Source organism: Sceloporus occidentalis, unplaced genomic scaffold (genome assembly GCF_023333645.1).
Source record: "Sceloporus occidentalis isolate IW3139 unplaced genomic scaffold, rSceOcc1.0.p SCAF_34, whole genome shotgun sequence".
Lineage (NCBI taxonomy): Eukaryota > Metazoa > Chordata > Lepidosauria > Squamata > Phrynosomatidae > Sceloporus > Sceloporus occidentalis.
The window spans coordinates 1,431,378-1,495,000 of record NW_028317014.1 but is presented as its reverse complement, the minus strand read 5'-3'; the positions used below and the strand labels follow the sequence as shown (position 1 = coordinate 1,495,000).

The 63,623-nt window shown below is 38.6% G+C and overlaps 2 protein-coding genes across 2 annotated transcripts in view; both read left to right on the top strand.

Annotated features, from left to right (window-relative positions):
• LOC149298128 (GRB2-associated-binding protein 3-like) overlaps window positions 1–25,766 on the top strand; it is a 58,623-nt gene extending 32,857 nt beyond the window's left edge. Inside the window, exons 2-10 of the mRNA XM_089487762.1 lie at window positions 5,886–6,189; window positions 13,860–14,073; window positions 15,612–16,051; window positions 17,245–17,300; window positions 19,543–19,795; window positions 20,731–20,812; window positions 22,207–22,309; window positions 24,537–24,650; window positions 25,650–25,766. Coding sequence (XP_089343888.1) covers window positions 5,886–6,189; window positions 13,860–14,073; window positions 15,612–16,051; window positions 17,245–17,300; window positions 19,543–19,795; window positions 20,731–20,812; window positions 22,207–22,309; window positions 24,537–24,650; window positions 25,650–25,766 — 1,683 coding nt within the window. The remainder of the gene's footprint in view (window positions 1–5,885; window positions 6,190–13,859; window positions 14,074–15,611; window positions 16,052–17,244; window positions 17,301–19,542; window positions 19,796–20,730; window positions 20,813–22,206; window positions 22,310–24,536; window positions 24,651–25,649) is intronic.
• Window positions 25,767–44,458: 18,692 nt separating this feature from the next.
• Window positions 44,459–58,578, top strand: LOC149298127 (phosphatidylinositol-binding clathrin assembly protein-like). Its single transcript, XM_089487593.1, has 16 exons — window positions 44,459–44,588; window positions 49,782–49,924; window positions 50,980–51,055; window positions 51,459–51,561; window positions 51,642–51,735; window positions 51,849–51,960; window positions 52,085–52,191; window positions 52,766–52,807; window positions 53,430–53,515; window positions 54,149–54,272; window positions 54,878–55,014; window positions 55,725–55,828; window positions 56,140–56,283; window positions 57,167–57,274; window positions 58,344–58,460; window positions 58,544–58,578. The coding sequence occupies exons 1-16, from the start codon at window positions 44,459–44,461 to the stop codon at window positions 58,576–58,578; spliced, it is 1,662 nt and encodes a 553-aa protein (XP_089343719.1).
• The last annotated feature ends 5,045 nt before the right edge of the window (window positions 58,579–63,623 follow it).

Below are 63,623 nucleotides of genomic sequence, written 5' to 3'. Positions count from 1 at the left end.
CACTTAGATTTTTTTCCACAGGATAGGTGCCACTGCTGAGAAGAAACGCACTTTATATTTAGCAGCATCCCATAGGTAAAGTATTATCCCACGTGCATCGGAACATCATGAAGGCCAAAACAGTCCCCCATTATTATTAATTTTAACACATTTAGATTGGAGGAAATTGAAAGGGTTTTTTTTAAAAATGTATAATTCTACTAGGAGAGATATATAATGTGTTGGAAATGTTAAGAGCTTTTTCTTACATTTGTTAAAATCAGAAAGCCCAACTCCTATCAATCCTGTGACTGACCCCACAACGCTGATTATAAAATCATGGCGTATTAGGTGTGTCACATAGGCCAAGCTTTTTGTGATGCACCTTGTGCATGACAGGCTGAAGAAGGATTAAAAATCTGCATCGCTATAGAACCAGAGTCGTGCCCTAAGCAAGGTACTGCAAGGGTACTGGAAGATCGCCGCTTGGGACACTCCTATATTGGCAATTTGCCAGATATAATGTCCTTTTGTCTGATACAATGGTTTAGCCTGATCATTTTTTGTATATTCAGACCCTGAAAGGCTTTGCACACTTCAACAGCTGAACACTATGACATGTCAACTAACATATTGTGTAGGTAATCCAAAAAGAGAGTGCCACTTCCTTTCCTTGAAGCACCTTGTATATTTCGACCACTTCCTTTGTATTCAGCTGTGAGCTCCTTAAGCCATAGGGCATAGATATGTTCTCCTTATTTCTCCATTATATATACCGTATTGGCTCGGATATAGGCCGCACCCGCATATAGGCCGCACCCTAAAAGTTAGGTGCTTTTTTAATGAAAAAAGTTTCTGCCCCCCCCGAGATATGCTGCCACTCTATCCCCCCCCCCCCGAGATACGCTGCCACTCTACCCCCCCGAGATATGCTGCCACTCTGTCCCCAATATGTCCCCCCCCACCAGACTTACTGGTGCAGACTCCAAGGGGTCTTGCGGGGCCGGCGGGGGACATCTACACATAACACGTATTCAACTTCCGGTGCCGGGACTTCCGCCGTGGGAAGTCCCGGCAAGGAAGATTGTTCACGCAGACGTTCACCGGCAGCGGCGATGCGAGCATGAACAACCTCCGCTGCCGGCAAGTCTGCAAGATGTGCTTTAAAAATCTCCCTTGCCGGGACTCCCCCCTGTGGGAATTCCCGGCAAGGGAGATTGTTAAAGCACATTGTGCAGACGTGCCGGCAGCGGAGGCTGTTTGCGCGCATCGCCACTGCCGGTGAACGTCTACGCAATGCACTTGGACAATCTCCCGTGCCGGCACTCCCCCCGTGGGAAGTGCTGGCAGGGGAGGCTGTTTGAGCGTATCCGAGAGTAGGATGCAGGTCCCCTGCACCGCTGCGGGGGATCTGTATCCTAACCCTGCTGCCTGCCCGGCGACAGGAACTGCATGTCCCAGGCGTCGGGCGCTAGACCCCGGATATAGGCCGCACCCCCACTTTAAAGACTTAAAGTGGGGGGGAAAAGTGCGGCCTATATTCGAGCCAATACGGTATATATCACACACACACACTTTCTATGGGCTTAAACATGGATCTTGGAGTTGTTCCATAAATGCTCTTAGCCCTGTCGAAATGTGGATCTGTATTTCCTTAGAAGCAGCTGTGTAGATTTCTGCCCAGAACTTCCAATTATATTATAAGATATACTAAGTTCTACTGTAATTGCTGTGGCCTTTTCAACAATGATTACCATTGGCTCTTTATTCCCAGGGTGGAGGGAACAGGGAGTAAAACACAATGAGTTTGCTTAATATGACATTTTAAATTAAATTATATTTTTTCTTTTCCAAAGAAATGGCTCGACAACATCATAATGCTTCCTCTTAAGGGTCTTCCTCCTGAAGGTCCTGGGCAAGGCTGAACATGGTGATCTGCCCCTAGACATGAAACAGAAGGGCAGTCCACTACCTACACATGCCACCCTAGGCCGTGTTGGCTTGGGTCAATATACTCCACTGGTGGTCTGTGAACCAGAAGCCTGTAGGAGACTTGAGCATTTCATTTGGCAAGCATTTTTAATTTCCAAGAATTGTGAACGACTGACCTCAGAAAGGATAGAGTTTGCCCTGTTTAAAGCTTACCTAATGTGGGGTCCTCTTTTATTTAAATACAAATTGTGGGGACACCTCGGCCCTTCTTGCAGTAGAAACTCACTGAAGGTGGCTCTGATGATATCATTGCAAACTCATTTTATTCAATACAACCTGATAACTTGGTTCACTTTCTAGTATTTAAGTTGAGAAGTGAATCTTCAAGAAATACCGCTATAGAGTGCAGCTACTTTTGGTGGGTAAGGTGAAGAAAACTTTAAAAAATGCTAAATAAAATCCTGAGTATAATGAAGTATTCAAAATTCTAGAGAGGTACTATTTTAGTTAAAATTAAAAAAAGGAAAAGGGATTTCCCTGATGATTAAACATGGAATACATATGCCAATATGTTTCATTTTGCAAATATGTTTTTCGACAAGGGTTTGACTTGTCAGACTTTTAATAATGGCATCATGTGTATATGCAAGCATTAAAATAAAGGATGTAGCCTTTTTATGGCCTCCCAAATCTATGAGCTTGGAAAAAACTCATTTTTCATCTGTACAGAAGATTAGCCATATTGATCATAAATAGTACCGATTTTGCTCTATCAGATTCAAAGTACTGAGACCGATATCTTAGTGCTTGTGTGTTGACTGAAAGATATTTGGATACCTTTATTTAAAGGGATGCTGAGTTGCTAGCAAAACTAGTTATAATTACTTATTATTTATCCATGTAATTATTTTAAACACCCTTATTATGACATTATGAAATCCCACAGACCACATGATTGCCTGTCATATTTTTCTCCCCAAAAGGTTATTCGTCCTGCTGTTTATATTTTTTATTTCGTGTAGCCTGTTGCTTCTTGTAAAATAATGGAAGTTTGTTAGTTGTATCACTTGGTTACTTATTAATTTATAGTTCCTCTTTCTTATAATATTTCTGGGAAGTTCTGGTAAAGTTCCCCTTGTACCTTTTTAAAAAAAAAACTTTTGTGGAGACTTTGGTAAGTTTCGTTTGCATAACTATTTTTGGTAGTCTTATACTGATACTCTTTTGTTTTGCTTTTGTCTTTCTCCAGGAAAATAGTTTAGTTATTGTTATTCAGTAATAGTGTTGCTGTGATGATTCGTGTTGTTTAACCCTTTCAGTCCCAGGGGTTTTTGGTACCTCAAAGACCGGAGCAATTTTGCCATTTTCGCCGTATGTCGGTTTAGCGATTGTTCCCCTTTCCTGCGAATAGTGTACCCATGTAAACTATATATTGTTTTTTCAAGGAAAGGGGGCTTTCTTTTGATACCATAGTTAGATAATTAGCTGAAAATTTAGGATGAGAAATTTAGTAAAAACAAGCAAAAATTATTTTAAAAGATACGAAAAAAAATGTTAAATATATTTTCCCCTCTGAATCCTCACAAAATTAGATAAAGTGACGGAAAATCCCCTCCAAGTTTATCAAGTCAGATGTCCTGATTTCAGAAATACTAATTTATATAGAATTTCCATACTTTCCCAGCACTTATGGGGAACATACTATAAGGTGTACATTAGTTGTATAATTTTTACATTAGGTGTGATGGGATTGCAACTCTAATTTTAAAGAAATCAACCAAAAATACCCACAAAAGTATATATTTCTGTAAAGCAGATGACCCAGACTATCTGGGCACTCTTCATGCAGCTATTTGGCCACCAATCACTGTCAAAGGTGGCTGCAGAAATAATTTCCTGCGCTTTTTTTTTTCCTCCACAGGTTATGTGCTATGGCAGAGAAACCCGGCCAAAATTGTTTAGCTGCATCTCCTGATTACGGAAGTTTAACGGCGTTCGCGCTGGAAGCTGTTACAGGAGATCGTGCAGCAGAAAGCTAGCGATGCTGGCTTCTGGTGACAGTAGGGAGTCCACCCTGTCAAATGACAGCCTGATCTCCCATGTAAGAAGGTCAGGACGTACCATCCACTGCAAAAGTGTTATTTACGTTAAGCATCTGAAACTTTTTCAGAATCTGTTTCCTAAAAGGAAATAACAAATACTGTAGGGTTTGAGAAACATTAACAATTTACTAACAGGGCAGAATTTAACAATTCCCTGCTTGACTTGCTCATAATATTAAGCCTTTGATTAAATAAGATTTGGAGGTTTGTAGTTTTAAATAACACTGAGAAATATGTCCTCCATAGACTATACAGAATTTTCTCTTGCCTATTAAGACAGGGGTTGACAAATTTGGTTTGGATCTAGGAGCCTACAGGTGTGAGTTGCATGGTGTGACGCCCTGGGTGCCTCACAGCACCACTACACCACATTCATAATGGCAGCCCTGCAAAATCCTGGGGGCCAGTAAATGGTTTCTAGTCCCCATGGGGACCTGGCGTCCAGGGTTTGTCGAGCCCTGTAGGAAATATGTCTTTACATAAAAAGTTTGGGGAGGGTAACTAGGTAACTCCCTCATGACTAATGGAGAAGCATTAGAGGAAGGTGATTAATGTCACACTACCAGTCACTTATGATGTAAGTGAAGTGTGGCCCATTCTTCTTGTTTTAATTCAGCCACATTGGAGGGTTTTTGAACATGAAGTGCTATTTAAGGTCACAGCATCTCAATCGCTTTCAAGTCAGGACTTTGAATGGGCCGCTCCAAAACCTTTATTTTGTTTCTTTTGAGTCATTCAGAGGTGGACTTTCTTTGTGTGCTTCGGATCATTGTCCTGCTGCATAACCCAACTGCGCCTGAGCTTCAGGTCACAAACTGATGGCTGGACATTCTCCTTCAGGGTTTTCTGGTAAAGAGCAAAATTCAGGCAAGTCCTGAAGCAGCCCCAGATCATCACACTACCACCACTGTGTTTGACTGTTGATATGATGTTGTTAGTGTGGAATGCTTTGTTACATTTACACCAGATGTAACTAAACATATGGCTTCCAAAAAGTTCCACTCTTGACTCCCCAGTCCACCAGTCTCGGGGTCTTCAAGATGTTTTTTGGCAAATGAGAGACAAGCCTTTCTTTTGTGACCTCCTGGGTGAGTCGCTAATGTGCTCTTTTATTTTTGGTAGGCCAGCCACTCTTGGGAAGGTTCACCACTGTTCCAACTTTTTTTCATTTCTAGATATGTATTGGTATTAGATCTAGTGTCTGTCATAAGCCAAAATCATGACAGTGTGTGTGTTTTTGAGACCACTTAACCTACTTCACTTTGCAAGACAGGTTCTACTTAATTGATGTTTAGATTCAACAGGGCAGTAATCATGCATGGGTGTGTCTAGTGAAATTGAACCCAATTGTCAATTACATTTGGTTAATTAGTTGATGTAGTAACTCAGGGGACAATTACTTTTTCACACAAGGTCAGGTAGGGTTAGTTAGCCTTTTTCTTTCTATACATGAGATCAAAATTTAAAAACAGTTTCTTGTGTTTGTTTGGATTATCTTAAAAATTAGTTTAGGTCTAAAACATTAAAGTGTAACATATATGGAAAAATACCGTAGAAGAAATTGGATAGGGGGCAAATACTTTTTCACAGCACTGAAAAAGCAGTGAAAAAGTGACATCCTTCCATTACTGCAACATATGATGGTCAATAATTCAGGTTGGTCTTATCTGGTCTTAATTGCATTGGTGTAATGGTTATTATTTCTACCCTTCCCAGAGTGCATTGAAAATGCACTTTTGTGAATTTAGAGCAGGATTGTTTTTTAACTTGCCTATATTGGTATGAGTCTTTAATTTTGCTTGTTGCCTTGCTGCTGGATGTTTAGAGTCAGTGCCACAGATGTATGATATGTTGCTCTCTGTCTCCACACAGGTATGGCGGAAGCGCTGGTTTGTGTTACGACGAGGTCGGATGAGTGGAAATCCAGATGTGTTAGAATACTACAGAAATAACCACTCCAAGAAACCCATCAGGGTCATAGATCTGAATGAATGTGAAGTACAAAAGTACATTGGTGTGAACATCATAAAAAAGGAATTCCAGAATAGCTTTGTCTTTATTGTAAAAACAAACTTCCGTACATTTTACTTGGTTGCCAGAACTGAGGAAGAAATGCAGAGATGGATCTACAACATCAGCCAGATCTGTAACTTTGGACAGCTGGAAGATGGCACAGGTAAGACAAATTCTTGAAGGATCATGATAGGGTTTTGACTATGTGTATTATATGTAATCATTTTGTGTTTGGATTTAAATACTAATATGTGTGTGCTGGAAACTCCTGAGTTCACTATGTACTTATGCATGAGAATTAACTGTAATTACTCACCAATGTGTACAGAAAATTGAATGTTTTATTTTATTTATATGTTCCAACCAGTTAGACCTTACTTAGTGGTACTCTTTCCACTCCTGTCCGGCAAAATCTGACAACCTGTTGTTTTCCAAAGTGTAATGAACATATTTAATAAGGTTTATGGATTACAATAACAGTATGTGTATTGTAAACTCAACTTGTGCATATTCTAGTGTGGGCAGTGATCTTAAAGGGGTAGTGATGGACATTGTTACGATGTTTAATATTGTATTGCAATACAATATTAAACATTGTAACAATGTCCATAGGTTTGAATGAGTACAATAAAGTACCTTCTACTTTGTATCAGCATTTTGTATAAATGAGCTATCACCCCTTAACACCTTTGAACACGAAGGAAAAGTAATTGGAGGAAATGATTGTATCCATAACATAAATATCACACAATATACCTAGCTTTAAGGCACAATGGCAAACAAGCATCAGGCCGTGTCTCAGGTGGGTTGCAACTTATAGTGCATTTAAATGTCTGTATTAATATTTTGTTGACAATCAGCTGGCAGGATTTAATACAACTTGTTTAGTCAGCCTTGTTTTGTTTTCTGGCCGTACATGCAAGCTTGGCCAAATGTAATGTTTTATGCTCTCATAGCCTAAAGACCATTGGTGCCCCCAGTGGGCTTTGTGGGAGCCTTATTGTAAAAATAGTGCGTATTAAGTAGAAAATGGGTGTAGCTTCGGCTCCATTGACCCCCTTAAGAACATGTTGCTCTAACAACATACCTAGTCTGCTTAGTGGGAGGTCTTAGATTGCATTCATAGGAGCTGGAGGCTCATATTCATAGGGGGATGAATTCACCCTGGGAAAGGGGTATCTGTTATGATGTTGTTTCAACATCAATGGTGTCCCTTTACACATTTATATTTTTTTAGATGTTGAAGCAGGAGCAGCTTGATTTCCCACTGTTCTGACTCCTGCTGATCACAGTCTAATTTGTGCTGATCACTGTGATGAGTAAGTAGGGGTCTATAGCCTTGCTTTCCTTCTTACAGTATGTGTAATCAGAAGGTAGTCAGAGATCCCTGCAAGGTCTGTGTTATAATAATGTATTTTTCCTGTCCTCAATGATTCCACAGGAATGAATTCACAGACTTCCTATAAGGCGTTTAAATCACTGTTGGCGATGCTGGCTTCTGAGTCGAGATCAAGCTGTTGATTTGAAATGCAATGTAAATGTAATTATACATCATGCGTTCTTAAGTGATGATGTATTAGGACTACTGTTATGTCCTTTAAGTGATTAAAATGGAACATAAAAGTAACACATGTAATCATAAAATAATTTTCAAGGTGGGTTCAGTTATGTTTATATGAAGTGTGACAGTTCCCCGTCCCTCCCTTTCGATAAATTACTCCTCCCTTTTGTTGAACGCTGTTTTTTTCCCTGGCAGCGTTACTAAGGGTGGGGTATGAACAAGGAAGATGATTTCAAGATAGGTTTTTCATTTGTTATGCAGGTTTTGCCATCATTAGCCTCTTTGAGATGGAATAGTTCCTTAATTTGTAATGAATTAGCAAAATTAACTTTATTGCAAATATATACATGAAACTCTGTCGCTGTTGTTTTTGGGTGTTGGGTTTGCACTCCTTTGCCTTGCCATAGATTGCTAGTTTTTGTTTTTTTAACCTTATGATATCAGTAATGACAACATACGCTAAAAACTCTAACTTTCTCATTTGGTTGGAAAATGCCTAGTACAGGGCATAGGTGAAATATGTGCTCTGTAAAGCAACATGTTATAATGACACCTTATAATTTTTGGATGACTGGTGCAATTTAAAACCTGTTCAGTAAGATAGTGACACATCGATAAACAATGATGCAATACAGTTACAAATAGGTGCTTACTAATAATCATTTGCTTACATCTCCATAAGGCCATTAAAAATGCAAGATGCAACGCAGACATTTATAGATCCTCCTGAGCATTTGTAATCCAAATAGGATTAATGGGTTTATACCAAAAATGAGGCATGAGACAGGTATGTTTGAGTGCTCTGTCTACGGTCCTTGTGAAAGAGACCCATCTTATTAGGCTGTGTTTAAAAAAAAATCTTACTCTTGATTCTGTAGTTAGAAAATGCTTATACATAATTTATTCCTCCAGCTGCTGCAATATAACATTAATGTACACCGATACTATTACCAGACTCCAAGCTGAGTGTGCTGAGGCTGCCTTGCACCCAAGGGAACATCATGCAGATCTAAACAGCCTGAAGGTTAGGTAGAGGATATCTGAACAGTGTAAGTGATCAACCACCAATTGTACTTGGTAATAAGGCCATGAATAATACAGCTTTTGCTGCCCAAAAACAAAAACTTTTGGATCCAGAGAGGTTCTAACGTACAAGCAGAATGAAAACTATTAGCAATAGTAGACATAATTGTGATGATTGTGGTCTGTGACTTTCATTATTTGATGCCTTAGAATAAGATAATGACGCCTTCCAGATCAGCGGTATTTGATTTAAATTGTTTGGATTTTTTTGTTTTGTTTTTAAACAAAAACTGTCCGCAACAGAGTCGCTCGTACAGACTTTAAAAAGTTAACCCCTAATGAAGCAACTTACCCGGCAGATCCCACTGGTCTCCCTGTTCTATCAGTTAATAAATGATAGAACAGGGAGACCAATGGCATCTGCCGGACAAGTTACGGCACCAGGAGTTTAACAGTCTGTACGAGTGACCCTATTGGTCGCCAGCAGGGGGCTCGTCTGCCATCAACCATTGGCAGACGAGCCCCCTGCTGACGACCAATAGAGTTGCTCATACAGACATTTAAACTCCTGGCGCCAGAGCTGCTGCTGTACGCGTTAACCCCGTATTAACCCCTTAACCGGAAAAAACGAAGAAAAACCGGAAACTAAGAATGTCCGCGAATATTCGCCAGAAGAGAAGACAGGAACAGGCGAATATTCGCGGAATACGAAGATTTTTTTCCCCCCGAAGACGAGCACGAAGAGCCCCCTGGTGCCCAAGTCTAGACTATACTGTATATTCACAAACTCCTTGCGAACTCTGGCGAATACTGACCCTTTAGTAGTGTATCACAAAGATCCAGTTATCGGCACACAGTGAAGCAGTGGTTTGAAGTAACTACGACCTCGTGGAGCCTGGGTCCTGGGAAAAACAGGACAGTTGGAAACTATTTATGTATGTGCATAAGAGAGATACACCATTCCATTCCACATACTAGACTTTGAGCCCACATGATGCCACATTACAGCAAAATCAGACTTTTGTGTGATGTGTAATGTGTGTGTTCTCGCCGATGCATAATGGATAGTTACTACCTATTTAGTATTACTGTAATAATTAATTGATTTAAGCAAATATTTGACTGAAATGTAACATGTTGCTATATTCCATGTTTTCCATCTCCTGCTCACTAAAATTTTGGACAATGTGTGATGCTTGCAGCCAGGTAGACGCTGATCCCACGTTGCATAAACCAAATGCTGTTATCCCGAACTTACATTGTGATCTATGTATTCGCCTAAGCAGCAGAAATTTGTTGGGCCGACTTTAGCCATTCTGCATGGAGATTTTACTTTAAATCACCTTAAAACACACAGAACACTTAACATGGTTGAAAATTTGGCATAATATTATGGTCAGGCTCACTGGTTTACGTGTGACTGATGAGCACAATAAACACTTTTAGTGGATATTTACCATGTTTTTTTGTTTTGAGTGTTTCAGTAACTATTTGCAATTTATATTGAATAATCAAACCAATCATCTATAAAATATTGTATTATTTAAATTGTAAAACTTGCAGCTCTGATGTTTAGGGCTTCACCTCCCAGAAGTACCAATATAAAATCCACACAGGGGTTTAGTTGCTATATATATAAGAAGACCTTAGTATATGGTATTTAGTCTTTGGGGAATGTGTGTAAGGACTTTCAATGTTATTAATGTACTCCAACTGCTGGGAGAATAATGCGAGGAGGACATCTGCAGCCAGACACTTCCTGACAGGACACAACTGTTCCTGCCATGTGGGCCATCTGGTGGCTCTGGAGAGAGCGAGTGCAAAAGCAAGACATGTAATGCGTTGAATTTAGCTGAGAATATTTGCTACATAACACATTGTCTACACAAACTGTGCATACATACATATACATACACATATTATCAGGTATATGTAGAGGAATTTAAAAAGACGGTACATTTAATTTTATTTGATCTTTAAAGGGACTGTATATATCATTTTATTAGTCATATTTGTTTGCATTTTACTGCAAGCAAGTCGAGGTGAGCCTTCGGTCTCAATTCTGTGTCCCCTAGCTGTCTCTACTGACATTTAGGCTAGGTTTCCACTTGGGTTTTTGTCCTGCGTTTTTTTTCTTGATGAAAAACGCCAAGAAAACTGCCACTGCATTTTCCTGCGTTTTGGCGTTTTTTTTCTGGAGTTTTTTCTGGCGTTTTAGCCTTTCTGTGGAAATTGCTTTTTTTGACCTTAGGCAGTTTTTCCAGCCTTTACAAGTTAGAAGTTTCACCCAGCTAAAAGGGATTAGGATAAATGGCAAGTATCTGCCCCCTGATGTCATTCACTTGGTAGAGTTCTACTTAAACGCCCCGGCGGACCCTTTTGTCACTTTTCTGTGGTTTGTAAGGCAGGCTTTATTCCGAATGTCTGCTCCTCTAGGAAGATTGGCCCCAAATGATGGTGCAAATTGTTTGCTGTTGCTTTTGGCACGCAGGATCCAGTTGATGCGTCGCGTATGTTTGTTTGTAATGGCATGTTTGTTCCAAATGGTGTAGAATTCAATATGAACTTTGTTTTGTGTGAAACTGTTTGTTTCCAGCCTATTTCTCGTAGGACACATAGATACTGGGTCCATCCTCTGCATTGTAACTGTGGAAAAAACGCCATAAAAAACACCAAGGCAATAAACCCACATGGCTTTTTCATGGCATTTTTTCTCTCCCATAGACTTCTATTGGAGAAAAACGCCAAGATTTCCTTGCAAAAAACGCCAGTGTCAACATGCTGTGATTCTGAAAAACTGCCACAGAGCCCAAAAAAAAGCAGAAAAACGCCAAAGAGGACTGAAAAAACGCCAAACAAAAAAACGGCAAGTGGATATGGCATTCTGCGATTTCCTATTGAAGAACAGCTAACATCTGGCTGCTGCGTTTTTTCACTTAAAAAACGCCAGGTGGCGCTATTGGCGTTTTTATGGGCGTTTTTAGCTAAAAAAAAAACAAGTGGAAACCTAGCCTTAAGATGGAATAGTAGTGTTCAGCTAACATACATGTTAACTGCAGCTCCAAATGATTGATTAAGCATACATAAGTATGCTTCCTGCTTTCACAATATCCAGGTAGGGGAGGAGGTAATTGAAACAGAAGGTCTCAAATTCTAACTGTAATAGCTGTTGAATACCAAATGCATTTTAATTGAAATAGGGCTGTAGTCGCCCTTTAACATGCTGGCTTCTAACTGTGTGGAGATGCAAAGCTAGGGTATCGGAAATAGGTTGTATGAGACAATGTTTCTTTGAGCCATTAGATGCACTTGTTTCACACAAGATCCGATGTAAGTACAAGTGTAATGGTCTGTTTGGGTCTAGCATCAGTCATAAGCCAAAATGGATTATAAATCCACATTAGCTGGCTGGTTTTCTGTTTGGATGCAAATAAAATGTATTGGAAAGTAACAGCGGGGCAAAGTGACTGTGACAAGGCTTCTTGAAATTATTGGAAACTATGTTCTTCTATTTAGATATCCACGACAAGGCCTGTTACTAACTTCTGTGCACAAACATAGTTTACAAATGCATGGTATCTTTGGCCTCTCGGATGGGGTAACAAGATGGCTCCTTTAAACAGGGGGAACAGGACTGCAGTAAAACAGGGCTGACCTGTATGATTTATTTTCTTTGGGGGGGTAAATGTGACTTTAAGAGGCCTTAGCTGCAATTTTGTAGATTTGTGTGTGTTTAAGTAAATGTGTGTGTGTATATGTATATGTATGTATGTGTGTGTGTGTATATATATATATATATATATATATATATTTGGTTGGGTGTCATGTATATGTAAAAGGACCCCTTTTGTCAAGCAATAGCTCTGTGCAACAATTAGATTTTTTAAAAAAAATGGCGTACATGGAGTAAACACTCCTCCTGTTCACCCTTCTAATATAAAAACAAAGTGCTCCACAGGCAGACAGCATCAGGGTGCGTGTGTCTCTGCAGTCTAAATAAAGCAAAATATGAGGACTTATTTATTACAGTGTAAAACTGTAGGAATTTTGAGCCTTAAGTTTGCCAAAATCTGTGTTTTTTCCATGCTTGTAAACTGCTTGAACTGTATAGCTCAAAGGAAATAGAGGGATTCGAATGGGAAAAAAAAAACCCAGCTACTTTAACTGTGGATGAAAATGTCATAGACCCCAGATGAACAAAGAATGTAATTCAGAGAAATCCCTAAAGGCATTGTGCATGTAAAGATGATTACTCTTTAATACCAAAAAAGTGATGCTCAGTTTAGGGAAAGAGAACCCCCCCTGCTATTATGTAATGGTTGTTGTTATAACATCTTACATATAGTGCTAACTTTGTAAGACTTCATATAGTCCGACACTTTTTTTGTCTATCTTTAAAAACCACAATTGTGCAAACTTTTAAAATTGATGCAGCCTTCATGGCAACCAATAGAACCATCCAATAAAATCATATTCTGTTGGTCACTATGGTGGCTAAACCATCAGTGGTTGGAAAGCATTTCCAACAAACCCCAGGGTCAGTCCCGAAGCTGAGTCCCAAGTATACCTTCTGAACACATCATCTGCAGGGCATTTAGCTGGGGAGGAATATGCATATGGGAGGAATTCTACATTTTGCAAGAGGGACAACACAAACATTTTAAAGGGGCTACACAGTTGTCATACACATTAAAGTGCATATGATGGCTGGATTGTCCCTTTAAGCAAGTGTATCTTAGCAATTCTTGTTTATATATATATATATATATATATATATATATATATATATATATATATATATATATATATATATATATATATATATATATATACCAACGTTACAATTTTACTTTATACTACAGAAAAAGTGGTAAGTATGGGGAATAGCTTCCCAGTTGAAGTAGTACAAGCAAACTATAAATGATTTCTAGAAGGTATTGTCGGTTGCAATCAATAAATAGTTAAAAACTCTTTCTATATAGGCAGGGAAGATGAGCCAGTTGGCTCTTTCTGCCTTCACAATTTGTTTGTGTGAGTTATCTACAAACCATTGTAGATCTTCAAATTATTATGTCAACAGTCTTTTTTTTGGCCCAGGTCCCTGGTTGTGTTTATCAGTGTTCTTAGGAAATATAAACACCTGGTACAACTTGGACTCCAGTGTGTCCTGCCTCGATACTTAATAAATGGTATGTGTATAGACTCCAGACATGTAAATATGCTAACACTGGGATTATTCTTTTAAACAGATTCCGTCGAAAGCTTTTCTCATACCAACTCTTCTGTCCAAGCGTCCCCAGCAGTATCTACTCACACATCAAGAATCACCGATCCGTCCTACTCTGTGGACAGTGCTTCTGCAGATACCCCGACAGAAGAGAACCGAAGTGAATCAGAATCCTTATTCATTCCAGACTATCTGTTTTTATCAAACTGTGAAAGTGGGAAGCTCAATAATGCCAGGTATGTGGAACAGACAGTCAGTGTAAACACTAGCAACCAAATGATAAATAAAACACATTTTTTCACAGGTCCCACTGCTTGGATTTGGTATATTTGTCTCTTCTGCCCAATAAAAATAAAATGTAGGTCATGATCAAAGGGAATACACTGTGTTATCGGACTGCTCTTACACTCGGTGTGGTAAAAGCAAACACACGGCATATGAAACCATTTTTGCTTTTTTTGGCAAGGTACATACACGTTTTTCACTGATTTATAATTAACTCCAAAATCTAGCTTTGTATGCGTGATGATGCTAAAATAGTACTCGTGTTATACATACTGGCAAAACTGGGCAAATCACCAGTGGGCCATTGACCAATGGTGTCGTCTTATTCCCTTTGCAGAAGTTGTGTAGCTCTGCCTTTTATCAGTCATCAATCAGCTAAAAAGAACCCCAATGCTGCTAACTTTTCAGGGCCTCCTTTTGCTCTTTTTATCCTCTAGTTTCTCTTGCTTTGTTGTCAACTGGAGTTGTACTTTATTGGGGGGGGGTGGAAATCCATTAAGGCTATCTCAAAGAACATTAGCAGCTAAAAGAAAAGTTTAATACAAACTACAAACCGCATGAAACTAAAGATTACTTTGGTATATTCCATTAGTCTATGTCTGTTACCAGATCTAATCATATTACCTTGTAGTTTCCTTTTCAGTGGTAGCATTAGGAGTAAGTAACATGAATGTGGGTTTGTTTGCTTAAATAATTTTGCATATCTTTTTTTTTTTTCTTTTCTCTGAATACATTTTATTTAATAACGAATCCAAGGAAAGCAGGACTGAGTGTTCTCTCTAAACGACACTTAAAAAGATCCCAGAGTCCCTCCTACTTGGTATCATCTGTGAGAATCAGATGGAGGACGGAAAACTCTGACTTCAGTTTAAAAATAGCCAAATGCATCTCGAGCAGCTGAAACAAGTGTGTTTCATCATATGAAGTAGACTCTTGCCATCTTGTGCGCTGACAAGTATGGGAATAATACATTCTATAACTTAGATATTGGCGCGGGCAATGGAATACATTTTTAAGACTGTATTAGGCTTACAGCATTTATCTATTTGTAATAAGGTACAAAGTTTTAATGATCACGGTTTAGAGACTACCAAAAGGGTTTGTTTTTTGCAGTTTACACTGAAAGCAAGAGCAACCAACAAGAAAGGTACTCATATTTTTAGAGGTGTTCCACCTGCTCTACTGAATGCAACACAATGGTAACTAAATGCAGCTTTTGAAACATTCCCGGTTCTGCTGAATGTATTTCCCAGAAAAAAATCTATAATGTAAAGTGTTTCCTAATTCATACTTTTTTTTCCCCCAGGAAATAATTAATAGCCATGTGATACAAAAAGCAGACACTGATTGGATTGATTTTTTTTTTTTCTTCTAGGGAGAGCACTGATACATTTCCTATCATATGTAAAATGGAAACAATGGTTTTACGTGAATGCCTGAAAGAATGGTATATTTGATTTAAAAATGTATGCTTTCTTCTCCATTTCAGGTGTGATGCTTGGTCGAATTCTGACAAGTCATTAGAGCAAACGTCATCAGAGGATGTGTTTCTTGACTGCATGCAGTCTCCTCCTTTTAACCAGACATTCTTCAATGTTAATATTCACCCTCATCATGTACAACCACCAAATCTTATTGCTGTCAAAGACATAGAATCTAATAGTTCATCTAGTGACTTCTCCTCCTCTTCCCCACTGCTGGGACCTTGTTCAACACCGTCTATTATAACTGAGAAAAACCACTGTGGAATACATGAAGTTGAGCCTTTGCCCAGCACTCCACCTCCAAGACCACCTAAGCCAAACCATTTTTCTGAAGGGAGACCTGAGGTCATTTCTTGTGGAATCATCCAGAATGGACATTGCTTATCTGGAGTTGTTCCCAGAAGAATTTCCCTCTCAAGCTTGGACAGTGTTAGGAACTGGAGAGGTAAAAACCATTTCTTTACAATGGATATCAACACAGTGGTTGACATTTTTGAGTGACACTTTTTGAACCATATAAATATACCCAAAGCGCTAGAGACAGCAATTATTAATCTCCGGACTGGGCATCACATTAAAAGCTTTGTGACATAGTTCCCCAACTTGTACCTTACAAGCAGGGGCCATGGACCACTAAAAGTCCAGTGTTTAGGAGTAACTACATTTTAAACCCAGGAAACAACATCATTTAAATATCAGGTTTAACATAACAGTCGTAAAAAGTCTGCTTCCATGTGTAGAAGTTGTCCTCTCCAGATCACGCCAAGCTTGTTTTTGCAAGCCATGAGAGAGGGAAGCGTGCTGTCTTGGCTGTGCTCGGGGAGATTCAGTCTCAGTGAGAGATACAAGGGCAGGTTTATATAGGCACTAGTACCATATGTCTTGTCAAAATTTGAATAATGAAAGTCCTTTTAGGGAAGAATGGAGGTGGAACAAGACCAAAAAAAAAACACGCATTAGGTGACATGGAGCTACACCCACATAAGGCTTCCCGAAGAATAGTTCTCTACTACCCTTATGGAAGATATGGCCTAGAGTAGCAGCATATTTCAATTATATCGTTAGTAGTCAACACACCACTGTTATGGTTCTACTTAATCTTAACAGTACATTATTTTTGGTGTGCATCCTTTTTCATGTAAGTAAAGGAGTTTTACTCCAAGGCAGCAGGATGTCTACTATCCCGTTGTTAGTTGCCACACTTAATTTCCCTGGAAGTGGATTTTTCTTTTAAAAGCACTTGATAAACATAAAAGAAAATTCTTTCATTGCTCATCTTGTTTTGTATGGACACTATTAATTTACAACAAAAAGTCCCTTTTAAAAGTCACAAATGTTTAATGCCTTGCCTACTGTGAAATGTTAGCCATCAATAGAACTTCTTTGTTTAAATCACACAAGGCAGATCAGAAGATCTTATGAGTCTCACATTTTACGTGTATATGAACAGACACGCGCAAATCAACGTCAGCACAGGATTCTGTCCTCTGTGTTTATTTATCTGCAGTAAAAACACTTTGAAACACACATTTTAAAAATATATTAAATTTCTTTAACGTTATTGCCTTTATCTTCACTGTTGTTTTAAAGATGTTTTCCAAATGAATACCAGGATTCCCTTTTGTCTTTTAATGACAGGTGACCAAGAAGAGAACTCATTGAGGTCCAGAGATAAGAGGCTCAGTTTAAACCTGGTTGGTAATCTTATTGTCTTTTTAAGGTTATCAATTACAATTTGATGGGATAACATAACTTGGCCAAAAATATTGTTGTATACATTAAGTGTATTAAAACCCTGATGATCAGCAAACTGATAAAGAACCACTTCAGTGCCAGATGCCATTTGTACTAAAATGTCGTTTAGTTATTTCTCTACACACATCTACTGTGTTAGTGTGGTTGAACCAAGTATAGGAGATCTCCATAAATTAACATTTTGGGTGGGCTCTGCCTCTTAGACAGCAGGTCCTACATTCCTACATTGTCTTCTGGAAGGGTACAGTGAGGTCTGTGTCTTTAATGTTAATTTGTTAACCTCCTTCACCTAGAGAACCTACAACGAGGGATAAGTGTGCTACAGAGGTGCTGGAACTGTGCTGGACTGTGTCTGCTAATGATCTTTATAGCTGAGCACAGAGCCGGCCTTAGGCGTTGTGGCGCCCTGTGCAGACTACTCCTCTGGCGCCCCCCCTCACTACCCCCCCTCTCTGCCCCTTCAAACTACCCCTCCCCTCTGCCCCTTCAAACTACCCCCCCTCTGTCCCTTCAAACTACACCCCCCCTCTGCCCTTTCAAACTACACCCCCCCCTCTGCCCTTTCAAACTACACCCCCCCTCTGCCCTTTCAAACTACACCCCCCCTCTGCCCCTTCAAACTACACCCCCCCCTGCCCCTTCAAACTACACCCCCCCACACACGTACCTTGTTCCCGGAGTCCTGCGGTGAGAGCGGGAGACATCCGTCTTCTCGCTCTGCTGCGGTGCCGGCATTTCATGTTTAGCGCCGGAGAGTAAGAGGCGCCGAGCGGTTGCTGAGAACTTAACGAGCAACCGCTCGGCGCCCCTGCCCGGGACTTATATTAAAGCATCGTTTTTTTTTAAACTTTATTTAACATGAATGATGTTAAATAAAGTTTAAAAACAAAAAACGATGTTTTAAGTCCCAGGCAGGCGCCCCTGCTACCATGGCGCCCTGTGCGGTCGCACAGGTTGCACACCCCTAAGGCCGGCCCTAGCTGAGCAGTTGTCATCAAGACACTTGTTTGACAACAAATCTAGGCTTTGAACTTCATAGTGTTCTATAAAACAGTTTTACTAAGGGCTCATCTTAATCTAGAGGTAGCTTATCAGTAAAATGGTTGAGAAGGTAAAAAATGGCACAATTCCCCAGTGATGTGCAGGATGTTTGTGCATTCTGTCATGTGCGAAGCACTTAGATATTCTGGTATGTATATGTGAAATGGATGTTGTCACTGAAATAATAACCCAGTAACTTCCTAGATCTACAGATATGAGACTGAACGTTCCCATCTTGCTTTTTTAGCAAACTACAGCAGAGGGAGTCTGAATCCTTTCATTTCAGTTCTTCACATTTGTGATGATATTGCTTGTAAAAAATCTGCAGTATAAACATCTTAAATACTCAAGGGCTACCCAGTTAATACTAAACATTATTATAAAAAGGTACGTTTTGCAGAGTTTTGCAAAAGCAAGATAGCTGATATAAATCATGATTAGAGAGATTTTTAGATTAGCAAGTAAATCGCTACAAGATAAGTCTGTTCTGACTAAGCCCATTTATCTTTTATTTTTTTCCATTTCATATTTGTTTTCTTTTTTTTTTTATAATTTGTAAGAGTTACACAAAAAAGAAGGTACCAATCCGATACAAGTTTATTCAACACAGAGCCTAAGAAATATAGTGAGAAATGGGAGACCCCTTGTGGACATTTGCTGAGTTGCACTTGGCTGTGTATATAGTTAATGTATATTTAAGTAGTAAAAGAAGGGATAATGTACCATCCCGTTACCTATATGAGAGCCTTTTTAAATATCTGGATTTTGCCTCTACTCTCATCCGCTTTAAATCTATAGACACCTCCACCACAGTCTTTCCCTCTTCCACTAAACTTTCCATATGTCATCTGCCCTTCCTCGCCTATTGTGTTGATTTTTCTTTTTCAGCACCTATTTTTTTATACCGTAAATGTAGACTAATCACACAACACTGTCTCTGCCAAATATACCATAGGTGTCAATAGCCATTTACAAGCACTTCTTTTCACACATTACACTGATAACTCTGTGTACTTCTCCATGAGCCCAGAATGATTCTCGCTTGAGCTTGGTTTGATTTTATATATTGTAGTTATTCAAATTTAAAACTACACATAGCTTTTTGGGACACTCACATTTTCTCTTCCATTGTTCTTTCAGCCTAGGTTTGCTGGCCATTATTCCATCAGTTCAGATGTTTCAGAAGACTGCTATGTCCCAATGAACCCAAATGCTTCTCCACCAGCTTCTGAGTCAGAATGCAGCACTGATGGTTATATCCCTATGAGTCCAGTGAATGCTGCATTTACTTTTAATGCACCTGTTAACTCAAAGGTTACCAGTCCATTGCCTGATCTTCCTACAGACCTGGAACCTCCACCAGTTAATCGGGACCTCAAACCACGAAGAAAAAGTGAGTAAACATGCCTGTTTAAATTCTGGTGCAATTTTTTTTATTTTTTGTAGCTGCTATTAACTCACTTGGATAAAGCACCTTTTCCCTTTTGAAAAAAACATTTCAAAGGTTTTTTGCCGTTTGATGTTAGGGCCATTTATGCCTTTTTCTGATTTCTCCACCAACCTAGATGCCCCATTATGCATGCGTTAACAGTACCAAAAAGCTACTGGAAGCAACATGAGGGTGGAGTAACAGTGTCTCGTGTCTATGCCCTGTCTATTAGTTATCGATATTTTTTACAATCATTTTGATCATATTTTGCCCATATTAACCTGATCACCCCAGTATCAGGTTATGTTCTGCATACATCAACCTTTACATTATTATACATTTGCGTGTGGGATGGTTCTTGTATATCTTTTATATCTAAGGAGACCTTAAATCTAACTTTGGCCCTTTTGTCTGCACTCTGCACCAGTCATAAAGAAAGTAGTAAGACTGAAGAAAATGCAACATAAGAAGCCCATCAGAATAACAAGATCAGGTGTATGCTAGTAAATATAATGCAATCCTGAGTAATGGCAAAAGATAAACGCAATAAAGTATACTTTACAAATAAAAGAAATCTTAATATGTACACCAGAGAAGAGAAGGGAGACACAATAGAAATTTAAATATGTCATTGGATTAAATAAAGTCCAAGAGGGAAGTGTATGTTTAATAAAAAGAGAAGTACAAGAACTATGTGGGCATGATTTAATTAGAAATTCTACTTTACAGTACCTGGAAATAAAGATACGTGGAATATGATTTCAGTGGAAGTAATACAGGTGATTACTGTAAAGGAATTCAAAAAAGCTTGGGATGTGCATCTTCAGTATCTGTTCCTGAAAAAATATTTCAACTACGCCCCCCCCCCATTGTCAACATTTACGTTTTATATCTTACAGTGCGTCCACCACCTTTGGATCTACGGAGCCTTTCAACAATTAGGGAACACCCGCCTGTAACCAGAACCTGGACTGTGCCTTAGTAAGTTGTCAGAAATTGAAGTTCTCTTTTTAGGCATCATACATTTAATACTCAATGCTAAATGGATTGTTTACTAGTGGGGTCAACAGGGAACTCTAGTATAACTAGATTGAATATGTGGTAGTACAGATATGCTGTGTCTTGTGCTGTCATTTTCCATTTAATCCTTGGAGACTGCTAACCAGCCAGTAACTACTGGTCACAACAAACTGATTGTTGGAGCAGTGCGAGGAGATCAGGACCATTCGGGAAAACCTCCTACAAGCTGTCAGCACATTTCTGGGCAGATGACAGCAGAAAGCATCTAATAATAATGCCTATTATATGCTATTTTTTTGCAAATAATATTTCCAGCAGAACTTATATCAGTTATAAGGGCTTTTTTATGTCCCTGTGATGCCTGCTTAAAGATCTTTCGCCATTGTTTTATTTGAGGCATTGATTTATGAGACGGTGAGACGTTTTTCCCACCTATTCTCACCCTTTTGGTGAAGAACACTGGAGGGCAAACCAGGATGGTGGCGTTTAGGATCACTATTAGTATGGTCACACTGTTCTCGAAACAATGGGGAAGGCATGTGTATTTTTATAAGCAGCCATGGTCTAAACAGTCAAGTTCCTACTAAATATAGGGAGCTATAAGAACAGGAAGTCCTGCAGCTTATGAAATATGGAAACATATATATTTTTAGCAGACATGCCTCTCCCTTGGTTTTAAACGATTAGCACTATGTTAAAAAAGGGAACATGGTTTTCTTTAAAGGGTTACAGTGTATGTCGGTGGGAATATAAGTGAATGTTAGTATAATTCCATACAAAATGAGCTGCACGATGGAATGTGCACGGTACGTAGAATGATAGTTTCAAGCTGTTGGATAAATTTATGAAATATATATGTTATATAAAAACACTCTGCGAAGTATATAAGTAAATATGCAATTTAAGAACATGATTCTCCTAACAGTCTGTTTGCTTTGACTATAGAAATATATGTTTCAATAGGTTTTCTCTATACAAACAAAAAAAAAAAACAATTTTGTTTTCTTTCTTGTACTTCTTGTGTGCTGCATTATCCTTATGTTATACCTTTATTGTGCAACGTGTCTGTTGCATATTATCCTACTAACGTTTCACCTTTAGCAGTTATTTCGTTATTTCCTCTTCCTGCTAACAACTTATTTCAAAATGTTCTTGTTTCAAAATTTTCTATGAACCCAGTGTCAAGTTGGTCCTTTTGAATGTTTCCCAGCAGATTGCACTTGCGCACTGTTGTTTTTACTAATGCCGTAGTAGAAAGGTATTTCGATTGGACATACATGCGATGTCAGGGTTTGGCTGCATTTCAGAGCATCTGTAACATGCTTCTCTGACCTCTTCTATGTTTTTCTTGCTAGCAATCGCACCAGCTTTGTCACCTCCGAAAGCGGCTGCATTAACTCGGCAGGTATTTTTGCCAGTTCTGTCCCAGGAGAAGAAGAGGAAAGCTATATTCAAATGGTAACTATCAGGCCTTACTATTTTACACTCAGGCTGAAGTTAATATATTTTTAATTTATGTGTGATTTATAAGCGTGTGATATGAGGTTCTAACATTGCAGAAACAAAAGTTAAAATGAGAAAAAATGAAAAGAACATGTGATGTCCAGCATCCTAAATCCTGCATTAAAAAGGTTGGGAGAGGAGAAAGAGGGGGGGGTATGGGTTCAGGTGAGGGGGAAAAATATTTACAAAGGTTTTTCAGCTGAGGTGTGATAAACACCAGGGTAGGTAGAAATGTTCTCTCTTTGTCCCACAGAGACAAAATAGTCAGACACTAGTGATTATTTAGCGTCTCTCCAAGCTGAGATAGTCTTGTACTCATTTGTCAGGTTTTGTCCCGACTTCACCGAGGTAAAGCCTTCCCTTACTTTTCAACCGTTATACTTTGAATAGAATGATTGAAAAAAAGCAAAGGCTATAGTTGTTTGAAATTAATTAGACTGTTTTATTTTGATGGCACTGGATCATCCTGTGTTAGTTAATAGCATATCTGTCTATAGTTTAGTTTCAGCCGCAATATGTCAAAATTCTGCCATCCATAAAAGTGGTATTATACACAAAAATATCACTACTGAACACTGACGAGATAAAAAAAAAAAAAAATCAAGTGTAAGTAATCCCTGGTGCCACGCTCATGTAGTGCTCCACAAATGTAAAAAGAATATTTTGACACAAACCTTCCTATTAAATATGAAGGAACAAAATATAGTGTGAAACAACTTCTATAAGGATGTTTACCATTTTTATACTGCCATCTGCATGTACATTTTTGATTAGCATTTTATTTGCATGAATAAAATTATATTTGGTACTTTTTGTTTCTGACTTTGTATAAAGAAGGATTTAAAGCTCCATAGCTATATGTTAAATACCCACCATCTGTCTGCTTTAATTATAGCATAGATCCTGAAATAGCATGTTGTCACCACCCCCATTAATATAGGAACATGCATGTTCTGTTCTAGCCAGCTAAGTATCATCTTGCTCTGCTAACTTTTGCAGACAGTAGTACTGGGTACAATTTTGATGCTTTTTTTTTTAACATGGAAACGTGTCTATGTATACCATTCCATGCTCTGTGCTGGTGCTCACCACTTTTTTTATGTAATTCATGTGAAAAAATGTAGGTTTGTAGGTAAATTTAAATCTGGAACATCAGGGCCGGCCCAAGGCAAAATGCCACCTGGGGCGAATTTTAAAATGCCGCCCCCCCCCCATTATCTACCCTTCCTCTCCCTCCGTCCCTGCCGCCCCCCCTTGTACTTACCTTTCAGCAGTCCTGCGGCGAGTCTTCCTGTTCGGTCTCGGTGCCGGCTTATAATGCTGAGCACCGGAAATTTTCCGGCACTCAGCATTACAAGCCGGCACCGAGACCGAACAGGAAGACTCGCCGCAGAGGAGAGAGAGAGGGGCACCGAGCGGGTACTGACAGCTTGGTAAGCAAAAAACACTCGGCGCCCCTTTCTCTCTCTTTCGCTTTAAAAAAAAAAAAAAAAAAGGACTTGGGGCCCCTTCAAAAGTGCCGCCTGGAGCAGTTGCCCCACTCGGCTCCATTGTCGGGCCGGCCCCGTGGAACATGATAGGTTCTGGAATGGGATGTGTTCACCAACTTGGGTGTTTGTGGAAGAGTTAAGCATTTTAACTATGCCTTATGCAGAGTATGTTCAGCCCCTCTACTATAAAACATAAACGCACATATTGCGTGGCCATTTATGTAAGATGTAAAAAGCATATTACACCTCTTTATTATAAGTAATAAATTATCATAAAGTTCTAGGATACAGAAATACATCAAGCAGCTGCCACGTGGCCAAATGAACACCTGTTAATTTAATAGAAAACACCCCACCACCAAAGTTATTTTAGGCATATGCAGCCCATTAACTGATTTGACATTTGGATGCTTTTAGATGCATTCTAAGATCTTTAATATCAGCTCAGGTTATTCCGAACATAAGAAAAGATCAAGTATTCTTCACAGAAAGAAAAAAATGGGCAAACTAGAAGGACCATGGTTATCTGCTATGAAATTCTGTGTTTCTTTTAACAACCTCAGTACACCCACCCAATTTGTGTACAACGAGCCCACTTTAACATTTCAGCTGTAACCTATTTACTTAATCATCCTTTTTCTGGTCTAGAAATTGATCTTCTTTTTGATAATGACTTGCTTTTTCTCCACTAGGAGCAGAGACAGGGATCATCTCCCGGTAGCGGGAGTTTTCCATGGCCTAGAAAGTTCAACCTTGACTATTTGGCATTAGATTTTAATTCTGCATCTCCGTCTCCTGTCCAAAAGGTAAGGAATGCATACAACAATGAGTTCCCTTGCTTTAGAACGACTTCTGATTTTCCGTGATGGTGTACAGTATTAGTAGTCTAGTAGGACCTCTTAAAATGAGAACAGATGCCTCCTTAAAATGCACATGGGATTTCAGTAGATCCTAAAACATCTTCGTGTTCGGGAAAAAAAAAATCTTCGTATTCCACGAATATTCGCCTGTTCCTGTCTTCTCTTCGGGCGAATATTCATGGACATTCTTCGTGTTCGGTTTTTCTTCGTTTTTTCCGGTTAAGGGGTTAATACGGGGTTAGCGCGTACCGCAGCAGCTCTGGCGCCAGGAGTTCAAATGTCCGTATGAGCAACTCTATTGGTCGTCAGCAGGGGGCTCGTCTGCCAATGGTTGATGGCAGACGAGCCCCCTGCTGGCGACCAATAGGGTCACTCGTACAGACTGTTAAACTCCTGGTGCCGTAACTTGTCCGGCAGATACCATTGGTCTCCCTGTTCTAGCATTTATTAACTGATAGAACAGGGAGACCGGTGGGATGTGCCGGGTAAGTTGCAGCGTTTTCATTTCAAGATGAATGCACAAGTCTAATAAAAACATATATCCTACCCTCTTTTGAACAAAAGTGACAATTTGTGGGGAGGCTTTCCCCTTTTAAGATGTAGACCAAATATTGCTTCTTTTAGCAATTCTGGTTTTAATATACATCATGAGGATGTTTCTTAAACTATGCCCAGCCCAATTAACAGAAGGGATTGGTCTCACATAATACGATAATTCTCTGCTACTGTTGACTAGTAAAATGTGATACATTTTAGGACCATCGGTTTATATAAGTGTATCTATATGTGTGTTTCATACTCACAAGTGATTTCTTTAGATGTGATAAGATTACATCTAGTTGCTGGATATTTTTTACCCCTTATCTCTCCCGGATTTCTGCGTAATTGAAAGTATGAGCAACATTATTATAACTAAGTGTCTAACAAAATTATATTTTACTTTAGAAACCTTTCCTGTCCGAGGAACAGAGAGTCGACTATGTCCAGGTCGATGAAAAGAAGACACAGGCCTTGCAGAACACTAAGCAAGAATGGACGGATGAAAGGCAATCAAAAGTTTAAGCCTCTAGACTACCTTTTTTGCACTATAACATTTTGGTCAATGCAGCTCAATAGTTTGTGTTTGCTTTTTTGTAAGGAAAATTATTTCTGCATTAAAAGGCCAAGAGAGGGCCTTTATAATCTTGTATGGAGATGATGTTCTGGGATGAACATGTCAAATGAACACATAGGGAACTTTTTTATTAATCTGGAGGATGTCTTGTCCCATATATTTTGGCCATTTATGGGATTGGGACAACGTATTGAGGACACTATTAAATGGAACAAAGGTAATATTCACTCATTGAAGCAACTCAGTCGATGACTAATGACTATTAGACTCCTTGTAAATGTGGAAACTAAAAGAAACCTGAGGTTTTCGTGTAAATAACCTGTTGTGTCATCATGGAAGAACTGTTGGTGGCATCTACAAGCAAGTTACTGTTTAGAAGGGCTAGAACTCTAAAGCCAGGTTGAATTGTTGGCAATATAGTGCTATATTTATGGTATGTGACTTTTCAGAAAACGTGCCTGCTCTGCTGTTAAAAGCAGGCTTTTTGGAAGTGTTCTCGCTGTTTCGTCACCACTAAGACTGTTGTTGATTGTAGGATAACTATGCATAATTTTGGCAGTGGAAATGTTCTTGAGCAAATTATTTGTTTTATATATGTCTGTATGTAAATTGTTTGTAAGAAAGCATAATCAGGTTGAAATATCGTTAAATAGTAATGGCAAGTATTCCATATAACACCACAAAGTGCTTTGCTTTTGAGAGTAAATACCAACCCCTTGGAATACCTTGGAAATCCCACCCTTTATTCTCCCTGTATCTTCATGATTCATTTCATGGATTTATCCTGGTTGTCAGCATTTTATTTTCTCTGGGAGAAGTAAAAATCAATGTTTTAGCACTTTGCTGATGCTTTTCCTGCCAGCATTCCATTGACCGTCCTTCACTGGTGACATTTAAATGTCTTTGAAACTTTTATTTATTTTTCTTAGCTGGTTCCTGTATGTGGGATTTATCTAAAAATCAAGGTTGTGTTTTGTTCCACTGGTAACACTGTTAATAACAATCATGCTTATTCTTCGTAACCCCTGTACCAGAAATGGCGTCAGTGAAACGTACCATGATGGCCTAGACGTTTTATATTGCATTTGCATTTGTGTACACTGTTCTTTTCCCAGAACGTTGAGTAGCAATTATGTACAAAGTAGGCTGTAAGTTGAGTGATGGCACTAAAGGAAAATACATACAGCAATAATTTGGATTTTTTTTTATACAGCCTTCTTTTGGGAACTTAAGTTTTTTATTTGATCTTCACAATGAGGGGTTTATAATGAACCAAAGTAAAATTCCTTTTCGATTCTATATTCAAGAAAACAGGCACACCCTTCTCCTTGCACTCCAAATGATCTAGAAGGTTTATATAATCTCAGTCACGCTTTGTTGTGAGCACATTACACTCTACAGAACATGGTCTAAAGTCATCCTCAGATCAGCTCTTTCTGTAACTACAGGGAAAAATAGTTGGTTAAAATGATTCTGTGAAAAGTTGATATGATGGGGTTGGTACACCATCTGTTGCATTTGCTTTGTAAGTATTAAATACATTTCTCAACGCATTCCATCGACTGATTCTGTAGGATTACAGCTGATAAATAATGATGTAATTCCTACATGTTTCCTAGAAATACCTTAATCATAAGATATACATATTTAAGGTCATTTTTAGCTAAATGTCGTCTTCGTTCCTTGTCTCCTTGAGTGACTTTATGCCTAGATCTGGCTAAAACCAGTAGTGCAAATACCCCACACATTTGGCCTTATGGTTCCCTGCACCAAAGCATTAAATACCGTATTTGCTCAATTATGAGACAAGGTTTTTTCCAGAGCAAATTGCCCTGGAAAATACCCCTCGTCTTATAATCGGGGTCGTCTTATACTCAGACCTCAAATAGGTCTGACTATGAGACTAAGATCCAGATCCCCGCGGCGCTACAGGGGACCTGGATCCTCCTGTCCCTTCCCCCCCCCCCCGCCCCACTTACCGGTGCTTCTGACTCCTCGGTGTGTAGCCGGAGCAGTGTGCAGATGTCTACGCGATTCGCGTAGACAACTTCCGCTGCAGCCGGAAGGAGGTGCGGTTAGCAGCGGGGGTTGTCTGCGTCCATCATGCCGACCTTTCCCAGCTGTCAGAATTCTAGGGTCGTCTTATATTCAGGCTTTTTTCTTTTTTTCCTAAATTAATATTCAGATTTTGGGGGGTCGTCTTATAATCGAGGAAATACGGTATATGTAAAATGTTAACTGTATAACAAGAATGCACACTGTATGACCAAAAGTATGTTGACACCTGACCATCACACCTATATGAACTTGTTGGACATCCCATTCAAAAACTATAGACATTAATATGGAGTTAGCCCCGCATTTGCAGCTATAACAGCCTCCCCTCTTCTGGTAAGGCTTTCCACAAGATTTTGCAGTATGTCTGTGGGAATGTGTTCCCCTTCAGCCAAAAGAAATTTTTTTAGGCCAGGCACTTATGTTGGACAAGAAGGATTTGCTTGCAATCAGCGTTTCAAATCATACCAAAGGTGTTCAGTGGGGAAGTCACGGCTCTGTGCAGGTCACTCGAGTTCCTCCACACCAAACCATGTCTTTATGGACCCTGCTTTGTGCACAAGGGCACAGTCATGCTAGAACACAAGGGCCTTCCTCAAACTGGTGTCACAAAGTTGGAAGTATACTATTGTCTAAAATATCTTTGTATTCTGTATCATTAACATGAATTTAAGGTGCCTAGCCCAAACCCTAAAAAACAGCCCTAGGCCATTATCCCTCCTTCACCAAACTTTACAGTAGGCACTCTGATAGGTAGTGTTCTCCTGGCATCTGCGATAACCAGATGCTTCCATCAGATCTTCATAACTCCAGAGAACACGTTTCCACTGCTCCAGAGTCCAGTGGCGGTGTGCTTTACACCACTCCTGCATATGCTTGGCATTGCACATAGTGATCTTTAGCTTGTGTGCAGCTGTTCATCCGTAGAAACCCATTACATGAAGCTCCTGGTGCACAGTGCTTGTGGTGATGTTGCTTCCAGAGGCAGTTTGTAGGATAGGCAATTTTTACATGCTACACGCTTAAGCACTCTGTAGCCCCACTCTGAATGTTCGTGGTCCTCATGACGAAGTTGTTGTTACTCAAAGACGCTTTGACATCACAATAATATTACTTACTGCGAACGGGAGGCAAATCTAGCAGGGTGGAAATTTCACAAATTGACTTATGACTTATATGACTAAGGTGCCATTCTATGATGGTGTACAGTATGACCTATTCTACTGCTAATGTTTATATATATATATGAGAGAGAGAGAGATTGCTGCCAATGTCCTTGATTTTAACACCCTGTTAGTATTGGGTGTTGCTAAAAAACCTAAACTCAATAAGTAGGAAGGGTGTCCACATGCTTTTGGTCATATAGTGTATTAGTTATATTCCAAAGGGTTGTCTCTAAACCTAATCTGTTGGGACTGATCATATAACTTTGCTCTTTTACATTGTTGACAATGAAAACACTTTGACATGGTGTTTGTAATTTTTATTGTTGAACAGAAGATGATGCAAATGTTATAAACCTAGTTCATATTGCCAAGGTATACTAGTAAAGACTAGAGTCGGTGGTAGTAAAAATAATGTATATTAGGCTAAACCAATAAAATAAAAACAATATTTGTAAGATCAAATTGATTTAGCTTTCACAGTCTTCCTAAAGAAAGTCCCTTCTTCATCCAGCCTGTCCCATGTTGTCTTCCAGATGTTGTGTGTCATGATGTTTTTTTTATTTATTTAGGTTTATGTGTGTATAGAGCTATAACACACCCCTATATACTGGGCTGGACATACTTTTACTTCTAGAGTCTAGCTTTCTATGCTATATTATGTTGTATAACTAAATTGTATATGGATTTGCCCAGCCATAATCTGCAGTGTTGTATTATTCCACAATTCCTTGACCTAATAAAGAGGTTTTAATTAAAGCCCTCTCAGGCAGCTAAATGGTCAGGAGTTTTAAATGAAAGAAGTAGTAAATGTAACACAAAAACAGCAACTCCGTACTGACAAATTTAGTAAATACCTTAATCCTGGTGGTTATGGACCTTTGATCTATTGTATAGATTTTATCTTCAAATTATAACATTGTGCCCATACCGTACAAATAGCATTTGGATTCCTGTTATTGTAGCTGCATTGGATTACTATTTCCATTATGTCCAGCTACTCAGATGAATGTATTTTAGTCCAAAGCAGCTGCGTTGACAAAGGTTGCATCAGCAAAGTTGCCCATACCTACAAAAACCATTGCAAGAATACAAGATTATATTTATCCGGTTGGTCCAGACCCTGACAGTTATCACTTTTTGTATTTTAGGGTTTTAGAGCCATGTCAGAAGTTAGTGTGATTTTCTTAATTACATTTTGATCTTCACAATTAAAAGGTCTTTTGCAGACTTTCTCAGGGTATATCGCATATCAAACAATGTTACTAACGCATGCAATGGCATTTTAAACCGGTATGTCTTGAAAGGTATATTTAATTTCAGATGACTGAAAATACAGTATACAACTATATATTCCAAATACTAATTTAAGCATTACACTTTTTGTACATATATAAATGTATAAATCACTGGAACACATCAATTTTCATCTCTTTCTCAAAGTTGTTTTGTTATAGAGCATAATATAAAAGTTTCATTTGTATATTGTATATATTTGCACGTGCAACTAAATGTTTTGTTGTTTTTTTAATAAAAGGTTGCTAAGATTTTTTTATTGCAAACTTTTGTGCTTATGTTTTTTTGGGGGATGTGTATGGGATTTAATACAAACACAGGTATCTTGTGACAGTGTGATATATATATATATATATATATATATATATATATATATATATATATATATATACATACCTAAACAAATAATTTCTATGCTAAATATTTTGTTATTAATGTCCATAACTATACTTTATTTTTTATGCAACATTTTTTTAAAGGTCTAGTGCTTAAGGAATTTTAGAACCAAAACCTCTAAGAAAAACAGTTATGTTTAGAAATGCGATGTTTTCTCTCAGAAATCTAGGAGGAGCTAAGTATCTAAGAACGTTTTTCTTAATGATCTTTATCATATTTATTACACAACTTATCTGGACTTAAAGAAGACTTGGGTGAATTTTATCAGGAATACATTGTTTCAGTAAAAATGCTGCGTTATCTGATTCAAATTATTTATTTTTTAATAAATATAAATATTATTTAAAGCCAAAAGCTGGAAATTCTGTAACATGTAAAAGTAACAATAGGTAACCAAGTTTATTTTTGCATTTGGAAGCGGTATCAGCTTTAACAACCACACCTCCTATTATATTAAAGGATATTTTGTGACTTGCACCATTTAAATTTAGCCTGCTCCTTAACCTGACTCATTTCCTTCTGTGTGTTGTTTGTAACATATTTTGCATTGATCTGCAGAAAAAAATGCAAACGTTTTCCTGCTTAATGAAAAAAAACAAAATAACAAGCCTTCAATTAAATGAATAACAGAATTGTGTTCTATATGTACAAATCCTAGGGTAGTAGACTAGCAAATGACAAGCTGCATCCATGCTTTAGCTCACACGCTCTTTGTTAGTAATGTTATTAGGAGTGCCAACGGCATCTTAAAAAGTACATATAAGAATAATTTTATGGAAAAACAGAACAAATTGAATCATTTTAAATCATTTTAAACTGTTTAATAACTAATAATTGACTAAAGTGAGCTTACATTAAAATGTCACTGTCATTTTTTTTGAGAAATGCATTGTGTAGACTCACATCTTCAGACCCCAGTGAGCCTTCTTGAAGCCATTGAAAGATTCCATGTGTTACTCAACTTGGAGTAAACTTGCTGCACCAGTTAGTGTAATGAGAGAGCAAAAAGTCATAGTGTGCCTTCAACCATTACTTTAATCTCTTGATTGCCTATTGAGAGTCGCTTAAATGACTTTTTATTTTCATGTGACCACTCCACCTAGGGATAAGTCATAATGCTTGTTGCCAAAACTTTTCTTACTAATTTACAGGAAGAACACTGACCCTGTTACTTTCTGTGAACATTTTAGGAATAGCTGAAAGATTCTTCTAAATAGTGTTGGGAACTTGCAGATTCAACTAAACTTGGTGGGAATTTGTAGTTCACTGTAAGTTCAGCTGTAACCTGATAGTATCGGCTGTATGTTTAAGACGCATGAATTTCCGGGACAGTCCTACTCCACAGTATAAAAATTCCCACCAATTTCTTTAAAAATTACTAGTATCACATTAAAACAACCAAGGTATTAAAACATACTGTATTTTCATTATTTTTCTTTTTCTTTACGTGTAGTGTACATGATATCACGTTTTAGACACCTGCATATTTATAATGTTTTTGTGTTCTATTTGCTCCTAATCTACTACACAAACACGCTAATTCCTTATCCTAATTCCTTGTGGTAAGCAATAGAATAGCTCAGTCTTAATTACTCAGTGGATGCTCTTACTAATGAAGGTCTATGGACAAAAGGACCTCATTAGCTTTTCACATAAACCATGAAGGGCCATTGTAATGTTTGCAGGTCTGCAGATGCAGGAAATTTATTGGAACAAAGTGAAATAAAACCCATTTTTCTTAAGTGCTAAACCACATTACTGTATAAAGCTCCATGTTTAATAGTTAAATGTATAGGATTGTACCATGTTAGCCATTAAAAAGAGAGAAAGCAAATTTAGTAAAGATGATACCTTTATTAGCGGTACGCACTACGCATCAGCTTTGGCGCCAGGATTTTAAATGTCCGTACGGGCAACTCTATTGGTTGCCTGGCAGGAGCCTCCTCTGCCATCCATTGGTCTCCCCGCTCCAAGAGTTAAAGGTCTGTACAAGCGACTCTATTGGCCAATAGAGTTGCTCGTACAGACTTTTAAAATCCTGGTGCCGCAATTTGGCCGGGGGATACCACTGTTCTCCCCGCTCCAAGAGTTTAAGGTCTGTACGAATCACTCGTACGGACCTTTAACTCTTGGTTGATGCCAGAGGAGGCCCCTGCAGGTGACCAATAGAGTCGCTCGCACGGCCCTTTAATTACTGACAGCGAACCTACAGATTTCCATTCCTGTTAACCCCTGCGATGCTGCATAGATAAGGTAGGCAAAATGGAGAAGGGACCAGGGAGATTAGTAAATGAAGACAAAGACGATCACAAAGATTCTTCGTATTGTGTGTGTTCGTATGCAGGGCCGGCCCGACAATGGAGCCGAGTGGGGCCGCCCCAAGCCCCCCCCCTTTTTTTTTTTTTTTTTTTTTTTTTAAGCGAAAGAGAGAGAAAGAGGCGCCGAGTGGTTTTCGCTTACCAAGCTGTCAGTACCCGCTCGGCGCGCCTCTCTCTCTCCTCGGCGGCAAGTCTCCCTGTTCGGTCTCGGTGCTGGCTTGTAATGCTGAGTGCCGGAAGATTACCTCATTTCCGGCGCTCAGCATTACAAGCCGGCACCGAGACCGAACAGGGAGACTCTCCGCAGGACTGCTGAAAGGTAAGTACAAGGGGGGGGGGTAAGGGTAGATAATAGGGAGGGACAGAGGGAGAGGAAGGGTAGATAAGGGGGGGGGCGGCATTTTGTCTTGGGCCGGCCCTGTTCGTATGCGCTTTGCCGCCACCATGTTCGTATGTTCGGTATTTGGGCTGAACAACGAAAATGCACCCTTCATGTTCGTTTTCATGTACGCCCGAATACGAATGCCCAAGTCTAGTTATCACCCCTAATATATCGTATATAGCCCCTCCACCCTCCTATATAGATATTATACACAAACATTTCGCACATGCCATAAATACACTGTGTATATGCTTTGGCATATATGTGTCTGTCAGTGTATAGTTCTTCCAGAAATGATGCTTCTCCTAATAAACTTGTCACCATACCCCTAACAAAGCCTCTGAGATCTGTCACTAAAGGTGCATAGAAACCCATGTACTAAGTAAGCAAACGCCAGCATGGGGTGCAAACATAAAATAGGAACTGGTCTTTTGCATGACTTCATTTGCATTGATGGTGAAAGATACGTTACATGCCATATTATGGCCGGGCCCTTTGTAACAAAGCAAAAAAGAAAATCCACATTTATCCTTGACACGGTACAGCCTGGCCGTGGGTTATTCTCACCTGTGATGTGAAGAGGCCTTCTGTGTAAATAAGAAACTGTCTGCTTCAACAAAAACCTGTTTGCTGCCCACACACTACTGACGAGTCTGTTTTGTTAATGGCGGGAGGATAGGGAGGGTCAAAGATAATAACTACCTTATAATAACTTCCCTCCTAAGCTTTTGATGGGCATCTGCTCTATTATTGCTCCTGGTGCCATTAATAATAATATTATTATTAATAATAATTGAAGTAATAGAATTGGATATTCAGGTTTTTGAAAGAGCCCTTGAAGTTCTCCTGTCAAGTGAAACTGACTAAAGGTTTCATTAACTGCATATAAAAATAGTGATCATATAGTAATGAGATCTAAAGTCCGTGGACTCAGTTTGGTCATGTCGTGAGGGAGCAGGGACTCTTCCATCCCCTGCTCACTTGCTTTATTGCATTGTTATTGTATTGCATTGTTAAATCAAGCTATCATAACCTTTGCTTCACTGGTCTCCATATATAATGGTCAGGGACAGGGAGAAGACAGACCTTTTCCATTGCTGAGACAGATTGAGCTGCTAACCCACGAGGCCTAAAGGGAATCTATTTCTAAAAAACAAACAAAAAAAAAAAAACAGTGAAGATGAACTCTTACGCATGTTTCATAGTTCATACTCCTATATACACCATATTACATTTTCTTATTTTGTTAGTTCATTAGATGCTGCCACATCACATATTGAATTGGTGGTCTCTCCCTTTGGCTTGGCTTCTAGGAACTATATTTTTGGATCCTGAAGCCCTAGGTGCTATGCCTTGCTGTCCAATGAAAACATGGAGTGAAATACATATTATCATGGGATCAAGGTGGACCACTGGGTCTTTTTTTTTGCAGTTGCACTCTACAAAGCGATATGCCACCTCTTCCTTCGAAGTTCTTCATGGTCCCCCTCAGAGTAGGGGGAGCACTCAAATCTTCAAGGGGAGATGACGGCCAAACCAAAACTCTGATGTCTTCAGGGACTCAACTACACTGTGTACCCTGTATACCAGGGAATAATACAGAAATGTTTAAACGATACTGCAGCCATTATATGCACTTTAATGCATATCATAGCTGTGAGGACCCTTTAATTCTAACACCATTACAACCCCACACTCCTCTTTCTCCATATTTTATGTTTCTCTTCGCCACATTCCCTCTAGAGTGTAAGCTTGCAAGCAGGGCCCTCTTTATCGAATGTACCGGTTTGTCTTAGACACCCGTATGCGTGCAAGTTCTGCCATTGATTTGAATCAGTGCACTATACTTCCACTGACGGTCACCGGTAGGCAGCCAATTAGTGGTAAGAATAGTAAGACCATGGATGGCAGCTGCTGCAGGGCAGCCTCTGCTGTGTCAGCAAAGTGCTTTATTTTTTGTTTTGGAAGAAAACATATTAAAGTACACATAGAGAATTAGGGTTACTCAGAGAGTACTTTAAGATTAATTCTTCTTTACAGAGAGTGCCAATGACATTGACTTTTTGATGCACAGAATACTCTACAAATAATTCATTGTGTTAGTTGTTTTTGATGAACGGATGCTATGGACACATTTTATTCTGTAGCCTGTGCCTGTGTTTTGATATGTAAAATTAGCTAAGGCTTATAAAACACCAAACACAAAGACAGGACAAAGTCCGAGTTCACCCAACAAGTTGTCCAGTACTCTTGCAAATATTATGTCCTCTAGTAACCTTTCACAGTTGCATACTGTACATTTTCACGGAAATCAGTACTGACCCACTATTTATAGACAAGAGACCAAAATGTTCTCTGGTTTGCACTGTTGGTACAGGGGTGTTGTTACTTTTAGTAAGGGTTTGTATAAATTTGAATTTATAAAACCTTACGTACACATACATGTATCACTGTGTAAATTGTTGGCAGTATGTAAATAAATATTAATAAACCAACCCACCTGGTGCCATGCCAAGAGTTACATAAACTAAAGTGAGACACATTTTCACACGCAAGATACACTTACCATAAACAAAGGTAATGGTGGTGCGACCCACCATCAGTGAGTGGAGCGTAAAATAAGGACCTTTTAGACCTTGGTGTAGCTTCTTCTAGGCTACCCCAGATCAATTCTATATGAATTCTATATTGGTGGAATGTAATCATACAAAAGTAAAACGTACTTTCACACTAAATGAATAAAATGATAGTACACCAAAACCAATTGAAAATTCCATAAAACAATTTAAGGGAAAAAAGTGTCAGATCACGGTAAATAAACCTCTTTCTTGTGAGCGCTCGACTACTGAATCCCAGGGACTTCAATACTGAGCAAAGGCTACGGTGTCTTTTTTTATGGGAGTTTCAATGGCTATTTTGGTGTATTGTCATTTATTAACTACAGTAGCGTACCTAGCGGGGGGCGGGGGGGCGGTCCGCACCGGGTGCCGCTCATCAGGGGGGTGCCAACTTGCCGGCACCCCTCCAGAGACGGACAGTAATGTCCGCCGCTGGAGGAGCAGGCTCGCAAGGGAGCGGTATCGGAGGTCTTTAATAGACCTCCGGCTCCCTTGAGTGATTTTAAGCCGGGTTCAACCCAGCTTAAAATCACTCAAGGGAGCCGGAGGTCTGTTAAAGACCTCCGATACCGCTCCCTTGCGATCCGCGCGGCAACAGCTGCTGTGCGCCAGGATTTGTTGTCAAATCCCGGCGCACAACACTGAAGCCGCGCCCACTGAACCGGAAGAAGACAGAAGAACTGAAGAAGAGGAGCGAAGAGGAGGAAAAGAAGCTTTAAGGAGAAAAGAGGAAAGGTAGGAAAGCATTCAGTGAGTGAGAGTGGATTGGTATATGTGTGGATTGGTATGTGTGGATTGGTATATATGTGGATTAGTATATGTGTGGATTGGTATGTGTGTGGATTGGTATGTGTGTGGATTGGTATGTGTGTGGACTAGTATGTGTGCATTGGTATATGTGTGCATTGGTATGTGTGCATTGGTATATGTGTGGATTGGTATATGTGTGGATTGGTATATGTGTGGATTGGTATATGTGTGGATTAGTATGTGTGTGGATTGGTATATATGTGGATTGGTTATATGTGCGGATTGGTAAATGTGTGAGAGTGATGGGTGTTATGCTGTCAATGTCTGCCTCAGTATATAGTGATAGGTGTTATGCTGTACCACCGTCAATGTCTGCCTCAGTATATAATGATAACAGTAAGTGTTATGCTGTACCACCTTCAGTGTTTGCGCCGGTATATAACGGTAGAAGCAATGAAGTTTTAAAGTGTGTGTGGTGGGGGTGCCACATACAGGATCCGCCCCAGGTGCCAAATCCTCTAGGTACGCCCCTGATTAACTAAACCTATTTGGATTAAACGTTGATTTAGTACTTTGTTCTTCAAGACTGGGAAGTCTCTCTGTTGGAGTCCATATATACATAGCTCCAAGTTGTATTGGAGCTCTCTTTGTGAGTTATATCCAGGAATTTCAAGATTTTTTTGGTAAATTTATCATTTTACACTATTGGGTGTTTTCACAGTATTGTCGTGTCATCTTGTGCAGGGTTATCTTTCTAAGTGTGTCTGGTCTATATGGGCCGTGAGTTGGTCACCTAGTAACCCATCCACCTACCTGAGGGAGTGAGTATTCTTTCTTTTATTCATTTTTGACAGTTTTGTGCAATTTTTTATCTCTAATTGCAAACCCACATGTGCTGTCAGTTTGGGCTCCAATCGCATTCTCTAGTCCTGTGGCTTCTGAACCTGCACCTGTTTATCTCATTTCAAGATTCCAGACTCCCAATTCACATTTCTGTTTTATAAAGGTTTATTTGACATGCCTTTATTTGAAATCTTTGTAGCAAAGGGAATAATCTAAATAAACACACATATCTAGCGATCCAAATCCTCTCTCTACATTTACTCCCATCTATTTGTCCTGCAGAGGATGTGTCCGTCAAATACACCTCCTTAAAACATAGTTTTATGTGATGCAGGTAAATAAATATTTTTGGTGGGAGTTCACCTTTAGCATGCATTAATTGTTGGGGAGGTTGTTTGAGGCAGTAGACTATCCCTTTAAAAAAAATAATGCCTGCGTAATTAATGGTATTTACTGTAAGCAAATAAATACTTTGCAGTTTACATTTTCAGTCCATAATTATGTACTTTGACGATTCATGTTCAGAAAGACAAGCAAAGGAATCACTTGTATTAGCATTACAAGTGATTAATAGTGCACATCTTCGGCTGATGTGCCTTTTTAAGAGGTGTTTTATATCCCCATCACAGTTCTTTTAATATAAGTTAATTCTACTTAAATCTGCTGACTTTCTGCCAATCACTTGACATTGTTTTGGATATATTTAGCTGAGATCAGCAGCAGCTAATGGCAAAGTCAGCATTATCTAATCGTTTCCTTCCTGTCCTAAAGTTCTCTACCTTCTTCTCACTTCACCATTACAAAGCTGCCTGGACCAACCAACAACAACAATCAGCAACTTAACAATACAGCAAATAAATTAGCGGGGAGGAATTATGATGCAGATCCTAAGAATAACAATTTAAGTGGGTTTTTAATATACTCTAATAGATTATCGGTGATCAGTGCAAGGAATATCATTCCAGATATATGAGAAGAAAGACATTAACCCCCCGAAATTCCAAGTATGCTTTTGGATTTAAAGAAAGAAAGTCTTCATGCTTTTGTCACCACAAATTATCTAAGCTTTTCTCTGCTTTCCCTGGAGAAAGGGGACTATCATTGATGCCTGATTGATGTTTCAATCAACTACAATAAAAAAGAAAAAATACAGGTTAAAAGTAGTTTTGATAAGTTACCGTAATTAAGTTGCATTATCATGAACGTTGTGAAGGCAACAGCTTTTAAAATGCAGACACATTGAAGGCGAAACAAAGGGGTTGAGTAACACGGTTACATAGAAAAGAAGCCTTTATCATCATATCAGCCTTTTGTTATAAATTACAATTACAGGACTGTGTCCTAGAATACTGAGCCAAAAGTAGGAGCTGTACTTCTAAACCTGAAACTGATAAAAATGTGCACAATGGTAAGTATCACAGATTATTAAAACATACATAACAATATCTCCGGGCAAGACAAAGCATTTTAAAAGTAATCTGTTTGTTTTCTTGGTATGAATTCCCAAGCAATAGGGTGTGGGCCATAAACAGAACTAAAATTCAACCAAAGACATCCCTTCCTGGATTTGCACTTGGAAATCTGTACACAAAATATTTTTTTTTTTATTATTTCCTTCATGGATGCCTATATAATAAATCAATTATATAAGCAAAAATATTAAAGTAGTATTCATCAATTCAACATGAACATTGGAATATATCAGTCTTTGCTACTATTTTTTTTATAATTATTTTCCTTTTGGTTTTGTTTTACTTTTGCTGTAAAATCCCTTAAAGAAACAATAATCTTACAAGATAAGCTCTGTTTATAAGAATACTTTCTGTTGCATATCTTTCAGCTGTCCCTATTCACATGAATTGTCTTGATTTTGGAGCATTGTCTTGCAATGGAGAGATCAGTCTCCAGATGGGGCATTTTTCCCCCTAATCACTTTACTTTGTAACCTACCGAGCGCCAGGGAGTGATGTCACATCCAGACTTTGGCTACTAGGATCTCTCTTTGGATAATCAGATGATCTCAGTGGGTGGGGTCTGACATTAGTGGGTGGGTCTGGAAACGTTGCTGACAGGTCGATTGCCCCAACAGCTTTACATTTGCATGGAAGCAGGAAAGGGGAATGGCTGTGGGCGGGGAGTGGGGCGTGTCTAGATGTTGGGCTGCGCCCCGGAGATCTGAAGAAGCAGAGCTTCACTCGGAGAGTCCGGGCAAAACCTGGAGAGTTTCCTGGTATGCATGTTTGAACACACAGTACGGTGAGCCAGAGAGATTGTTAAGAATCCACAGAGAGCGCTGAGCACAAACATATGCAGATCGAGTGGGCCCTGTGTGTGTGTGCCGAGCTAATATGCCTACATTCTATTAGTGTTCTCATTGGCTGAACAAATAAAGAAGCAAGAAATCTGCCATAAATCCAAATAGGTTAATATGAAATTATCCAGCTGATGGCCAAAGACTGCAGAAACCAATCTGCAGCATGGAGCAATGCCTGGTGGTAGCCCACCAGGCTTTTGCATGGTGTGTTAGATGGCCAGTCCGGTCCTGACGCTCTGCGCAGATTAAACTTATTATTATTGGTATCCTGATGTCATTTGTTGAGGGCAATCACCTTTAATACTATGCTCCTGGATGATAAGTTGTTTCACAATATCTCACTCTGCTCATCTGCCATGTCATGTTTCGTGCTCTGCACCATACCCAACTTACATAACAGTTACCAAGAATTTGTCATTTTTTTTGAGGCATCTGTCAGCTAACGCCCAAAATATTTTAAGGTAGAAATGCTTTTTGAAGCATTAGACTGAAATTTCTTAATCACCGTTTTTGTCATACCATAATTTTTTAAATGTCTGTTGTAAATTATTCCCCAAACCGTACAGCACTATGTAAGTAGTTGAAAATAAACAATAATTACTAAAGCAATATAGTTAGTAAAAGTGAAAAAAGAGACATTAAGACCAGGCTGTTTTTTTCCTTTTTGTACTGAAGCGGTTTTAACATTTTTGTGGTGCTCATTGTAATTTTTTTCCCCACACAAGTTATATGTTGTTTTTTCAGGACATGAATTTCTTTCTCCAGGTACCATTATTTTGATCACAACATCTAAGTTACTACAAAAAAAAAATTATAAAATATGGTGAATAATTGAAAAAACACTTCTTACTACAAAAGCTAAAAAAACAAACCCTGCTAAATAGATTCTAATATTTGAATAAAAAAAGGAAAATACGTTTTTTTATTGACTTTTATTTGGCCCAACTTGTGTGGTTTGACCCTTAGTTGGCAGCATTCACTTTTATTATAGTGACTTCACAACATTGTTACAATTATTTTTGTTGCGCTTATCAGCACCTGTTTTGTTTACTATTTATAGATTCTAATATTTGTCCTGAGAAATACCCACTGTTTTTATGGGTTTTTTTGGGGGGGCGAAAACTACAAATAGCATTTTGCTATTTCAAAACCATTTTTTCCCAACTCTGGTAATCCGGCCCCCATGTCCTATTTGGAACATTTAAGTCAGCCAATTTAACTACCCCTAATAAAACCATATATTTTTGAAAAGACACCCCATGGTATTTCAAATGCTTGTATTTTAATACTTTTGATGCACTACCATAATCCTTTGTCAATGTTAGTGGTTATTTTTTGTGGGTTTCTTCAGGTGTTTATTTACAGATCCTGGTATATGTCACTTCAAAACACACCCTGATATGTGTTCAGCAACATCTCCTAAGTGTCACCTCTCTGGGTCCTGTTGCCGCCAGGAGGAGGACAAGCCGCAGGTTTTTTTAGCAACATCATTTAAGCTTAGGAGGCAATTGATGGTCACCTCCTAAGCTCTTTAAAGCAGGTGTGCAAATGGTCACTCCAGGGAGCAATCATACGGAGCCCCTGCAGCAATTTGCTGAATGCCTCAATATCAAGGTGCAGCCCACATGAGATCTGCAGTGGAACCCGCATCTCGAATTTGAGAAGAGAGAGAAGAGTTTCTGCACCTCTCTTTCTCCTCGAGTCTGTCAGCATTATTCTGACCCCTATTGTACTTTCCCAAAGGGGCAGAGCTTCTGGGCCCATCCTCTCGGAGCCATGCTGTACCGCCATCTGTGTCTGGCTTCCTATATAAACATAGGGGGCCATGCTGCACCACTTCTGAGTTGGATCACTATATAATGAAAGGAGTCATGCTGTATATTTTCTCTCAATCAAAAATTAGTGCAGCCCACACCCACATACATTTCTGATGAAGTGGTCCACTGCAGAAAAAACTTGACACACCTGGAATATAAGTTCATTAGTCAAAGGTGAGCGTTTCAGTGGGATCCTTCAATGGAGACTCTGGGGCTGAAGTATAATTCAGTATGATCTTCCAAGAAGTGGACGTCCCAGCAAATTCACCCCAAGGTCAGACTGTGCAATGATTAGAGAAATTGCAAAAAATCCAAGACTGTTAAGTGAAGCACCAGTAGGTTTTACAGAGTTCTGAGTCTCTTGAAAGCCATCATAGAAATTGCTACAAACTGTCCGCTTCAGTGTTCCATGAAAATAAATTTTGAAGCATTTCAAAAAGTAAACCTAATTTCACACAAGAGAACTAAAGCACCTTAAATAATCCATCAACAGTAAACAATGTAAGACTAGCCTAAACCTTATCTGGCATTGAAAAATGACAAGGCGTCACTTTGTAGAGGGTAACGTTTCACCTATACACTGTGGCAGCTAGTTGAAAAGAACATATATGGGTAAAAAGTTATGCTTAATAGTAGCCCTTCCAAAAGCTACAAATATGGCCATGTGTACCCATTATGGAAATAAAAAAAATTCTGAGTAATAATTATTTTAAAATAGTGTTGACAACTATCATAATAAAAATTATGATCATTTTCATAGTTTGCGATGTATCTTAAACATTTATACCCACTCGTTAACATATGTTCCATTTTTTCTAATGTTCAAAAGTTTAGCGTATCTTAGAAATATTTGTTTTCATTTTTTTAAGAAAAGCAAATGTTGTCCATTAAAATAACAGTAAATGGGTCAGAAATGCAGTGCAGATGTTGTTAATAGTGTAAGTGACTACTGTAGCTGGAAACTGCTTTAATGAAATATCATAGGCGTACAGAGACCCTTCGAGGTCTCAAATGACCACTGCATTAAAGGGACCTCTCGGTATCACATGCATCATTAAAAGGCATATGATGGCTGGCGTGTCCCTTTTATGAGCATTTTATTGGTTATTCCAAGAGTACTTCAATATACTGAAAAATACATCACGTAATAGTTACTTTAGAATTTTTATTAGAGACATTCCAGATAAAACTAAGTTTTTAATGTCCCAAGGATCTATAACGTGGATGTAAAAAAAAAAACCATTGCATGGCATTTTCGTTTATACCTAATAATTAATGAGGCTAAATACCAAGCTATCAATAGCTGTCTGTCCTCTGGGGAATGGAAGAAGGTTGGACGAAGGTGAAACTGTATATTTATACATGTGTATGTATGTGTGTGAATATATATATATATATATATATATATATATATACACATATACTGTATTTGCTTGATTAAAGAAAAAATATAAGACTACTCTATAGGAAAAACACTTTATTAGTAAATATTAATTCACATTACTATTCACAAAACAATTTTTTTCATATTTAATAAAAACTATGATTGAGAAAAATGTATTTCTTATTTTTATTTGCCAGCCTTCCCCCCAAGTTATCTGACCAGTTTTACACATCCGCCCCCAGACTTGCCACTCTGCCCCTAGGAATTCCATTCTGCCCCCCTGATATGCCTTATACCCCCTGATATGCCACACTGTCCCCTGATATGCCTTATACCCCCCTGATATGCCTTCATACCACTGATGCCGATATGTCACTCTGCCCCCCCAACTTATCAATGCATCCCCTAGACCCCTATATAAGACGAAGGGTTTTTCTCAGTGCATTTGCTCTAAAAAAACCTTTTTATTTTCGAGCAGATACGGTATATATATATCTATATATCTATACACATACTATATATATCTATATCTAACTATATATATATATACGGTACTTTAACAAGCGCTGCATAAATTTTACATTGATCTCTATGTGTGTACTTTCTGGTAAGCAAATTGTCTGGCTCCTACACAAATTTCTCAAGCCCTGGCATACATATATATATATATATATATATTTAGATATATACACACACACACCTATATAGGTGTGTGTGTGTATATATTTAGATATATACACACACACACACAAATACATATATGCGAACGAGTCTGCAGCTTCTAGTCCACCTTAAGTGAGCTTTATATTTCACGTGACATGCCCACTCCCAGCCCAGCCCTCAGCCTGCCCTGTTCACTGTCAGACACCGGCGCCTAAACATTCCACTGTACGCACCCCGGGTCACCAGGTGGAACCACCTTAACAACCGGCTCCTACGCAGCTCCCCGTCACGTGACAGCGTGCCGCCATTTTGTCTCAGGACTGAAGTGTGAAGCAAAAAAATTAAATAAATAATAATATTAGAGAAGAGGGGGGGGGAGTGAGAAACCGGAAAAGAAGCCGAGGAAGAGAGAGTGGAGAAAACCTAGGACGTGTGAAAGAGAGAGAGAGAGAGCCTGAAAGAGTGCACCATTTCTCCCCGGCCGGGTCACCTCAAAGGGACCAGCCTCCGCTTCGTAACACGGTGACCCGGAACCGGGCGAGGGGAAGCAGGTTGGAGCTCAGTGCGGCTGAGCCGGTGTGCAGGGCTTCTTTTCCAGGTGTGTGTAGGCCCGGAGGCGTGAGAATCAGTCAGCTCGGAGGATGTCGGGGCAGTCAATCACAGACCGTATCACGGCGGCTCAGCACAGTGTCACCGGCTCGGCCGTGGCCAAAGCCGTCTGCAAGGCGACCACTCATGAAGTGATGGGGCCCAAGAAGAAGCACTTGGACTGTAAGTGTGCCCGGCATTGTACCCGCTATACTCCTGTCTCCAGGCATGATATGTATATTACGATGGCCTCTTGCTCTGTGATTTATTTCCTCCTCTTGGCTATATTAGCATATAGTGGCAATATGTATTGTCCTTATAGAGAATGTAGACTGCACTGTCTGGAAGCGCAGGAGACTCATTTTACATCTCAGTCTGACACGTTTATGAAACCGGTATCAGAATGATACTGAGAAACGTCCCCGTGATAATTCTGTGAAATGAGTTATTTCTGTACCCTCTCCGTGTTAATTATTATTATTTCTCTATTAATTCTTACACTACATTCAAAGGGGCTGTCAGACATTAGGTAAAGAGGCCCCTACAAGCTGGAGGGAACGAGTGTGTGTGTGTGTGAATGGCGTATGTATGTTAAGGAATGTGATCTATTGTAAAGGTACATGTTCTATGGTATTGTTTGCTAGGATTTTCATTGTAATATGTGTGGGGCAATAATGCTATCTTGCTGTATGGTATTGGCATAATCTGGTATTAATGTGTGATTGTAGACACACAGAATTTATTTTGGCCGATAAGATCTGTTCGGCCCATATAGTCTTCCCGTTTTTTTCCTGATGTAGAGACTCGGCCCTTAATCAGTCCTTGGTCTTGCCTTAGATTTGAGGCAGCTTTATATCTGTCGCATGCATGTGTAATTCCCTCGCTCTAGAAACCCCTTCCACTGCTGCTGGGAAGCCCTTCCACTTATTAACCAGAAATGACAGTATTCAGTTTCACGCAGCAGTAAAAGTATATATCTGTATCACAAATGATGCCGCGGGAACTTCACACTTGTGTGTGTATATATGTGTAATTATTGGTAATGTATAGGTATAACTAGGTCGTATCAATAATATACACTTGCTACTGAGTAGCTGCACTGAAATGGATGTTCCGTGGCTGTTCCTGTGTATTTGGATGCGGGGAGAAAGATGGACATCCATTAATGTTTTATGCGGACCCGTAATAGACACATGGATTGAAGTCTGTGTCTGCATGGTAGTTGATGCATTGTAACGTGGGCACAGACCTGTACTTTTACGCAGATCACAAATAGGTGGTATGTGCGTGCGCAATCTTATTGTGGCAAGACTGGCATCCTGCTCTGCTGTAGTGTTCCAGATAATATCCAAGCTTTCTAGTATCAGCTAGGGATAATTGCATGCGTATAGTGGCTCGGACCCGTGCTTTCTAATAGTCACACTTCCATAGATCGGGAAATAACTGTACTTGTGGCACACAGGCGCCAACTTTACTCTAGTAGCTCTATCACAATAATAGTACATGCATGGTACCTTGTGTCTCAAAGTGTATTGGAAAGGACTTTTCTGCGTATCCGTATGCTACTGAAGTCTTGTATATACATTAGAGCCACCCCCCCCCCATGGACTCATGATTGAAAGGTCCTCGTAGACATGCTGTCATTGTAATGGATTTATCTTACAAGCGTTGTTATTGTGGCACGGATTTGTGACAGCACCCGAGTAAAAGAAAAACCTGTTGATTGGCTTGTGAATTAGGACATGAAAGGTCTAGGCTCTGCTTCAAAGGACTAGAGTTCTGCTTTTGTGGTATCGTAATGAACATACCAAGGCTCTACCAGAATTCAGCGCTATATAAAGCAATAAATAATAATATTAACTTGCTATACATGTAGCATATCATCTTCTACCACATAATGTCATGGCTTTGACTTTTTATAAAAATAATTAATTTTTAAAAAAAAGCGTATAGAAGCAATTAAGAACCATACCTGGGAACTTAGCGCTCCTCCGGGTCATGGGAGCGGCGTCTTGACGCTCCCTGCTCCCTGCCCAAATAACTGCGTTGAATTGTTCATACTCTTGTTGTTAAATACAAAGGTTAATTGAGGTTTTGGTGTGAAGAGTCTGTGTATGTATATAAAACATACCACTAAAAAGTCAGGTATTGTTGACTAAGTATTAATATCAAATTATATACAACAAAAAATAAGTTGGTATAGTATACAACTGTGAATATCTTGAATGAAAAGTTTTTTTCTCTTTCATTTCTCATGGTTTTTGGACTTACACTTGTCAAGGCCAAGAGCCTTTGAACATATTTGCCAGAATGTACATCATTTCCTCTTTCTGATGGTTTAGTTCCTTTCTCAAATTATTTGTAACTTGTTTGTTGTGCAAACGATAAAATTATCTCTTGCCTTTGTCACCTCTTATTAAAACTGTTATTGTCTCTAGCATCCAGGCCTTGAGAGTAAGGAGCAGTCATTACTCTACACTGCAAGGGTTAAAATATAATAAAATAAGTATGCTACATCAGTTCAGCTGTTCTCACAGAAAAACCTATGAGATGAAAATTCACACACCAACCACCCTTAACCACACTAAACACACTCAGCCGCACCCAAACACACTAAATGCTGTCCGCTCCTGACCACACCGATGACAAATCAGGCTGATTGCTCTCAGCTTGACTGCTGGAAACTCAAACTGACAACTCTTATCACAGACCAGTGCCGCTGATGTACACTCATACAGACCTCTCTCTGTCACACTAAGGTACACGCTAACACACATGCAGCTCTTGGCAAAATGACACACATTAAACATAATTAGCCACATACATACATCACGCACAGTGTCTGTATATAGAAACAGCCAACATGAATACTGTTTAGGACACTTTTAGCCTGTACAGAATATGCACGCACAGAGTACCATATCAACAAAACTGTGACTACAGCCCGTTTTGCTTTGGGCTAATGAGATGTGCCTGATGTCACTACCCATGGTCCTTTGAGTCATCATCCATTGTCACTTAGAAGACAGAAGCGAGGATAGACACATGCACCCTTTGAGTCAAAGAACCCTCCTTATACTCGATATGGTCCTGATGTGAATTACAGGAGAACGGTGGACAGCAGGGACTTTATAGTATGTGGCCACAGAACATCTGCAGAGAGTACAATACAGACATCAACAGCAGTCCGAGGGCATCTTACTGAATGACGCGTGAAAATACGGCAGGGGCTGGCTTAACACCAATACCTTGGGGCTGGTGCTTATTTTGACACAACATTCAGGTTGAGTTTAACATCACTGACTTAGCAAGTTAGTTTCGCCTTAAAGCAACAAGTACTTAAGTTCTGTAAGCAGTGAGTGTCGACCTACAATGGAGTGGTTCGTTAGATACAAGATTTCAAATCGCTGACCGGACTTTTGTCGTAAGGCACTAAACCCAGCAGTCTTCCCTGCCAGACAAGCTCTGTTTGGGCCTGCGTAACGTCCTATGTAATTAGCAAGCGGACATTCAAGAAATGTGACTCTTGACAGCTTGGCCCTGTTTTCAGGTGTTCCTCCGGGTTTGGGCCTTCATAATTCATCGTGAATTTGGTAACGAAATATTTTATCTCACCGCCAACATAAGAAGAACGTGTTAACTGCCATGAAGTAATGACATTGTTTTGTGTAGAATAAAATATCCCTTATGCTGGGGCTTGCCGAACCCTGTAGGAATTGCTTCCTGGTGGCTACGGTTTCATCTGCTCGACTTGTTTACTGGCTCTATAGCTTTTCCTCTCTATATGCTGCCAGGAGGCAGAGCAGGGTCACATAACGCAATGCCGGACGACCTCTAAAAGTAGTAGCCTGCCAGCCTGGGGCTCCTGCGTCTGTTCGAGGTGTGTGGTGCCTGTCCTACCTGTAAAATAGGTTTTCTTTCCCACACAACAGGCAGTGCTGTACAATGGGCAACAAAAAATAAACATTTTTAAAGTTGGCCTTTGTCTGAATTCTGTGCACAGGATATACTGGATGTGATTGATTGAAATAAACTTCAGTAATGCTCTACCATGTGTTTGTTATAACTTTAGAACTTTTAATGGGACTTCCGTAGTTCTAAGGACTCTTTTTACATTGTTTGGAATACCTCGGCAGTCACAAAATCATTTTAGCATTTGTAGACTCCTTATGTTTTACAGCAGGCGGCAAAGTGAATAAAAACAGTATGAGCCCAAATCCAAATTTGCTATGCCAGCCGAGTTTGTGTTTTGTGCATAAATATAGTTCTAAAAATTCACACAAGTTCACCTGCCATGCCAGATTTGGATTTGAGCTCTACTAAGTTGCCCTTTTTATGTAAAGAAGAAACGGTCTTTTTCTTCTTCATGCATGCATGCACGTGTGCATATACAGTATCTCACAAAAGTGAGTGCACCCCTTACATGTTTGTAAATATTTTTATATCTTTTCATGTAACAACACTGAAGAAATGACTCTCTGCTACAATGTAAAGTAGTGAGTGTGCAGCCTGCACTTTTGTGAGATACTGTACATGTAACAAATTGTACTTTCCAATTAAAACCAAAAGTGGTTTTAATTGGAAAGTACAATTTGTTTGGAAAAAATACAAAAGAAATGACTACCACAAACTTTGGCAAAGGATGGTGGTAGAATCTCGTTCATGGAGATGGTTAAAATACTAGCATTTGAAATACCTTGGGGTGTCTAGTTTTCAAAAAATATATGGTTTGATGGGGTACATTGCATTGGCCGGCTTCAAAGATACCCAGAATAGCACATTGCGCAGAATGACCTGATTTGGGGAAAAAAATGGTTTTGAAATAGCAAAACGCTACCTGTACTTATTGCCCCATAAGTTGCAGAGAAAAGCAAAAAAACATGAAAACATTTGTATTTCTGAACTCAGGACAAATAGTAGAATCTATTTAGCAGTTTTTTTGGATGAGTAAAAGGTTTTTCAAATAAAAGTGAGTGAGGGTTTTTTTTCCAATTTTTCATCATATTGTATTTTATTTTTATTTTTCTTTATAGGAAATTAGATAATATGATCAAAACATGGGATCTGTAGAAAGCCTGTCTTTTCCTGGAAAAAAACAATATATGTCCTTAAGGGGTTAATATATTGAGGTGTGTGAGATATATATATATATATATATATATATGTATATATATATATATATATATATATATATATGTGTGTGTGTAATTAGCTATCTCTCGTGCAAGAAAGAAACCACTGGACAAATAACTGGTTAGTGCTTCTTACTTTACACAAAATGTTTAGAAATACGTTAGTTCACATGTACAATTTGATACAACATGCAATTTGAATTTTATGCTCATTAAACTTGACTTTTTTTTTTTTTTTTGACAGATCTTATACAGTGTACGAATGAAATGAACGTAAACATACCGCAGCTGGCTGACACCCTCTTCGAAAGGACCGCTAATGGGAGTTGGGTTGTTGTGTTCAAAGCCCTAATCACAACACACCACCTCATGATGTACGGCAATGAGGTAAGGTGGATTGGTAAATGCAACTTTACTTTAGTAAACTAGTTTGTGTAGCTGTCTACAATTGTGATGTGTGTGTGCTTTTTTTTTCTAACTTTATAAAAACAGTTACTATCCCCACAAATAAGCCTTTACAGCTGCAGAAATGATGTAAAATCTTCATTCTTTTTGGTTTTGTAATAGTTTTATTTTTAAATCAGTGGCATGGTAAACAAGACCTTGTAAGCTTTTGGTGTGTGGATGTTCCCAGAAATGAGTAAAAAATGTTTTGCACATGCCATGCATATATGTTTATGTACTTATTGCATAATAAGGGGGGTTACAATAAGTGCAGGCATAGGAGTATGGTAGCTTGCAGACATTTCTATCGGGGTACAGTGGTCATGAATACATAAGGAAAGGAGGTTTACAGTCTCAGGAGTGGTGGTTGGACATACAGATACAGTTGGAGGTAAGTGTGACTTACAGGATTCCCAATAGTGCTCTTGTAAGCTTCTGTGGAGCTACAATTAAGATTGTAGTTTACTGAAGATGTTGTGGTAGCTTAGAATAAATGGCCGTGGTAGATGGAGTTATGGAGCAGAGCCTTTTAGTTGAAGGAGACACAGACTATAAATGGGATGTGGAGAACATGAAGCTATATTGCATCATCAGAGGTGAAATATAGTATTGGAAAAAGCCCTGAAGAGCCCTCAAGGCAAGGATGAGAATTTTACAGGTGGTGGGCTGTTTTATAGCTGAGGCATCAGTATTAGTACAAATTGTAGAAGTAGTCTGTAAAGCAGGAAGACCAATGAGCAAAGCATTGCATTAGTCTAGACAGGACGTTATCATTGCATGCGTGTCTTCAATGCTGGTAGCAAAAAGAGTGAGTTTTGTTGGAGAAATCCATCTAGCTTCCTGTTAGTACATAATTAATTGGGAATCTAGTATGTTTCGTATCACCGTATCAATCGTGTTTTAGTCCTTTGTAATAAATTCCCCTATTTTTAGTTTATATGCTCATAATCTGTTACTGTTATTAACAATTTTGTTTCTTTATTCTTTTTTGTTTTCAGAGATTTATTCAGTATCTTGCATCCAGAAACACATTATTTAATCTCAACAACTTCTTAGATAAAGGTGCTTTGCAAGGTAAATCTCTTATCTTTTCATTTGCAAATAATAGCTGATAATATCATCATCATCATCATCATCATCATCATAAAGCTACGACTTCTCAAACTTGTAGTAGATTTCAGAAACATACATGCTTTTTCTAATGTATTACGATTGCCCATATGACGCTGCACATCCGTATCAGCACTTTCAGTGCCCTTGGGAGACGCTAAGCGCTCCAGTAACAATCTCGTGTCTCTTAGCAGTATAACCAAAGACTACCTGCTCTAGTTCCTGTACACTGTAGCTAAAATTACTTTTAATTGAACTTTTAAATATAACTTTTTTTTTTTTCCTAGCGTGCAAAGGACCACATGTCAAAATGTTGCCGGGGGGGGTCTATTTTCACTAAATACAATTAACTTAATTTCTTTTATAGGCTATGACATGTCGACATTTATCAGGAGATACAGTCGATATTTAAATGAAAAAGCACTTTCCTACAGACTTGTAGCAGTTGACTTCACCAAAATGAAACGAGGGTAATGTCGCTTAGCAATTTGTCTTTTAATTTGTAATCATCAATGTGTGTGCTGTTTAACCAATTTGCTGCTTCTTACAGGATAGATGGTGTGATGAGAACTATGGTTACGGAAAAACTCTTGAAGACTCTCCCTATCATTCAAAACCAACTGGATGCTCTTCTAGATTTTGATGTAGGTTGTAAAAAAAATAAAATAAAAGCGTTTGCATTTTAGTAAAACTTTAACAGCGTATTGATTTTCTTTCACTTTGCATCTTTCCTTTTTTCTCCTCCTTTTTACTGTAGGCAAACCCAAACGAGCTTACAAATGGTGTTATAAACACAGGCTTTATGCTTCTTTTCAAAGATTCCATCCGGTTATTTGCTGCTTACAATGAAGGTGTGATTAACTTGCTAGGTATGTGTCGCCTTTTAATTACGTCTTTAATGAAATCTTTGCCTGCGTTGGTTCCCCCAGCCTGTAAACTCTTGTTTGGCTGAATGCTGTTTTTAAATGTTGAGGGTTTTTTTTTTTATTGCAGAAAAGTATTTTGATATGAAAAAGAACCAGTGCAAAGATGCCTTGGATATATATAAGAAATTTCTTGCTCGGATGACCAAACTTTCTGAATTCCTCAAAGTGGCAGAGGTATGGATTGTCCGTTTAGCATCAAAGGGGCCTTATTTAGCTGTTGGCACTGGTACAGTAGCATGTGTGCATGAAAAAAAAACTGAATGCCAAAGAAAGAAAAATAACTTTGCTTTCAGATGGTCCCGGAATGCTTAGCAAATCCCACAGCGTGTAACACTTTCTGCTTGATGCCATTTTCATTTCTGCTCTTTTTGTATTGTGGCCAACAGCGACCTTTAAAAATCATTTCACATTGTTAATATAAATAAATGCCATTCATTGCGTTTCTTTCTGTATGGATAGAGAATGGACACAGAATCCTTATGTATTGGTATGCACCAGCAGAAATTGCATGATAAGTACGGTTTTGACTTGACAACGAGTCTATAGACCAATTGGTAATTGCTTGATATTCATTGACGTAATTGCACATAACTCTTGTCGGCAAGTGCGACTGTACCAGTTCGGAAAGTTAGTAATGCCCCTCTTACTGTCACAATGTGTGTGAACACTCAAAACCCATAGCACTCTCCATTGCCACTGCATGAAGTAATGTACACTTTTCTTCCCCCCTCCTTTTTTGTGAATTCAGCAAGTTGGAATTGATCAGGGTGATATTCCAGATCTTACTCAGGTCAGTGTGCATTCCACGTTAATTTAATCTCGTTCATTCTTTCTCTGCCTCTGTGTGTCTCATTCATTATCCTGAGAAGCTTTCTCTTCCGTATAAACGTCTTATATGGAAATATATGTGACATAAAACTATACTTTTTTGTTTTGCTTTTATTATTACAGTTATGTATTTGAGATGTAGGAGACACATACATTACTTAATGTTATGGGTCATCTGATGTGATGAACGTTAAATTATTTCCCAACGGTGCTGCTCTGTTGCATATCACTAGCCTTAATATATTGCTGCAGCAGATGCATGTGAGTGACCTGGCGAAGGCAGGTAAAATGTATTCATAAGTAGCCATGTTATTATAACATATCATTATTATATATTTTCTTGAGTATTCCTCTTGCCAGTTTTGTCCTTCACATATTAATGTGCATGTACAAAATGCACATTGAATCAACTACACTTGCGCTGTACACTTAAATGTAGAACAGTGGTTTCTGTCAGTTTTTCAGCATGTTGCGCTATACATGTAAGCCATTATATCAATAGTGTCTTATAGAAAGGTCTTTAAAACATTTTTTCTTCAGCTTTTTGTGTAATATGTGCAAATAATATGATGGTTCATCTCCAGGCACCCAGCAGTTTGCTGGACGCACTTGAACAACACTTGGCATCTCTTGAAGGCAAGAAAACAAAAGAATTCTCGGCAGCTAGCCGGTGAGTTGCCCAAAGTGGTCTTTTCTCTTGGAACGCAGGGTTTTTCTCTTTGGTATTGTCAGGCTGGTAAGAGGAACCTGTTGATAACCCTTAAAAATACCTGATCGTATCCAAGATCAATGTTTAGTTGCATGTACATCCACTGATAGAAAGCTCAATACTGTGTTCTTGAAATGGTGTGGATGATAATATGCTCTGTTCTTTCCGGCCACATTTATTTTATGGGTTGTGTGTGTTGTCTTTTGTATGCCTAATTAAATATTTAGAGCGCAATGGGATGGGAGTGCTGGTTAAGGCTTAATGGGACCAGGAACCTGCACATGCATATAATCCTTAACAGCTTTTACTGCAAGTAGTTTTTATAAGGGTGGTAAATAAAGGGAGCAGTCTCCCAGCAGAATGTATAGGGGCCAATACAGTAAGAGAATTTAAACATGCAGGGGATGTGACTAACTTGAATCGAGTGTTTACAGGAGGATAGACTAGATGGGCCATTACGGTTCTTGTGTGCCTTCAAATTCCATGTTTAAGGTATTTTTTTTACACCTTACAATAGCATATGTTGAGAGTCATTTGAGCAAATGTTGTCATGCAAACCTTTTTATGGGTGCTTTTATCTTTTTTTCGATTTAGAGCAAGCACTTTATCCAGTGCTGTTTCGTCTCTCGCTACCACTGGGTTGTCCTTTAGTAAAATGGACGAAAAGGAGAGACAACAGGCCCTTGAAGAGGAGCAGGCAAGACTACAAGCACTTAAGGTATGAAAGGTGTTCAAAACAAAATGCTGCTTGTGGGCTGGGTTTTATAAGCATTTTCTCAGTTTCTTAAAATTGTATTGACACATTACAAAACTACTAAGCTGAATTTTTTTCCCCGTTTACTTAGTTTTTAATGATTTATTTCTATTAGATATTGTTGTGGGTAATTAGTGTACACTTAATAAGAAAGACGGAAGTTAGGCTTGAAGTAAAACAAGGGAGGAGGACAAAAATTGCTTGTCCTGCAGATGTAAAAAAGCCAAGGTCCATAAGAGGTTAAACAAGCATGACCTTGAGAGGTATGTTGCTTAAATAGGATAATATAGGGTTAACACTGTTAGCAAAGAATTACCCCTATAAAAATATAAAGGGAAATTGTTGATACCACGTACGTATTTATTTACCACAAAAATACTTGCATTATATGTCTTATAACCCATGCACAGGATAGCGGGATGTGCTCACCACTGCTGTGAGGGCCAACTAAGATTGATGACACTTTCTTAAAGCAATGGGCCAATAGTTTATTGCTATCACCGTCATGATGGAATTGTTTTCCTGTTTTAAACAATGACTTTTTTTTTTTTTTTTGTCATTTTTAACAGGAGCAACGACTTAGAGAGATTTCTGTGGTGCCAAATTCAACATCTACATCAGCTTCACCAAGTACTTTATCTGGGAAAAGTGTGAATACCTCTGCAGCAGTAGACTTATTTACAGCACCTGCACCCACAACCAACAGGTGAGAAGAGGGTATTAATGGTTATGGATTGTAATGGAAGTAGGATGTAAGGATATTTGTAGTGCTGAAACAACTAATCGATAAAATTGATAATAATCGATAATGAAAATCATTGACAACTATTTTCATTGTCGATTAGTCGAATCGATTTTTATCGATTATAAAAAGGTTTTTTTCAGAGCAAATGCTCTGAAAAACTCCTCTCCTTATATAATCCGACTTCAAACAGAGATCGGATTAAAACACTAGAATCCAGATCCCCCGCAACGCTGCAGGGGACCTGGATTCCCCTCACTGTCAGCCAGTGGGTGTCCGTGCGATGCGCACAGACAACTTCCGCCTCTCCCCTCCACTTCCGCTCCTACGATGCAGTGGCAGCATCACATGATGTAGAAGCCCCAGTTGAAGTGAAGGGGCGTAACGGAGGCTGTCTGTGCAGACCCCCGCCGGCTGACAGAGAATCGAGGCCTCCTGCAGAGGATTATCCTGTCAGCTGGTGGGGGTCTGTGCGATGCGCACAGACAGCCTCCGTTACTGCCCTTCACTTACGCTGAGGCTTCTAGTGAAAGTGCCTGTCAGCAACGGAGGTTTACAAAACATCAGGGAGCCGGGAGAGAGGCAGAGTGGTGTATGGGAGGGGGGAGGAGTCAGAGGGGTGTATAGGAAGGGTGTATATAGAAGTTTTATCTTCTGTTTATTTTGTCTTTCAGCATGCCCAACCTTAGCAGTGATCTGTTTGACCTCCAGCCTGCGTTTGTGCCAACTGTACAAAGCACCCCTGCAATTGCCACGTCTGCCCACAGTACATGGGGAGGTACGGATTTTAAACATCGTTGGTAAAGGCCCGTAACGTTCACTGTACAGCGGTCTTTAAAGCTATACAACATGTCTTGGTGGTATTTGTAATGTCAGCATTTTATTTGCTTTTAGACCTTACTTGCTTTGAGACAAACATAAATTCACAGAAATAATCGTAAGATTTGTCAGTCCATTGTCTTTTATTCCATCTATAAAAACTAAGACATGTATATAATGACCAGAAAGGTTAGCTAAACAAACAAAAAAAACTCAGTTTCTCTTAGTTCCAAGACTCATCCCGGAATTATTTTCTCTTTTGCTCGGAAGGTCCCTTCTCTTCATCTAATGGTGTGGGATCACCACCTCATTTGGACATCTTCGATATGCAGCCTGTTGAAGATGTTGTGAAGTCGAATGCTCCATTCAGCTCTTCTGCGTTTACGTCAAATCAGTCTGTGGGACTAATTAGTGGTAACTCTATTATTTCTCGCTTTGTTCTAATATAATTGCAGACCTGGAGGTCATCCTTGTAGGCAGTGGATTTCTTTCCTTTCTAGTGCATTACACTGAGCTGTCAATAGTAATAAAGCCCTGCTTGTATGATGACCCCCCCCCCCCGACTTTCCTTAGAATGTCAGCGTCTTGGATGATTAAGACAAAGCAGGATGATAAGGTGTTGGGTGTTTGTCTAGTAGATTAGGCTAAAATAGAGCTAGAACACTTACATGTGGCTTAAAATGACACTGGCTGAAAATTCATTTTTTATGTTTTATGGATTTCAAAAAAAAAAAAAAAGAGTTCCCCTTGAACAATTTCAATTAATTTAAAGAGCTCTTAACTTCCCTTTCTCGGGATATACATGATTACCCCCTTCCCCTTTGGTAGGAATAGGGCCTTGGGACAGGGAAGTAATGATTACGTACTTCATCTCAGCTTCCCTAAAGTAAAATAGTCAAAAGTACCTTGAAAACAATTACACTGAAAAACAAACACCACAAGTTATTGTAGTTTCAATAAATTAATTTAGTGTCTAAATATAAAAATATATAATTTGATGTAGGGGAACATGGCAGCCTCTCACACACCAAGTTTATACGTGTCACTGTACCTTAGCCCTTCGCGTGTGAGTTTTTTGTTGAGTAAAAAGGCTCATATGGCAACCCTGTTTCTGACGCATTCTTGTACATGATAGGTCATAATGTCTAAGTACAGCACGTTTCTAGTTCAGCTCTCTTTTTATTCAGATAGGCAGCAATCATTGGACCAGTTAAGAGGTTCATACGGAAAGTGTGTTTTGGACACAAATAACCTACAGGCAAAATGTTGAATTCAAGTCTTGTTTGTGTAAATTTAGGTTTCCCTCTGCATTCCGCTGTGCAGAACAACAGTACCGCCATGCATGTTGACTTTGATGCTGTGTTTGGAGCCAAAACTTCGGCACATGAAAATCAAGGCGCAAAAGGTATTGGTTCAAATGTGAAGATCCCCCAAAAGAGTTTTTTTTTCATTTTATTAATATTTTTGACCAAAATTAAACTTATCGGCACAGATGGTCATGTTGGCCAACAATGTGCTAACAGAACCTAAAAAGTGATCACAGTAGCGATTGCTTTTATGTTGGTAACTTGTTAAAAGAATACACATTTCCTGTATTTGGTTATATCACTAGCATTACACTGTTTAATTTAAAGGGGCACTCCAAATATCATATGCACTTTAATGCATGTAATAGTGAGTAGTGTCTTTGCAATTGAGACCAAACCTAAATAAATGAATGGAGACCTTCTGCCCCATCCCCCATATGTATTTCCATCTGCCCCAAGCAATTTGGCTTGCAAGAGATGTGTTTAGCTGGTTCATCTCCTGATACTTGATATTCTTACCGCCATGCTTTATGATGCCTGTGAATCTTATTTTTAAGGGTGTTCCATTATCCTATTTCTTGACTGGGAAAACAACACAATGATCAGCTAGTGTGATATTTGGTTTCAGGGAAAAATAAAACCCCCAATGTAACTCTTGGCAACTGTCACCAACTAGGTCTCTTCCTAGTGCTAAAATTTCCTCATTCATTTTTATTTATTTCCTTAAGGGGGTAACTCAATACAATAATCTATTACCAATGCAGAAAATATAAATGGTTAAAATATAACTTTTATTTAATTCCAATTTAAAAGGTAGAAAAGTCCAATACTGCCAAACTGATCCTAAAACTTCAATAACATACTTTATTATCAGTCGGGAAAAAGTACTATTTAGCTTTTTGTTCACATTGTATCTCTATGTCTCTAATAACGTAATTGCTACATATTATATGTTATCTAGGAACTTTTGTTTAAAAATGGAAGGCATCCGATATCCCCAAACTGCTGCCTATGAAATCTTGCATAATACTACATTGTATCTTGATCTCCCTGAGTAAATCTGTCAAGTTGGAAACAATTTTTTTTTTCTTTTATTTGATATTAATGTTTCAGCCATATTTCTCTTTTTCTTCAAATAAAATCTATTTCCAGGGGCCCAGTTTTCAGAGGATGTATTGCATCCAGTTGTCTCCCAACAAAGCCAGAAGCCTGCAGCGGGAAGCCAGTCGAGTGGAAAGTTTTTGCCAAATGATCTTGATTCTTCACTCGCTAACCTAGTGGGAAGTAAGTTACCTTTTCTGTCACCCTTTTAACAATGCGCTTGTGTTTTCTCTTTGAGTGGTAAGTGTATTTTTCTTTTATTTCAGACCTTGGATTTGGGGGAACACCATCAAAAAAGTAAGTGATTATATTTTTTTGTGTTGGTATTTAAAAAAAAAAAATATATAGTATGTAATGTGTGTGTGTGTGTGTGTGTGTGTGTGTACTCAAGTAGTACTTATACATGACAAGCGTCACAACCCAGGTGAGCAAAAATAGATTTTTCAGGATACATGTAAAGTCAAAACCTGTTCAGATTTCACATCGGTACTACAGTTTCTCTGTGTTAAACAAGTGTATTTTAAGGAGCTGCTTAACTATTTAGCGTACCACTTATTGGCTAAATACATTAGACCTCTAAAGAGTAGCTAGGTATGGGACAGCAGAAATGTATATGACTAGGATTGAGTTTAGTGAAAGTCTGGTACTAATATCGGCAATGTTATTAGGTTACAAATACCTGCAAAAGATAGCCTTCCTTGATCGTGATTCAAAATTGCAGTATTTATTTCTCACTAGGGCCGATATGCAGTGGAATCAACCCACAGAGAAAAGATTAACTGGTGGCACAAACTGGCAAGCAAAAACAAGCACTTCGACCACATGGACTCCTGCACCCGTAGGACCCGTTCCTCATATGGTAAGATATACAGAGAAGTGCATTCATTTTGTACTGTAGCATGCAGGTACATTTAAAAAAAAATGCATATCAATTATTGTTAATCCAGATTCTGAAAGATTTTTTTTTCTTTTACTAATTAAAATGCAAATTGGGGAAAAAAACAGAAATGACTACTTAACTTAGTGATACCTGTTTGTGCAGGTGTTACTCGATGAGCCACTTGCAATAATATCCAACTATTTGAATTGTATTTAAAAAGATGTGCATTGGTGTGCATGCATGCACCAACATGACCTTTTCCAGAAAAAATGACAAAATGTAAAGACAAATGGATGATTCTCTGGAAACTGTTTTAAAAATCATTTCCAGTAAGACCCTCTTGGTTTAATGTGATCCATTTTTCTCATTTGTTTGTCTTTTGCGATGTTTACTTATGCCATCCTAGAATGGAGTACACTATCCAGGATACGTAAGTGTGCTCTTGTCTAACCCATCCGTTTGGTGTTTGAATACATTTCATCTTATGTTTGCATGTAATCTAACAAGTACCAAGCTCTTATTCTGTCCTACATTCTGGCTGCTGGTAAACTGACCAAACCTTGCTATTCTTTGAGGTCAGCATGTTTTTTACAATTGCATTTTATAAATATATATATTTTACATGCTAATGCTAGCTTTTTGGATTTATTTGTAATTGTGTTTGGGTTGGAATTACTTTATTAAATCCACCTAGCTTTTTTGTTTGTTTTTAGCTATTAAATATACGAGTTGGAAAAAGTAGGATTTCTGTAGCATATGTAAAAATACTAAAGCTTATATTGTCCTCTTTTAACAAGGTACCTCCTCCGGTGAACTATCCTGTGTCTACGCCGCAAGTGCCCGTGTATGGAATGGTAAAGAAACCGTCCAATATGCAAGATGCTGTATTTCTTCTGTCAAATTCTGGGAACAGCCATCTTCTACCCCAAATATATTAAGCAGATATAAACGAAAATCTTCTCTACAGTACCCCTGGGCGTGTCCACATATTTTAAACAGACATTTTAAGGCTTATATGGCTATGGATATAACAACTGTGTTAAAACTGTGTACCCCCGTTTTGTCCCAAGACAGATACCGCTTTCTGTAAATGAAAATTGATTAATTTTAGATGACTCAAAGAATATAAACATAACACAGCCCTGGAAGGTCATGAAGTGAAACGTAGCAAGCAGTGGTGTGAAGCGCAAGTTTAAATTTCCCGAGTGACCATCACACCTAGTTTGCTCTGCTGCATAGCCTAAAACTCATCAAAATAGTAGTAATTGTGGGTTTTATTGCATTTTTTCATTTACACACAAATGCAAAATTATAGATCTGTAGTTTATCCACTAAAAGGAGAGTTGTGGATATATTACAATCTCTCTGATTTAACTATACATTATACAGGGTAAGCCAAACTCTTCCTGCAGCAGAATTATTTAACATATTAGAGAGTGCAACTAATGTTACATCACCATTAATATTGTACATATTGTATCTTACTTTTTTTCATTTGTTCTTATTTCTTAGGTTCCTGCACAGATCGGAGCTAATCCTTTAATGGTTTCTCAGCCAATGATTTATACGCAGCCAGGATTACGGCCAACAAATCCATTTGCGCCTGTGTCTGGTGCTCAGGTGAATAAGCTGTCCTATTTTGTGTACAAGTCAAGTTACATCAGTTTACATGATACAGCAATATCCATTTTTCTTTCTTTTGTATTGACCCGAAAGAGTCTTGAGTCAAAGGTGATATCTTATATTGGGCCAGCATAGAAACAGATACTTACAGCTTTTTGACCTTTGTGGTCTTTACTGAAGATGGAATGAAATCTATGTTGACCCAATAGATCATGTATTCAAGACTTATGTTGGATGTAGTGTGGTATTCATCTTTAGAGCTTGATTCATAATGTTCTTGAAAAAGTCGGTTTACATATGCAAGATATTTGCCTGGCATCAGTAAATGTATTTTGCTTTCTGTTTTGCAGATGCAGTTTATGTAAAACCACCACAGCGAAAAGGATGCGCTAGCAACCAAAAACTGGTGAACAGAAAAGTGAATTTCCAGTCCTTTGCCAATATGGTCTTTTCTAAGGCATCCATGTAATTCTCATGTAATATAAAGTACCCATACTTTGAAATATAGCGCTTTAGAGATTATTTATAATCGTCCCTATACAGTGAAATCTTATGTGACCTGCTCTGACCACACAAAATTCTGTCTGAGCATCACTGTTTTCTATCAACACTGATGACAAGTAAAATTGGACATGAAACCATTTAATGTGAATGTTTAGGTGCCTTTGTCCAAGAACACACTTTGCAAGGGTTTTCTAGTCTCTTCTATGTTCTATTTGGGTTTTCTCCACATCTGTTCATTGTTCTTCATACTATTTTTCTGACAGCCAATATAAATGTTTGGTTGTTTAATTGAAATTGAGCTGGTGATCGATCAGGGTGTGATATGACAATGTTTGGGTAATAATGGAACAGGTAATTGTAACTGGTGCCCTGCACTTTGGGGGGGGGGACCCTCAACTGCAAGATGACGCTTTTGCTGCGCATTTTATGCTATAATGAAACCATGAACCAAACACACGAACCAATGCACAACACAGTAAAATTAAAAAATTTCAAAGAGATTTCTTTAACAGCCCTTGAGGTTAGCCTTTTTGATGCCCTCACTGGACACCCAAAAAAAGTTTTGCAACATTCTTTAACTATATATGACAGAATTAAATATAGGAGGATAAAATGATGGGGGAAAATATGTAAAATGAATGCGTTTAAATTTTTATGCTTCCATGATGCGGAAAGAAAACTCATCACTGAGCGTTAAGCAGGAGGAACACAGCACCTAATCTTTGCCACTTTAAACATTAAAATCATTTTTACTATGTAAATATCGTATGTATCCATGCATTTAAAAATTTTCTGTGGTGATGTCCTTTTGCAAAGAAAGATGAGAATAGACATGGAAAACTAGATTATTTGTTTAAAAAAAAAATCAATGCAATTTTTTTCTCTAGATTCTTTAGTACGTTTTTGATATTTATTTAATTAATCGCAAGCTGGAATATTTGCCATTTAATGTTACCTATTCGGCAAGTTGAACATCAAAGCTAAGAAGAACTGTGCCAGTTTCCCCAGACCGAGGGATTCATAACAAGTTTTTTTGATCTATCGTAATCTCTCAAGGAATGAATCTTCTTTATGTTATAATAAAATATGTGAAATTTGGTATTTTGTACCTGTTCTTTAGAACGTGCTTTGCTTTATATAATTGATCAAATGTAACTGTGTTATCTGCAGGATCTAAGTGCTGCCCTGACAGTATTGGTAGAATAATGGTTGAAAGAAAATCTTTCTTTCTTTTTTGGTAGAGCATTATATTCTAATTTAGAGATGTATATCTCTTATTGAAACAGTGTTTTAAAGAGTTTCCTGGGGGGAAACCTGTAGAAACGTTCAAAAACACACTTGTCAAGCTTAATGATGTATATGTATCTTCCACAGTATATTAGCAGAGTTTTGCTCACTATAAAAAGTCATTTTGGTATGGGGATTTTTTAATATTCATCAATTGTATTTGATTGAATATATATTGTTTTTAGGACCTGCATGTTTTGTTGCCTTTAATATTTATAATGCAGCCCATAGTAGTGGGGAGTTGTGAACATATTAAAGAAAAATTCACGTTTCCCTTTCGGTAGAAGAAACACAATTTTAGTAAGTGTAGAAATGTTCTTTGAAACTGGAGAGAGTGTTTGATCCGATTGTAAGGACCAAGTTTTATTATGTTTAATTGATATGCATGCCTGTTATTTACCGTTCCTTGCAAATAGCCTAGTCTGTAGCCATTCGCCTGTTAAGTTGTGCACAGGTAATAAAACATGTTGATACACTTTTATACATAACCCCATTGTATTTATGTTGCTCCCTTTTACGACAATTGGTGTCCAGGCTGCCGTCTGAAATGATTACTGCCCAGATATAGCGAGGTGGGCCAAAATCCTTTTGAATTTACAAGTAAAAGACCCCTTGAATGTTAGACTATGTATAAAAGTCACTATTATATTAGGTAGCTATAACTTCAGTCGTTCTAGTTTATGTAGACTGAGCTCAAAGATTACTTTGCAAAAAAAAACCTTGAGCTTAAATCATGCTTTTTATACATTACCCCATCTATTCTTTCTAATGTAATTAAGCAGTGGACATTGTAGAACTAACAACATCTATATTCCTCGGGTAATATTTGTTTATTAAACATTGTTTAATAGGAGAAATAGAGAAATGCAATTTATATTGTAACTTTGTTAGTCGTTTTGCTGGAATACCAATCCCACTTGCTGGGCCAACCCTTTTTTTTAATTTTATTATTTTTCTATATTGGCGATACATGTCATTTGATGACTTCAGAGGTGTAACAACACTAAGGAGCACATTCTTAACTTGCCATTTAAACTGTAAAGTGGCATGGG

Coding starts and splice junctions, on each gene's coding strand:
- LOC149298127 (XM_089487593.1), top strand. CDS start 44,459: ATGTCGGGGCAGTCAATCACAGACCGTATCACGGCGGCTCAGCACAGT. Junction 49,925..50,979: donor TCATGATGTACGGCAATGAG/GTAAGGTGGATT, acceptor TTTTGTTTTCAG/AGATTTATTCAGTATCTTGC. Junction 58,461..58,543: donor ACTCGCTAACCTAGTGGGAA/GTAAGTTACCTT, acceptor CTTTTATTTCAG/ACCTTGGATTTGGGGGAACA.